Genomic DNA, 70660 nt, shown 5'->3' with positions numbered 1-70660 from the left:
AGGCTTTGTGCCGGCCCTGTTCAGAGGGGATCTTCAGCACAGCAGTGAAGATCTGCACATAGGACAGCACAATGAAGATGAAACACCCAAAGATAAACAGACACTAACCACAAGAAGCCCAACTTCCCTGAGGTAGGAGTCTGAGCAGGAGAGCTTGAGGATCTGTGGGATTTCACAGAAGAATTGGTCCACGACATTGCCTTGGCAGAGTGGTATTGAAAATGTGTTCCCAGTGTGCAGCACAGAATAGAGAAAATCACTGGCCCAGGCAGCTACTGCCATTTTGACACAAGCTCTGTTGCCCATGAGGGTTTCGTAGTGCAGGGGTTTGCAAATGGCAATGTAGCGGTCATAGGCCATGATAGTGAGGAGATAATACTCTGCTTAAATGAAGAAAAAGAAGAAAAATATCTGGGCAGCACATCCCAAGTAGGATATGGCTCTGGTGTCCCACAGGGAATTGGCCATGGATTTGGGGACAGTGGTGGAGATTAAGCTGAGGTCGAGGATGGAGAGGTTGAGGAGGAAGAAGTACATGGGGGTGTGGAGGCGGTGGTCGCAGGCTACGGCTGTGATGATGAGGCCGTTGCCCAGGAGGGCAGCCAGGTAGATGCCCAGGAAGAGCGAGAAGTGCAAGATCTGCAGCTCCCGTGTGTCCGCGAATGCCAGGAGGAGGAACTCATTGAGGGAGCTACCGTTGGACATTTCACTCCCTCTGGGCTTTGGGGACTGTCCAAGGAAGAAAAGATAGAGACAAATGAGGACAGACTTCTCTGAGGAAAACTTTCTCATAAAACCCTCCGAACACACACATCCCCATCTGGGCAGAACAGTCATTGAGCTCCGTGGCTTGAGCTCTGGTATGTTCTGGCTGAGTTTCCCATGAGGAGCAGGAGCTTCTGTCCCTGGGCTCTAGATGAGTCAGTCCTGACCCACAGGTCTGTGGACATGGAAACAGCAGTGACTGAACTGTTATATTCCCAGTTCCAGTTAGATTTCATGCACTCATAATGTTGAAGACATTTTCAGCATCTTCACTCCCAGTTCCACATAATGTGGATTCATGAATAGTTTTAAGGCTTTCTTGATTTTCTTTAGCTGACCCTGTCACACCGGAGGAGGATTCCTGGAGGTAGAAACCCTCAGCATTGCTGCTGCACTCAGAGTGAGCTCCTGTGATTCTGGAGAGGCAAAAGGATTCACTCTGGCTTGAGTGCAGAGGGAGCAGAGCTGGCCTGTCCATCTGCCTTGAGCTCGCACCTTGGAGGTGGAGGACAGTTGCACTCGTGTTACCCAAAAAAGAAACGACACCGCGGCGAGCAGAGGAATGCACTTGCAAAGTGGCCATCAGCACTCTTTCTGAGGGGATATGAGGCAGGTCTCAGCTGTCTCCTTCTAGCCAGCAACAAATCAGGCTCCTTCCAGCTGCCCACATCCACCCTCCCAGCACATGTCCGTGTGCTGCCTGGAGCCGTCCCTGTAGGGATCTGTTTCTCTGTCCCCACATCTCTCCCCTCTCAGTGCTCACAGACCCCCATCCCACCCGCTGGGAGCTCAGCTCTGCCCTCCAGAAACCTCCTGGGGGCAGGACACTGCCCAGGGCACCTCCATGTTTGCAGGTGCTATGGAGCAGGAGAGAGAAACCTTGCTGAGGCTGGAAAGGTGATGCTGGCTCTGTCCTTAGGCTGAGGGGTGGATAAAGTCATTTGCTGAGTCCCTCCCAGAACTGATCCTCTCTCAGTGTCACTTTTTAGGAACCTCCGTCCCCTGTCTAAACCTGACAGATCCAATCCCATTTCACCCCAGCCAAACAGAAAAGAACTGAAAGCACAGACTCATGACAGCTCCTTCCCTTTCATGTATCCCATGCCTTAACCTTCCTTTTGGAAAGTCTCCTCCAGAAATGTCCTGGGAGTGAGCTGGAGCTGTTGGCAATCATGACCCAGGCAGCACCCTCTCAGCAGGAGAGAATGAACCTGCCCTGATGAGGGTCTCTCCTCCCACCCAGAGCTTCTCCCCATAGCACCATGGGGAATTCCCCGGGCAGGCTGAGTGCTGACCCTCGCAGGCAGTAAGATCACTGCCGCAGGCACACAGTGCCCTGGGGTACAGGGACACTGATGTGATTTACAGCCCTGTGCAGACCTGTGTGCACACCCAGGCTTCACACCCCTGAAGCTGTCCCCAAGAAAAAGGAGCAGGATGCCCTGTCCCTGTGACAGTGTGGAGGCAAATGCCTGTTCTGAAGCATTTCCCCCTCCTCTGCAAAGAAAAATCTGGGAGAGACATCCTTAAAAAACAGAGGTGGGTTGGGATGGCTTGGGTTTAGAAGACACCTCCAGGAACCTCAGTAACATTGCCCTGCAGACAGAGACTTACCGTGTCAAGGGCTGTGAAGATTTCTCCCACAATGAACTGTCAGCCATCCTCCCACTCCACACTGCTTTTCACTTCTCTCTGTCATGTCTCATCTCATGTCAACAGCAGCAGGCAGAGCCTGGAGCCCTTCTGCTGTTTGCAGAGGAGCTGTTCCTGCACACAGCTGTCTCTGGGCAGTGCTGCCAGGTTGCCATGATTTCCCTCTGTCCCAGGAGCCTGGCCCCATTCAGCAACAGTGTGGCTCAGCTGAAGTCCTGAATTTCTCTGTCCCTTGTGCTGCCTTCTCCTGGGAAATATTCACTGAGCTAAACCAAAATAATCACCTTTGCTCCCTCTCTAAATAATGCAGAGAGACCAGTTACAGCATTGTCCCTGTTTCATCAGAGGATGGTTATCTACAAGAGGTGGAAATGTCCCACTTTGGAAATTCATATTCTCATCTCTTAACTAGACAGGACACCTAGAAAGGGCCAGGAAGAAAGTTCATTTTCCCATGGTTCGGGTGTTGATTCAGATGAGTCAATCTGGGCATCTCAAGAATAAAGAAGAAAATGTGGGCTCACTGCTGAATGGGGCAGCGATTCTAGCAAAAGTGGATGTAGATAGGTCTGGGGAAGTCAAGTCCTTCCTGGCTTCAGTCTTCACCCACAAGGTCTCCTGACCTGTTGTGCCTATCATCAGGACTGCTGAGGAGAAAACCAGCCTGCAGTGCCCAAGCCTCTAGAACTCAACACATACAAGTTTATGGGATTGAATGGCTGGCATCCATGGATGTGGAAAGAACTGGCTGCTGTAACAGCAGGGCTGCTCTCTTTCATCTTTGAAAGGTTGAGGAGTTCAGGGGAGGTCCCAATGAGCCCATTTTCAAAAAAGGCCACAAGGACAACCCGGGGAGCTGCAGTCCATTCAGCCTCATGTTGATGAGGAATGTGTCATGGAGCCAGTCCTCTCAGATCACCTTTCTGGGCACATGAAGAAGGTGCCTGGGAACAGTCAGCATGGATTTATTGAAGGTAAATCATTCCTGACCCACCTGATTGCCTTCTGTGACCAGTCCTTGTGGAGGAGAGGAGAGTAGTGGATGTCCAGCAGACATCCAGATGGGCAAAAAGCTGATTGGATGACGGAGCTCAGAGGGGTTTCATGAATGAGTCATGCTTGACCAGAAAGCCAGGTAAAGGTGGGGTATGCAGGGGTCTACCCCACATCCTGTCCTCTTTGAAAGGCTCATCAGCAGGGCAGAACAACACGTTCATCAGGACAGGCAGAGGCCTGACCGGCAGAGGAGTGACCCCAAGGAGAAGGCCCTGGACATTACAAGGGGTCCCATATGATCCAGTGGTGCATGCTCACCACAAATGAGGCCAGCTGCATACAGGGCTGTGTTAGGAAGAGCATGGCCACCCAGGCAAGGGCAGTTCTTATCCCCCTCCACTCAGCACTGCTGTGGCCACGTCTGCAACAGTGTGTCCCAGTGTGGGCTGCCCAGTGCTGGAGGAATGGGGAGAAACTGGAGAGGGTCCAGAGGAGGTCTTCCAAGCAGTCATTGGGGGCCTGAAGCATATGGTCTGTATGCAGTTTCTGAGGGACCTTGGGCTTCTTTAGCCTGCTGAAGTGGAGGCTAAGGCCAATACAGTAGTCACCTGTGACTGCCTGTGACAGGGTGGGTTCAAAGGTGATGGAGCTTTTCTCGGTAGTGGGAAGCAGCATGAGAAGGGGAAACAACCACAAAGTGCATCTTGAGAGGTTCAGACTGCACTTCAGGTAACAAGAATGTCATTCATAGGGTAGTGCTGTGGTGCAACTGGACACCTAGAGGGAGTCCATGATCACTTCTGGCTTTGTGTTTCAAGAAGCAGCCAGTAAGAACAGAGGAACGTTAGTAAAGGTGGGGAGATCCTTCAGTGAGAGCAAGGTGGGGAAGCAGGTTGGGGGTCTACAGGCTGCAGGGAAAGAGGTACAGGGTTGGGACAGCTTAGGACAGCCAGTGGTGAAGATGACCGAGGGCAATGCCAAGGCCGAAAGCCTCCAAAAAGAACTGAGGTCTTTGTCCCATTTGCTATGACTAGTGCTGATGCCACCGAGGTCTAAAGGGAAGCTGACGTTTCGTTACAGCACTGTGGCCTTCCGGCCTCCTCGCCTCCAGGGAGCCCAGGAGGTGCCATATTGTTGTCCTGCACCAGGCATTGCGCAGCCCCCCCATCTGACACTGCCCCCAGGAAGAGCCCTGAGCAACACGTGACGGAAAGGATCACCCTACCCAGGGGCTGGCTGTGGGTCTTGGCCATTCTGCTTGATAACACACAGCAAGGCTGTCTTGGCATCACAGCCACCCTCACATTGCCTTTGCCTACCTGCAATCAAGGCCTCCAACTTTCTGCTCTAATCAGCCACCAGGGCGCTCTTGCAGATAATGACCCTCAGTGGGACCCATTAATGCTCCAAGAAACTTGGGCATTTGCTTCTGACGTAAACTTCTTGAGAGGTTGCTTCAGTCTCTTCTCAGCATCCGAGGTTCATGGGCTTAGCACCAAATACAGCCAAGGGGTCGTTAAGATGCAAAAACCCCTAAGGAGCCATGCCTCTCCCCATAATTTTCTTCAGCTCTTCAATTCTTGTGCTGTGGCTAATTGGAGAGGTTTCAGGGCTGTATTTACAAGAGGAAGATTTCAGTGAGCACCTGAAAAAAAAAAAAAAAGAAAAGGATTTCTGCTTTTAAAGGTTTCCTTATCTTTCAGCTTACAACCTAGAGTCATATCCACCTTCTCCAACTGATATTGATCCACAGTGTCTCCTAATGAAGTCGGGACATGTAGGAAAAGCACCATCCTGGAGGTCAGACATCCATGGAAATTATTCCTCCCCACCTCTCCAGTCCTGACAGTTCTCTCATCAGCCACTGGGGACTTAGATCACTCTTGTTAAAACCAAACTTTTTCCACTCAAGGCTGTAGCCAAATGTTACAGTTCATGTGCAACAATTCCCACCCGCTTTCTGTAGAGGACTAGCTGCAAGCAGACACAGAAGGATTTGTCTTAATTGTAAACAATCAAATATAAACATCATTCAGTGTCAGAAGAAATATAATACACTCCTCAACTGCGTGTCACATCCAAGTTGCCTCCAGTGAGTTGCACAGTCTGCAAGGAATAACCTTCCTTGAAATGTTCTTCACAAATAGATAGGAAAGGCTGGATGGACACACAGTGAAAGAGTTGATTGAAGAGACAATTAGACTGCTGAAAGACGAGAAAAGCTTCAGACTCCCTGAAGCTCAGAGCAGCAACTAGAGACCTGAGAGGTACCTGAACGGAAAAAGAGCAATGGGAGGAGGAAAACAAGGGGAACAGGGGAAAGTGCATATGCCCAGATACTCTGGTGCAAAGATGACTTTAGAAATGATCAGTTTAATCTGGACATATGGAAATATGTGAAAAGTTACTAAGATTAAATGTAAAGCATAAGAGACAGAGCAGTGACAATGCAAGTGAATCGGCAGGTCAACATTTCTTCTCATGAGTTTCATACCCTGCCTCGTAATTTCCAGTATGCCATCAAGGGAAAACACTGACATTTTATTAAAATTATTCAGTGATTTCAGCTGATGAAAATGTGCTCATATGTTTTCTTAATGCTCAAAAACATTTCTTCACCTTTCCAGGCAGAGCTCAACTGTCCAACCACAAGCACCCAGGGGCACTTGGAGAGGCCCCAGCGTCTCTGAGGCACCTGCCTGGGCCTGGCAGCTTTCATAGGGGGCCTGCAGGAGACCGGAGCCCCTCGGAGCTGCAGAGGGAGGCTGGGCAGAGGGGACCAGGGCACCTGCAATGGCACCAGCCACCCATGACCCTGTGACTGCATTGCACACCAATTCTAAAAATCAATTTTCAGACAAAAAGATAAAGCACAATCTCCCCAGAATACTAGCATACTAAAACAGAACAAATCCAGAAAGACAAGAACACAAAAAAAGTAAAAGCTGAAAATTATGACAAAACATTTCTTTGCTTTAAAGTCTTAATTTCTTTCTTGCTTCACTTTTAATGTCATTTTCTAAACATTTCTGTTCTAATCAGGCCTGCACCATTAAACAAGATATTTTTGTGTTTTACACAGAGCCCAGTGCTCAGAAATCCACCCCCTGCCCATGGCTGTCCATGCCACCCCTCACTCTTTGCGCAGAGCACGTCGCACTCTGAGGTGTCAAGCTCTCTCAACTGATGAGGAAAGCAGGGTGATCAGCTTCAAAGAAATGCTCTGCTTCTGGATGGGTAAATTTGCACAAATCTTAACATACCTGTTTTACCGTGATGTTTTAGAAGAGTCCCTAAAACATCTCGCCACACTCCCTTTTCATTCCCTGCATGGTGAACGAAGTGTGACTTCATTTTCAGGGACAAGGAGGAGGCTGATCTCACTCCATGCCAGACACTGTCAGTGCAGATGTCTCTGTCAAATCCAGGTCTCTGGACTTCCCTTTCTAGTCTATGGAGGGAAATAAGTTGTCTCAACTGAGTTGTTTTGAGATACATTTCCTAATGACAAGCTAAGGTCCTGTAGGAGCCATCCCCAAAATTGCTAGCACCACATGGGAACACAGCTACCCCAGGGCATCTCAGGCAACAACAGCCTCTCTATATGGTCAAATGGATCAAGCCCCAAAAGCAGATCCTAGTCATAAGCTGAAATCTTCTCAAAAAATTCAATGCAATAATTGACCAAAAAAATCCTCTTTTCGAAGAGTTCACACAGTTTTTACCATTGACAAATATTTTTTCTTTCTTATGCATTGGCAGCACCATGTTCACGCACTACAGTAATTGGTTTGTCTATGTGAGTGTACAAACATATATATACATTATTCATCAAAATACATAGATTATATATCAAAATACTGACACACTGCATAGAAAAACCTTTGTTCTGAGGAACTACTTTACTTAAATGGACATGTTTCAGATCTCTTCTTCTGCTTCTCTGTCCTTTCTTCTTCCTCTGCCTCTTCTCTCTTTACAGAGCTCTCCAGGGAACGGTGCACTGAATCACAGCACTTAGGGTGGAGGAGACCTCTGGATGTCATCTAGTGCCAACCCCCCTGGTCAATGCAGAGGGAACTAGTTGAGGTTGCCCAGGGGCTCCCCACAGTCATGCATTGTCCACAAGGGTGCTGAGAGTGCGCTCCATCCACTGTGCAGGCCATTCATCAAGATGTTAAACAGTCCTGCCCCACATGTTGATCACTGAGGGATGCCGCTAGTAACCAGCTGCCACTTGGAACTTGTACCACTGATCACAGGGTTTCAGCCTGATGCTCCAGCCAATCTTCCGCCTTCCCTATGGTCCATTGATCCAGGGCAGGTCTCCACAATTTGGCTATACGGAGACTATGGGGGACTGTGGCAAAGGCCATGCTAAAGGGAAGGTTCAGAATCCCCTGCTTTCCCCTTGTGCACAAAGCCATTCATCTGAGGGTAGAAGGAAATCAGGTTGGTCAGGCATGGTTTCCGTTTCCCCTTGGTCAACGCATGCTGCCTCCTCCAGGCCTTGTCCTTCATATGCTTGGAGATGGTTACCAGGAGGATTTGCTGCATCACCTTCCCAGGGCCTGAGATGAAGAGGACCAACCTGTCATTGCCCAGATCCTCCCTCTTGCCCTTCTGGAAAATGGGTGCGATGTCTGCCTTTTCCCAGTCATCAGGAACCTCCCTGATTACCCTGACATTTCATAGACAATCGGGAGCAGCATTCCAGTGACTGTGGCCAGCTCTCCCTGGGGTGCTTCCTGTCTGATCCCATGGACTTGTGTGTGCCCAATGGGCAAAAGTCCTCCCCAGCCGCATCCTCCTCTGCCATGGGTGAAGCTTTGCTAAAACAGATGCTGCCAAAGGACTGAGGGGCCAGGGAGGCCTGGAAGTAGACAAGACCAGTAAAAGACAAGGTAAAAGAGGCAGTGAGCTCCTCAGCCTTTCCCCTGTCTTTCTCACTCTGTCCCCTGCCCCACTGTGCAGGGAGACCACCCTTTCCTTGGCTGCCTGCCTTGTGCTGCCCATATACTTACAGAAGCCCTTCTGGTTGCACTTCCCATCCCTTCCTAGTTTCAGCTCCAGCTCCAGCTCAGCTTTGGCTTTGTCCCTTCCTCCACAGGCAATGGCTGTGTCTTCTTCCTGGGTAGCCCATTCCCCTTCCAACCCTCTGTGCACTTCATTCTGCCTTTTCAAGTCTTAAATCACAAAGTCCCTGCTCATCTGTGCCAGCCTCAGGCCAGGCCCTGATGGACTTTCCTGCAGACTGGAATGTTCCTGTGCTTCAAGGACGTTGTTTCTGAAGATCCAGGAGGGCTGCGAGGCTCCTCTGCCCTCCAGGGCAGTCACCTGTGGGATCCTGACAAGCACATCCTGAACAAGATGAAATCCTCTCTGCTGCAACCCAGGGCGGTGATTCTGTCATTCCTCCTACCTCTCCACCGTCTCAGGGTCACTGCAGTGACAGACAACCTCCACATTCACATTCCCATCCAGGCTGAGCTTCAGGCAAGAAAGAAAGGGCAGGATGGCACCATCTACCAAGAGGTGCAACTACAGAGGTAGAGAACTCACCCTGCAGAAAAGCCTGCATTTCTCCCCTCACCACTGAGAGGATCCAGGCAATGGACTTCTATGTGGTTAAAGGTGGATGCAAAGAACTTCAGGGGTAATGTAGCTATGCCTGAGGCAGTGCCTCCCAGGCTGCCCTTACAGTCAACAAGGAAGAAGGAGGAGGTGTTCACCCGCCTTCTTTTAGATGGTCACATAAAGCCCAAGTGACTCCTTTCCCAGAAACAATTGCTCTGTCTGTGAAATGGGGCCTGAGGTCATAGACTTTTAGGATAATTCGGTCGAAGGGACCACAGGAGGCCTGTAGCCCAACCTGCTGCTCAAATCAGGGTCAGAAACCAAAAAATGTCCCTGCCAAAGAATTTCTGGGGTGATAGAGCAGGAGAAGGCAGTAGAGGGTTGACAGGGTGGTATAAGTCCCATGGACAAAAGGCTTTCTTTTTTCCTTTCTCCAGAGAATTAAATCCTCAGCTCCCCAGAGAGAACAATCTGGGACACTAACTTTGCCACTAACAGGGAGGCGGAGAAGCTCCTGAGTCCCTTACAGACAGAGGCTGGTCCAAAGGACACCACCCCAATGGCACCAGATCCCCAGGCATCCCTGCCTTCTTGCTGGGCACCCTCCAGCCCCACGCAGGAGGTCTGTGGGGAACAGAGTGGGGTCTGCGGCCTGCAGCCCTGGCCACGCAGCAGCTGTGGTGGGACCCTGCTCCTCTAGATGAGACTGGGCTCTCCTGCATTTCCCCAGTGGGAAGTCTGTGTCCCCTCTGCCTGGGAATACATCCCGGCAGGGAGGGCCAACGTGGGAAACAGGATCCCTGTTTTGGGGTGTGAAGAGAGAGGGGAGGGCAGAGGGGGATCTGCTCATGCCCCGGGCACTGATTCCCTCCCTGCAGCCAGTACAGCCCTGCTGATGCCCTGTAACCCATGAGCCCAGGAGGTGGGACTCCAACCTCCTCTGGCTCCAAAGATTTCTCAGCCCTTCAGACCCAGGATGCAAAGCACCATTCTGGGGACACCTCAGCAGTCGAAGGTGCTGAATGCCTGGCATGTTCCTGAGAACTTTTCTGCAGTCTCCCTGCACTGCTTTGACTCCTGTTGCCCATGGAGCAGAGACTCCTTTGGAGGATGAACTTGCCCACTGTGTAACTCTGAGGACAGGCTTGACCAGGCAGTACAGATGCCAGCAAGGCCTCAACCCCACAACAGTGTCCCCTGCCCAGGACTCCACTTTCCAGCCCCTTCCTCCTAGAGGATTTGGGTTGGGAGGGACCACTGGAGATCTGCAGGACCATGATTTGCTCTGATCTGGGCTAACTTTACAGTTAGATCAAGTCGGTAATCTGCCTTCTGCAGGAGAGTTTTTAAAGATCTCCTGTCCCCTGCCCCACTGCTGCTAAACTCTCATGGTTACTATTTTTTTTTTTTAACTCATTTGAAATTTCCTTTGCTGTATCTTCTGCTTGTTGTCTCCTGTCTTCTCCTCCCCTTGGCCTCTGGCCAGACCATCCCATCTATGCTGACCAAGGACAATCACAGCCTCACCTCCAAGCACAGCCTTGGTGCCCTGGCCCCCATAGCCCCCCCCTGCCCAGCAGCATCCCACCCGTCCCCAGCTCCTGTCCTCATGGGGTTAGAAGAACACCATGTGCTGGGGTCTGGGCCCACAGAGAGCCCAGGCAGGACTGGACATTCCCCCCCACACACACCAAGGAAGTGCTGAGCCCAGCAGGCAGACGGAGCTGGTCACATTCCAAGATCACCCCTCACCAGCACCATGGGGAATGGCCAGCGCTGGAAATGGCTGGTATGAGGGGCTGGGTCTGGGAGGAGTTTACTGGGCCAATTTCTCCTCTCTGTTCATGCAACAACAAGCTGGGCTGCATCTTCGCCCTGAGGAACTCTGCTTGAGGGTTCCCATGGGAGGAGGATGGTCTACAAGCCCAGGAGACGTCCCCAGGACCTCCTCTGCACGCTCCCTGCCAGCCCTGCAGAGGACCCAGCAGAGGGCTTGTCCTCCCAGGGCTCACAGCTGGATGCCCAGTCCTTCAGCTGGACATGGAGCCCTGTCTAGGGGTTTCTTTTGAGGTAAGGACCAGCATGCAGGGTGGAGGAGATTGTCTCAAGGACATGTGCTGGGGACAGGGCATGAGGGACAGCAGCTTTGGAGGAGGAGCCCAGCCTTCAGGCACTGCACCTGGAAGAACCTGCTTTATTACAGAGATGCTGTGATGGATTCAGCTCTGACCCACTGTTAGACACAACATTATATGGGCACCAGGTGAGACAGAGCAGCCTCAGTAAAAGTGGAATGAATCCAAGCATTTGTGCAGCAACATGATAACAAATACTACTACTAATAGTAATAATAGTCATAATAAAAATAAAGTGAACGAAGCTCAGTCCTGGTATAGGACACAGGGGGAGTCATTTGTGGAGAGCAAAGGCAATGTTACCACTGCTGAGAAATGTCCATGAAATCACTTTCCTCAGGGCATCTTTGAGCTCCTTGTTCCTCATGCTGTAGATGAGGGGGTTCACTGCTGGAGGCACCACCGAGTACAGAACAGCCACCACCAGATCCAGAGCTGGGGAGGAGAGGGAAGGGGGCTTCAGGTAGGCAAACATGCCAGTGCTGACAAACAGGGAGACCACGGCCAGGTGAGGGAGGCACATGGAAAAAGCTTTGTGCCGGCCCTGCTCAGAGGGGATCCTCAGCACAGCAGTGAAGATCTGCACATAGGACAGCACAATGAAGATGAAACACCCAAAGATTAAACAGGAACTAACCACAAGAACCCCAACTTCCCTGAGGTAGGAGTCTGAGCAGGAGAGCTTGAGGATCCGGGGAACTTCACAGAAGAACTGGTCCACGATATTGCCTTGGCAGAGTGGTATTGAAAATGTGTTAGCAGTGTGAAGGAGACCATTGAGTAAACCACTGCCCCAGGCAGCTGCTGCCATTTTGACACAAGCTCTGGTGCCCCTGATGGTCCCATAGTGCAGGGGTTTGCAAATGGCAATGTAGCGGTCATAGGCCATGACTGTGAGAAGAGAATGCTCTCCTCCAAACAAGAAGGCAACCAGGAAGACCTGTGCAGCACATCCTGAGTAGGAATTGGCCCTGGTGTTGCTCAGGGAATTGGACATGGATTTGGGGACAGTGGTGGAGATGGAGCCAAGGTCGAGGAGGGAGAGGTTGAGGAGGAAGAAATACATGGGGGTGTGGAGGCGGTGGTCACAGGCTACGGCTGTGATGATGAGGCCGTTGCCCAGGAGGGCAGCCAGGTAGATGCCCAGGAAGAGCGAGAAGTTCAAGATCTGCAGCTCCCGTGTGTCTGCAAATGCCAGGAGGAGGAACTCATTGAGGGAGCTGCTGTTGGACATTTTGCTCCTTCCAGGTACCTGGGACTGTTAAAGGAGAAAAAGATAGTGACAAGTCAGCAGAGACTTCTCTGTTCAAACCTCTTTCCCTTTCTCACAGACACCCCCAACACACGCACACCCACATACACACAAACGTTGCTTTTCTCCTCAGCAGGACCTTCATTCAGGAACCTGTCTGGAGCTACAGTTTGTGCTGGCTGCGTGTGCCATGAGGAGCATGGACCTCTGCCCACAGGCTCCAGAGCAGTCACTCCTGCTATAATGTAGAAAGTCTGCTTAACATCTACACATATAATTCTGAGGCATTTTGACCATGAAAGCAACAGCTTCACTTTTGGGGGGCTTGTTTATTTGTTTGTCTGCTCTGCAGGGTAGGAATATGCCACCTTTCCACTGCTCTCCGTGTGAAGACTAGTGAGTCCCAAGAGGCAAAAGCCCTCCCTGTGCCCTACGACAGAGCCAGCACACTGGTCTCCACATCAGTCCCATTCCCAGCTGCCTTGGGCATGCACCTCTCTCCGTTAGAGGATATTCTCAACTGCAAGTTACCCTTAAAGGAAACTGGCCTGTGCTGACTGTGGTGGCCACTTGCAAAGCGCAGATCTCCAAACTCACCTCTCTCTCTCAGTTCAGATGTCCCAAGAGTGATGGAGAGGGTGGCACATAGCGCATGGCTCCGATGATCAGAATAAGGATTCCGATGTGGCTCTGACACTGAGGCAGCTCTCAACACTCATTTTGTAGCAAAAACACACAGTGCTTATTTCAGCTGCCCACATACAGCCACCTGCAGCAGCATTTTCATTTCCTTAGCACCTCTGTGGCTTCTGCATGGCACATTCAGCTATCACACATATCCTACAGAAGAGCTGTGCCCTTCTGGAGGGCAGTGCACAGCCTGGCAGCACACCCCATGGAACGTCAAGTGTCTTAAAGGTGGGGTCTCCTGAAGGACAGTCAGCTCATTCCCCATGCCTCTGCTGAGTGACAGAGGAAGGATGACAGGGGCTTGCTCAGGGGAAAGCATCTGCACTGCAGAAGCTGGCAGAGAACTGCCTGCACCTCGACCTCACATGAGGTGTCTGGTAACAGTTTCCTCTCACTCTCTGACCATCTCTCTGCTGCTTGGAGATGTCCTTGCTGGGAGCTCTTCCTTTGTCCCCACACAGGTCCCATCCCACCCACTGTGATCTCAGCTCTGCCCTACAGAAACCTCCAAGCAGCAGGAAACTGCCCAGCGGCATCTCTCTGTTTGCAGGTGTTAAAGAGCAGACCAGAAAATCTCCAGTGAGACTGGCAAGGTGATGTTGGTGCTGTCTGTAGGCTGAGGAGTGGTGAAGGCACTTGCAAACCTATTCATCCTTCAGTGTGATGGTTAAGATCTTAGACCCTTGTTTAAACCTGACTGCTGCATTTCCATTCCCACCAGGCAGAGACAAGTCCTCTTGAGAACTCCACTCTCAAAATGTCCTGGTGAGCTGGAGCTGTGAGCAGCCCTGACCCACGCAGCACCCGCTCTACGGGAGAATGAACCTGTCCTGCCGGGGGTCGCCCCTCTCACCCAGAGCTTCTCCCCGCAGCGCTATGGGGAGCTCCTCAGGCAGGCTGAGTGCTGACCCTCCAGGCACACAGCACCATGGGGTGCAGGGAGACTGATCTTAATCGTAGCCATGGGCATACCTGGGTGCACTCCCTGGCTTCACAACCCCAGAAGCCATCCCCACGATAAGGTAGCAGGATGCCCTGTCCCTGTGATGGCGCAGCAGGGAATCCCTGCTCTGAAGCATCTCCTCCTCCTCCACACTGGAGAAGGCAGCAGAATGATCCTTTAAAACCCTATCAGTCACGGGATAGCTGGATTCAGAAGACCTTTCAAGGAAGCTCAGTAGTCTTGCTCTACAGCCAGAGACTTACTGTGTCCAGGGCTGTGAAGAGTCCTCCCACAGTGAGCTCTCCTCTGGCCTCCCACTCCACACTGCCTTTCACTTCTTGCTGTCTTCTCTCATCTCATGGCAGCAGCAGCAGCCAGTGCCCAGAGTCCTGCTGCTCTTGGCAGAGAAGCTGCTCCTGCACACAGCTGTCTCTGGGCAGTGCTGCCAGGTTGCCATCAGCTCCCTCTGTCCCTGAAGCCCGGCCCAGCTCAGGAGCAGGGGCCCAGCTGAAGGCATGAATTTCTCTGTCCCTTGTGCTCCCTCCTCCTGGGAAATGTTCCCTGAAGTACAGTAAAATAATGAACTATTTTTCTTTTCTAAAGAGTGCAGAGAGACTGATTCCAACATTACAGTTTATTTCATCAGAGCATTCCTATCTACGATAGGTGGAAATGTCCCACTCTGGAAGCCCCGATTCCCCTCTCTTGACTAGGCAGGACACCTTAGCAGGGACAAGAAGGAAGCTCATTGACACATGGTTCAGGTGTTGATTCAGAGGAGTCAATTTGGGCATCTCATGCCCGTTATAGAAGGCCCTGGGATGCAGAGCGATGCAGAACCCTCCTGTGACCTCCACAAACTCACAGGAGGTGGAATTCTCCTTCCCAAATCTGAAGTGAGCACAACATAGAGGTCTGCATGGGAGCTCCTTGTCTAAGCTGCCATTGTAATCACTGGAGATGGAGGGTCGGGAGTCAACTGCTCACACACAAACACCCGGTGACAGTTGAAGAGACAGAGCTGGTCATCTCAAAGGACACTAGATGCCTACTACAACTATAGCTCCACTCACTATGAAGCTCAGACGGGTGAAGATCCCACTGTTAAAAACAGCTGTAGTAATTCAGTGCAGGCACTTGATTCAGTGACATAGAAATAGGCCTGCAGGGCCATTTCAGATGCCTGGGGTTTCCAGCACAACCACATGTCTCTAGCAGATACAATATGGGACCTACAGGAAAACCATGTCCCTTTAGAGTGCTTGCTGGGCAAGTGCCCCCGGGCATCTCGGGGTTCCTACCTGTGCCCAAACAAATTAAACCAACACTTCCTTTAGGGAAAGTCCATCCCATCTACATCCATGTGTGCTGCATGAATGGGAGGCACATCACACCAAGGTCTCCACTCTAGTCTCAGTATTCTCAAAACCTTCTAGCTCTCCTCCTCCTGAACCTCTTCTCACCCCGCCAGATGGTATGAACAGGGACTGGGCTAATGATGACCTCAGGGTGGCTGGATCACAGGCTGCCCAGGCCCAGGGACTTCTTCACTGCCACCTTGTCCTTCCTGGAGATTGGTTCAAGAAGTCTGTCACAGGTCCCAAGGTGCTGCCAAGTTCACTCAGGCAGCCAACCCCTCTCCTGCCATTCCTGCTCAGCCCTGCTCTGTTTCTCCTTGGCCTTGGGCACTGCAGACTTTCCTCTCTTAGTGGGAACCTCCCTTCACCATTACATGGCCATCTGCTATCCATGCCAGCATGTCACCACTTGCAATCAAAGCCTTTGCATATGTTGGGTCCTTGGTGACATGTTTTCCTGTGACAAATCTTCGGTTGGCACCACAGCTGAGGTGCTGTTATCAAAATGTATGCAAATATATGCAGCCTGGGGTGCAGGCAGGAGCAAATGGAGATGCACAAGCTGTCACAGGAGTGCCACATGACTGGAATAACTGAGGTGTGGTGGGATCACTTGCATGCCTGGGGTCCTTCAATGGCAGGGTGCAAGTTCTTCAGGAGAGACCACCAGGCAAGATGAGGAGGGGCATGCCCTATGTGTGAAGGGGTAGCTTGCATGTATGGAGCTCTTCCATGGCATGGACCAAGGGAGGCAGCTCTGAAGGGCAGGGGAGCTCAGGAAACCCCACAGGCCTTTAAGGACAGCACCCATCAAGCACAAGAATGCTCCATAACAAACAGTTTGTAAAATCAGTAGACATCTCTGGACACCAGCTTGGCTAAACAGGGAACTCCCATGTGAGCTCCAGGGCAATCATGCAGCATACAGAAAGAGGAAGAAGGGTGAGGCTGCAAAGGAGGAATTTAGAAATATTGTCCAGCAAAGTCAGGATGGTGTTAAGGAAGCCAAAGCTGCCCTGGGACAGAGACACTTGAAGGGAATGTGAAGGACAGGAAGAAGAGCTGCTACTGCTTCAGTGACAGTAAAAGAATAAACAAGGAAATGTGGGCTCACTGCTGAATGGGGCAGGGATTCTAGCAAAAGTGGATGTAGCTAGGTCTGGGGAAGTCAAGTCCTTCCTGGCTTCCGTCTTCACCCACAAGGTCTCCTGAGCTGTTGTGCCTACAGTCAGACTCCCGAAGAGAAAGACAGCCCGCAGTGCCCAAGTCTCTAGAACTCAACCCATAGAAGTCCATGGGATTGGACTGCTGCCATCAGAGCTGGCTGCTCTGACAGCAAGGCTGCTGTTTGTCACCTTTGAAAGGTTGTGGAGATTAGGGGAGGTCCCAAAGAACAGAAGAAGGAATATGTTGTGCCCATCTTCAAAAAAGGCCACAAGGACAACCCAGGGAGCTGCAGGCCATTCAGCCTCACGTTGGTGAGAAGAGTATCATGAAGCCAGTCCGCTCAGACCACCTTTCTGGGCACATGAAGAAGGTGCCTGGGAACAGTCAGCATGGATTTAGTGAAGGTAAATCATTCCCGATCCACCTGATTGCCTTCTGTGATAAAAGACAAGTACTTGTGGAGGAGAGGAGAGTAGTGGATGTCCAGTAGACATCCAGATGGGCAAAAAGAGGGCTGGATGATGAAGCTCAGAGGGGTTTCATGAATGGGTCATGCTTTACCGAGAAGCCAGGTAAAGGTGGGGTATGCAGGTGTCTACCCCACATCCTGTCCTCTTTGAAAGGCTCTTCAGCAGGGCAGAACAACACGTGCATCAGGACAGGCAGAGACCTCACTGGCAGAGGCGTGACCCCAAGGAGAAGGCCCTTCCACTCAGCGCTGCTGTGGCCACATGTCTGGAACAGTGTGTTCCAGTGTGGGCTGTCCAGTGCTGGAGGAATGGGGAGCAACTGGAGAGGGTCCAGAGGAGGTCTGCCAAGATGGCTTTCGGGGCCTGAAGCACATGGCCTGTACGGAGAGCCTGAGGGACCTGGGGCTTCTTTAGCCTGCTGAAGTGGAGGCTAAGGCCAATACAGTAGTCACCTGTGACTGCCTGTGACAGGGTGGTTTCAGAGATAATGGAGGTTTTCTTGGTAGTAGAAAGCAGCATGAGAAGGGGAAAGAGCATGTTGAGAGGTTCAGACTGCACTTCACATAACAAGAATGTCACTCAAGGGTAGTGCTGTGGTGCAATAGGTCACCCAGAGGGACTCCATGCTCAGCCCCAGGCTTTGTGTTTCAAGGAACAGCCAGCTAGGACAGAGGGATGTCAGTAAAGGTGGGGAGATCCTGCAGTGAGAGCAAGGTGGCGAAGCAGGTTGGGTGTCTACAGGCTGCAGGGAAACAGGTGCAGGTTTGGGACAGCATAGGACAGCCTGTGGTGGAGATGACAGAGGGCAATGCCAAGGCTGAAAGCCTACAACAGAACTGAGGTCTTTGTCCCCTTTGCTATGGCTAGTGTTTGCCATGGAGGCCTACGAGAAGATGATGTTTCCTTATAGCACTGGGGCCTTGCTGCCTCCTCACCTCCATGGAGACCAGGAGGTGATATATTGTTGTCCTGCATTAGGCATTGTGCTCCCCCCCACCCTGTTACTGCCCCCAGGAAGATACCTGAGTAAAGTGTGAGGAGAGGATCTCCCTACCCAGAGGCTGGCTGTAGGGCTTCACCGTTCTGCTTGATAACACACAGCAAGGTTGACTTGGCATTAGAGCCACCCTCACATTGCCTTTGCCTACCTGCAATCAGCGCCTCCAACTTTCTGCTCTAATCAGCCACCAGGGAGCTTTTGTTGATAATGGCCCTCAGTGGGACCCATTAATTCTCCAAGAAACTTGGGGATTTCCTTCTGATGTAAACTTCTTGAGAGGTTGCTTCAGTCTCCTCTCAGAAACTGAGTTTCATGGACTCAGCACCAAATACACCCAAGGGGTCATTAAAATGCAAAAACCCCTAAGGAGCCATGCCTGTTTCCATAATTTTCTTCAGCTCTTCAATTCTTGTGCTGTGGCTAACTGGAGAGGTTTCAGCAGTGTATTTACAAGAGGAAGATTTCAATAAGCATCACAAAAAAAAAAAAAAGATTTCTGCTTTTAAAGGTTTCTTTATTTTTCAGCTTACAACCTAGAGTCATATCCACCTTCTCCAATTGATACTGATCCAGAGTGTCTCCTAAGGAAGTCTGGACATGTAGGAAAAGCACCATCCTGGAGGTCAGACATCCATGGAAAATATTCCTCCCCACCTCCCCAGCCCTGCCACTTCTCCCATCAGCCACTGGGGACTTCGATCACTCTTGTTCAAATCGAACCTTTTGCCACTCAAGGCTGTAGCTGAATGTTACAGATCATGGGCACCAATTCCCACCTGCTTTCCTTAGACAACTAGCTGCAAACAGGCACAGAAGGATTTGTCTTAATCGCGATCAAACACAAATAAACTTGATCCAGTGTCATAAGAAGTAAAATACACTCCTCAACTGTATGTCAAGTCCAAGTTGCCTCCAGTGTGATCCACGGTCTACAAGGAATAGCCTTCCTTGAACTGTTCTTCACAAATAGATAGGAAAGGCTGGAGGGACATGCAGTGCAGGAGTTGATTGAAGAGACAATTAGACTGCTGAAAGACAAGGCAAGCTTCAGGCTCTCTGAAGCTTAAAGCAGCAACTGGAGAGTTGAGAAATATCTGACTGATAAAGAGTAAGGGGAGGAGGAAAACTGGAAAACTATGGAAAGTGCATATGCCCAGATAGTCTGACAAACAGTTGACTTTAGAAATGATCAGTTTAATCAGGGATGTGGAAATATGTGAGAGATCACTGATACTAAATCCACAGCATAACAGACAGAGCAGCGGTAACAGAAGTTAAAGGGCAGATCAACAGTTCTTCTCCTGAGATTCATGCCCTTCCTCAAAATTTCCATTATGTCATCATGAGAAAACACTGACTTTTTAAAAAAATTATTCAGTCATTTCAGCTGATGAAAATGTTCTCATTTATTTATTTTTTAATGTTGGGAACAGCTCTTCAGCTTTCCAGGCAGAGCTCAGGTGTCCAACCACAAGCACCCAGTGGCACTTGGAGAGGCCCAGGTATCTCTGAGGTACCTGTCTGGGCCTGGCAGCTCTCACAGAAGACCTGCGGGAGACCGGAGCCCCTTGGAGCTGCAGATGGAGGTTGGACAGAGGGGACCAGGGCATCTGCAATGGCACTAGCCACCCATGACCCTGTGACTGCATCCCACCCAAGTTCTGAAAATCTCTTTCCTTTTCAGACAGAAAGATAATGTGTAATTGCTCTGGAAGCCTAGTATACTGAAACAGAACAAATCACGAAAGACACTAAGAACACAAAATAAGAGCTGGAAAGTATAAGAAAACATTTCTTTGCTTTAAATCTTTTTTCTTAATTCCCTTCTAGTTTCAGTCTTAAAGTCACTTCTAAATATTTCTGTTATAATCAGGCCTGCACCGTTAAAAAAGATATTTTTGTGTCTCACACAGAGCCCAGTGCTCAGAAAACCACCCCCTGCCCACGGCTGTCCATGCCACTCTTTACTCTTTGCACAGAGCATGTCACACTCTGAGGTGTTGGGCTCTCTCGACTGGTGAGGAAAGCAAGGTGACCAGCTTCATCTATCTTTGGATGGCCAAATCTGCACAAATCTCAACACACCTATGTTACCATGACGTTTTAAAGGAGTCCCTAAAACACGTAGCTACACTCCCTTTTCATTCCCTCCACAGTCAATGAAGTGCCACTGCATTTTTGGGGACAACAGGGAGGAGGCTGATCTCACCCCAGGCCAGACCCCATCAGTGCAGATGTCTCTGTCTAACCCAGCTGTCTGGGCTTCCCTTTCTAGTCAATGCAGGGAAATAAGTTGTCTCAACTGAGTTGTTTTCAGATACATTTCCTAATGACAAGCTAAAGTCCCATAAGAGCCACCTCCAAAATTTCCAGCACCACATGGGAACAAAGCTATCTCAGGGCATCTCAGGCAGCAATAGCCTCTCTATGTGGTCAAATGAATCAAGCCCCAAAAGGAGATTCTAGTCATAAGTCGAAATCTTCTCAAAAAATAACTCAATGCAATAATTGACAAAAATCCTCCTTTCCAAAACTTCACACAGTTTTTACCTTTGCCAAGTACGTTTTCATTCTTAATAATTGGCAGCACCATGTTCATGCACTACAGTAACCATGGCTATGAAGCATAGCAGGGACCAGGGTCCCAGGTAAAGCTCTCCAGATGATGTGTGTTAAGGGAACCTTTGCTCTTTTCTGACATATCATCTCTATCTTAAGCACCACAGACCGAGAAACCTTGCTGAGGACTTCTAACAACAAAGAGCCTGCTTTGGTGCCTCAAGGAGGAAGGCTGCATCCTGTCCCAGATTGTCCTACATCCCGCTTCTACAAAAAGAGCGACCCACAGGAGAAATCAGTTTGGAGGCTCACCAAAGGATCTCAGCTTGTGGCCACACTTTGTGCTGTTTCATCCCACATGACTTTGATCCTGTCTTTAAAAAATGCCAAATCCCAAACCAATCCGAAAGGCCTAGATTCCCACACAGGTCTGCCCAGTGCAGAGACCTGACAGTGCAGGGACACAGAAGTGACCATTCCAGGGTCCCCTTTTAGATATTTCACAGCCTGTGATCCATCTGGAGATGTTCCTGAAGGATTTGTCAGCAAGTTTTGGAAAATAACTGGGGTGAGGGGAGGTGACTGCTTTCCAGAACATGAGGGGAAATCTCTCAGCTCTCTCCCTAGCTGCTCCATCTCCATGGCAGTGACCTACTGGGCCCTCAGATGACACCAGCTGAGGTCACAGTGGGATGTGCCACATCACAGGGAGGTCTCCCCAGTGCTGCGGCGGTGCCCTCACTTCCCTGCGAGTTACAGGAGCTGCTGAGCACTGTTCACGAGCTCCCCACTGCTGCTCTTCAGAGCCACTCCATGGCAAGGATGGGGGACAGGAGGCAGCAGGGCTCTGATGGGGCCCCTCACTGATAGGCAAAGGAGAAGGGACACGCTGGAGAGGAGTTTTGGGTGACGAGATGGGAAGACCATCCCTCCTTCTCAGCTGGAGAGGCAATCCGAGGGCAAAGGGGCACGTGAGACGGAGACTTGCTGGACCAAGACCATCAGCCTGCACCACAGTTCCTTGTTCCCAACACTCCTGCAGCTCTGCACCAAGGGTAAAGGCTTTAGGAGCTCCTTGTCGAGGTGTTGCGCAGAGACCATTAACTGCAAAAACTACTGTGGATCCCAGCTGTGGGGTGGCTGGACAGTGCTGGGGGCTGCCACTAGAGCCCTGCCTCAGGGTCCCATCTGGCTCAGGGGACAAGGTGACAGCCAGGACTCCTGGGTCTTCGGGCTGGCGCTGCCCTGAGCCCCAACGATCCTGTGGGGACGGCTCCATTCCTTTGTGGGGAGTGGGGTGCAATCCATGGCCAGGCTTCCCTGAGAGTGGGTCCCCCTTTGGCATCTGGCTCTGGCACGAAAGTGGTCCTGCATCCTGCAGCTCAGGTGTCCTGCAGCTCCCATGGGGCTCTCAAGAGCCTGCTGGAAATGCCCATATGGGAAATGAAACCTTCACCTTGTAATAACCCCAAGGTGTCTGCTTCTTTGGGAGAACCTCTGTGCCTTCTCCCTGGATCCTTTTATGCTTCCAACTTGGCACAGCATGTTTTGGGCTCAGAGATCTTGTCCTCAGATGGCCACAGACCCTGTCCTCCTGCAAATGGGGGTCAAATCTCTGCACCCAAAAGACAGCCTGTTGGGGACAGCAGCTTGGGAACAGGTGGGGGTGCCATGGCCACCCCACAAGTCCCTGCTGACCCCAAGCATTTTTCTCTGAGCCGTGGGGGGCGGTGCTGGGGGGAGTCCAGCAGGGCCATCTCCCACAGCCCCCTCCTGGCCCCACACCTCTGCAGCCCAGCATTGGCAGGCCCAGACCTGCCCAGACCGCACTGCCCGGACACAACATGGCGCCCAACCAAGGGGGGAGGGGGAGGGGCCGGGATGGCCGCCAGGGCAGGAGGCCACAACGTTTCCAGGACAACACCCCAGTGCTGCCTTCCTATTGGCTGGGAAGAGGAGAGCAGGGATGTGTTTGAATGACAGCTCTATCAGCCAATCGGAGTATACCGTAGGGGGGGAAAGAAGAGGAAAGTGGAGCAGGAGCAAAGCTGGCACGAGGGAGTAGGCGAGAGAGGGCGTGAGCGGGGTTGGCAGGGCTGGCGGGGCTGCGGGCGCCTTCAGCTGCGGGCGGGTGCCCTCCCGGGGGGGGGGGCAGCAGTGCAGGCCTCGGGGCTGCTTTCCTGCAGGAGCTGCAGCAGGGGCTGGTGGGGCCGTGAGCACGGCACAAAGCGACTGGGGACAGAGCGGGCAGCTGCCCTGCAGCCAGACGTGCCGGCCTGCCGCGAGCAGCTGCGCCGGGGCAGCTGCTGGGTTTGGGGGGCAGGAAGCTTTGCCCTTGCCAGGGGTCGGAGAGCCATGTTAAAGCATTTCCCTGAGCTGCTGCTGCCACCGCAGCCCCCAGGTGCTGCTGCGAGCTGCGTTTGGGAACTGCTGGGCAAAGTGTGAGCAGGCTGCTGGTGTCCTCGCGAGGTGCCCTTCCCAATGGTCTCTTTTGTTGTGAAAATGGCATTTCTGAGTGGCTCTGAGAGAGGCTGTCCCTGCATGTCACGCCGTGCCTTAGCCGTTGTTTGTGCTCCAGGCCTCTTGCTTTGCCCCGAGACCTGTGACCCTGGCAGCAGCCTGGGAGGTGTTTCCAGAGCAGCTCTGTAAGTGTGAGCTGTTTTGCTTGTGAAGGGCCTTGAAAGTGGCTGAACGGCCAGTGCTCCCACTTGCCGTTGTTCTTTCCATGCTCCTAGGTCAGGGTGCAGAGTTGCTGAATTGTGGCTGTGCTGGTTTCACCAGCTGAGATGCCCTGGCCCGAGTCCTTCCGCGTGTCTCCAATTGTCAGGGCATAAAACAGGAGAATGCTGGTTGTCCTGGATTTGTTGGGTTTGTTCAGCATTGGGGAAGGAACCCGACTTGTGAGTTACGGGAAGGCTTCTCCCTCTGCCTGGGACATGAGGCCCTGCTGTCTTCAGGTTCATAATTGCTCATCCCATGAAATCATCTTTTTCAAAACTGTTGCCAATAGTTAGTTGCAGGCCTTCTTCCAATTCCTAATATCTATGGTCTACATGTAGAGACTACCTAGGCAAAAACTAATCTCAGTTTGGGGTAGTAACTGGTCTGCAGTGGGTGTTTTGCTGAGCTATGAGCATTGGGAAGCCATGTAGTGAATCAGGGAGGCCGTTCAGGAGCTGACTGAGCCTTGGGGGAGGCAGGGGGAGCTGCAGGCATCAACAGCCCCATGGTCAGGGTGTGGGTAGTGAGGTCACTAGTGACTAAGAGAGCTGTGCCAGAAAATCACCACTGTCAAAGCAATTCTTTGTCAGTAGCTGACAGGCCAGCAGGAGGCACATGGCTCGGTTATTGATTCTGAGGTCACTTCTGCCTGAGTACCTGATCGGCCAGCTGGAGGAAGAAGGCTTGGTAAAGCTTTGTAACACCTTAGACGTCTCTGATTTTCTGTCCATGTATGCAGTCATTGGGGAATGGGTGCAAAGGCTGTTGGAGGAGACAGAAGGAATGTCACCCCCCCAAAAAGGTATGGGCCTCATTGTAAAAGAGATTTTTTGTTCAGAGAAGTTGAGGTACAAGAGAGAGGCAGGAGCTGGCCTGACCAGCCCCTGTGGAAGCACTTGCTCTCTGCGTCCTGGAGGTGGAAAGTGAGCAGGCCCCGGGCTGTGAGTGGCTGTTCAGAGGCAGTGCCTGTTGCAAGGCCTTGGAGGTCTAGAAGGGAATGGAAGATCTGGAGAGTTGGGCTTTGTGTGTTGTGGGGCGCTTGGGGGTGCCCTGTGTGCTGCCATGTGTGGTGCTGTGGCCTGTGTGTCGCTGATGCAGAGGCGCGTGTTGGCTGCCAACCCTCTGTGAGGTGCGAGGGTAGCAGCGTGTCACAGTGTGGGGTGCCCGGGTGGTGGCCCCAGTGTTTTGCTGCTCAGCATGGGAGGAGGTGGCTGGAGAGAGCAGTGCTCTGCTCCCAGAGCCCAGCCTGCCATCACGGTGTCCTTCTGGGAGAGCTGGGTGAGGACTGTTGGTGACCATGTTGCCTCCTTGGAGCATCGTGGTGGGAGCCAGGGCTGCTCGCAGTTTGGTGGTTTCTGTCAGCTGAGGTTCAGGCTTGCAGTTCCTGAAGGTCTTGGTGCTTCTGTGAGTCTTTGGGATTTTCCTGACTCCCCTGGAGGAAGTCCTCTTCTCCCTCCTTAAAGGCTTTCTGTTACATCTGGACCCTCATTGCATCTTCCAATCTCAGACCCTAATCCATTCCGATCCCTCAGAGAGATGGGTAGTTAATGAAAGCAGTCAGAGCCATTTCTCCACTTTGTGCCTACGCAGACCCTTGCAGGCAGGGGAGATGCCACCTCAGAAGAAGTCCGGCCTCTGAGGGTGATAGGTGGCTCTGAGACATCTGTCCTTGGTGAGCAGTGGAAGCAGCATCTCCAAAGCCTCTGGTGCCTTTGGCAAGAATCACAGAATAGCAGCTTCATTGAGGCTGCAGTGGTGGAGACATGTGGAGGTAGGGATGCAACGCCCTGCTCAAGGCAGGTCGCAGTAGAGGAGGCATCTTGGGGCCTTTTTTCACCAGTACAGCTCAGCACAGAGGGCAGACATTTGCCCCTGCCTGTTGAGACTCTGTAAGGCCAGCAGAACTGACAGTAACACTCCGCTTCTTTCTTTCTAGGTTGCTCCACTCCTGGAGGTTCCCAGTGCAGTCCTGGAGCCCCTGAGGGTGGAGGCAGGATGCCAGGGTGTGTCCCTGTGCCTGTCAACATCTTTGCCAACATTGTGAGCCTCTGTGAAAGCAGCTGCAAGTGACAGAGAAGAGGCTACGTATAGATGTGAAGGCTTCCATAAATGCGCCTGGCTTCTGTGGGTGACTTGGGGTTGGGTTCACCTCCTGGTACATCTGCTGTGCTGCCAATTCCGCCTCCCACAACTGCTGTTACTGCCAGCCCGCTCAGCAAATGCTATTGTGTCCCCTCTTTTTCCTAGAAGGTTGTGGTGCCATATAGGACAAGTCCAAGACCCTTATAATAAATGCCAGTGTCTCCTGGGTGCCTTTGTGTGAGTGCCCCAAAGCCTCCGTAGCTTGACCTGAGGAAGTCTCAGAGTTCTTGGGCTTCTGGCTCTGTGAGGGGTGAAGATGTGCCCAGGGCCAGGTTGCCCGTGGCACCCAGCCCTCAGTGCTCTGTGAACACAGCTGTGGAGCCCGGACTGCTGCTGCAAAGCCTGCACAGCCAGGACAGCTGGCATTTCAGCAGACGTCCAGGCTGGGGCTGTCTCCTTGCTTGGGCCTCATGTCAAAGCCTCTGCACCCTTTTTCCCTTCCCTGGGGCTCCTTGTCCAAGTAACTAAAAGGAACTGAGGTCACTTTGGGCTCAGGAGGCCTTCAAGACTCTCAACTGTTTCTCCATTGTGTCTGTAACCTTTGTTTTACTAAACAAAATCCCCATCCCCCCCATCCCTAGCTGGAGGTTCCTGAGGGGATGGAGGTGGAAAGCAGCAGCCTGCTGTGCCCAAAGCAAGCAGCATCCTTCCCTCTGAAAAGAGCAGCATCTCCCAAGGAGGCAGCTCTGTGCCTGATCTTGTGCTGCTCATTTGCACAGGCCTTGTGAGCCTAGAGTGCCTTGGCCACCTTGTGGTGTCACGGCAAGAGCTTCGCTGTGTGTCTGGGTTGAGGAGCCAAGGGAAGGCAGCGAGCAGAGCAGTGGCTGGGGAGTGTGCAAGTGGCGAGTGTCCTGCATCCATGTCTTCTTGGTGGCACCTGGTTGTATCGAGCAGAAGAGGCAGCTGTGTGGGGCAGAGACAGTGTGTTTGCAGACTAGGTGGCAGAGCAGAGGTCTGGCGTCAGGCTGATGGCTGGTGCAGTGCTGAGTTGATGTGACAGTGTGGGAAACCCTTTGCAGTGTAGCTGCTCCCTCAGCTGGTCTCTGTCCCTAGAAATGCACCAGAAATGGAAGTGGCGTCCTGCTGTCATTGTGTAGGTGCTGCAGTGCAAAGGCTTCCAGCTCGGACTGGACGGTACTAAAGGAAAAGCAAGACCAGTCGTTCCCTTTTGTGATTTGTGCGCAGGGTGACAGAGTGGAGCTTTCGCATGACCTGGAGAGAGTCTTGCCAGGAGATGAAAGGTGTTTGCAGAAGACTGTTCTGTATGGAGTGCTAACAGCGTAATCAAGGGACATGCAAGTGGCCCAGGTGAACTTCTCCTCTCCTCTCACTTCAGCCTCAGCACCTGACAGACCAGCTCGATGCATATTGCTGATGTTTGTGTTTGTGAAGTCATTCGGGCTCAGTATCTGCTAGGCCACGAGCAGACACATTGCTTCTTTTTGTACAGGTGCAGGAGCACTTGGTAGAGCAGCAGTATGGAGATTAGTGCTGTTTGTGCTTCTGGGGATGGTGTGCCTCAGTCTGTGCTAGGTGAGGAGCAGGAACGTGGCTTCAATGCAGACTGTGAGGTCACTTTTGTTTCAGTATTGAGAGGCCAGTGGTGGGCACATGGCTGCTGTTTTCGCTTGTGAGGTCATTCTTGCCTTCCTATATACTAGGCTAGCAGATGGCACATGGCTTTGATGAAACGTGTGAAGTCACTACTTCCTTGGAATGGGATAGGCAAGCAGCAAGCAACTTCCTTTGGTACACACTGTTAGGCCAGTTCTGCATCTACAAATGACAGGCAACAAGGAAACACGATATCACTGTTTGCGATTCTGAGGTCACTTGTGGCTCAGTGCCTGATAGGCCAGTGCTAGGTGCCTGGCTGCTGTTTGTGGTTGTGTGGTCAGTTGTGGCTCAGTGCCTGCTAGGCCAGTGCTAGGCCCATGGCTGCTGTTTGTGGTTGTGAGGTCACTTGTGGCTCAGTGCCTGATAGGCCAGTGCTAGGCCCATGGCTGCTGTTTGTGGTTGTGAGGTCAGTGGTGGCTCAGTGCCTGATAGGCCAGTGCTAGGTGCCTAGGTGCTGTTTGTGGTTGTGAGGTCAGTGGTGGCTCAGTGCCTGCTAGGCCAGTGCTAGGTGCCTGGGTGCTGTTTGTGGTTGTGAGGTCAGTTGTGGCTCAGTGACTGATAGACCAGTGCTAGGTGCCTGGGTTCTGTTTGTGGTTGTGATGTCAGTGGTGGCTCAGTGCCTGATAGGCCAGTGCTAGGCGCATGTCTGCTCTTTGTGGTTGTGAGGTCACTTGTGTCTCAGTGCGTGATAGGCCAGTGCTAGGCCCATGGGTGCTGTTTGTGGTTGTGAGGTCCCTTGTGGCTCAGTGCCTGATAAGCCGGTGCTAGGGCCATGGCTGCTGTTGGTGGTTGTCAGGTCACATGTTGCTCAGTGCCTGATAGTCCAGTGCTAGGTGCCTGGGTGCTGTTTGTGGTTGTGAGGTCCCTTGTGGCTCAGTGCCTGCTAGGCCAGTGCTAGGCCCATGGCTGCTGTTTGTGGTTGTGATGTCACTCGTGGCTCAGTGCCTGATAGGCCAGTGCTAGGTGCCTGGGTTCTGTTTGTGGTTCTGAGGTCAGTGGTGGCTCAGTGCCTGATAGGCCAGTGCTAGGTTCGTGGCTGCTGTTTGTGGTTGTGAGGTCACTTGTGGCTCAGTGCCTGATAGGCCAGTGCTAGGCCCATTGCTGCTGTTTGTGGTTGTGAGGTCACTTGTGGCTCAGTGCCTGCTAGGCCAGTGCTAGGTGCCTGGGTGCTGTTTGTGGTTGTGAGGTCACTTGTGGCTCAGTGCCTGATAGGCCAGTTCTAGGCCCACGGCTGCTCTTTGTGGTTGTTAGGTCACTTGGGTCTCAGTGCCTGATAGGCCAGTGCTAGGTGCCTGCGTGCTGTTTGTGGTTGTGATGTCACTTGTGGCTCAGTGCCTGCTAGGCCAGTGCTAGGCCCATGGCTGCTGTTTGTGGTTGTGAGGTCACTTGTGGCTCAGTGCCTGATAGGCCAGTGCTAGGTGCCTAGGTGCTGTTTGTGGTTGTGAGGTCACTTGTGGCTCAGTGCCTGCTAGGCCAGTGCTAGGTGCCTGGCTGCTGTTTGTGGTTGTGAGGTCAGTGGTGGCTCAGTGCCTGATAGGCCAGTGCTAGGCCCATGGCTGCTTTTTTCAACTGTTAGGTCACTTGTGGCTCAGTGCCTGATAGGCCAGTGCTAGGTGCCTGGGTGCTGTTTGTGGTTGTGAGGTCAGTTGTGGCTCAGTGACTGATAGGCCAGTGCTAGGTGCCTGGGTTCTGTTTGTGGTTGTGATGTCAGTGGTGGCTCAGTGCCTGATAGGCCAGTGCTAGGCGCATGTCTGCTCTTTGTGGTTGTGAGGTCAGTTGTTCCTCAGTGCCTGATAGGCCAGTGCTTGGTGCCTGGGTGCTGTTTGTGGTTGTGAGGTCACTTGTGGCTCAGTGCCTGATAGGCCAGTGCTGATCATGTGGCTGCTGTTTGTGGTTGTGAGGTCAGTTGTGGCTCAGTGCCTGATAGGCCAGTGCTAGGCCCATGGCTGCTGTTTGTGGTTGTGATGTCACTCGTGGCTCAGTGCCTGCTAGGCCAGTGCTAGGTGCCTGGGTGCTGTTTGTGGTTGTGAGGTCAGTTGTGGCTCAGTGCCTGATAGGCCAGTGCTGATCATGTGGCTGCTGTTTGTGGTTGTGAGGTCAGTTGTGGCTCAGTGCCTGCTAGGCCAGTGCTAGGCCCATGGCTGCTGTTTGTGGTTGTGATGTCACTCGTGGCTCAGTGCCTGCTAGGCCAGTGCTAGGTGCCTGGGTGCTGTTTGTGGTTGTGAGGTCAGTTGTGGCTCAGTGCCTGATAGGCCAGTGCTAGGCCCATGGCTGCTGTTTGTGGTTGTGAGGTCAGTGGTGGCTCAGTGCCTGATAGGCCAGTGCTAGGCCCATGGCTGCTGTTTGTGGTTGTGAGGTCAGTGGTGGCTCAGTGTCTGCTAGGCCAGTGCTAGGCCCATGGCTGCTGTTTGTGGCTGTGAGGTCACTTGTGGCTCAGTGCCTGATAGGCCAGTGCTAGGCCCACGGATGCTGTTTGTGGTTGTGAGGTCACTTGTGGCTCAGTGCCTGATAGGCCAGTGCTAGGTGTCTGGCTTCTGTTTGTGGATGTGAGGTCACTTGTGGCTCAGTGCCTGATAGGCCAGTGCTAGGTGCCTGGGTTCTGTTTGTGGTTGTGAGGTCGCGTGTGGCTCAGTGCCTGCTAGGCCAGTTCTAGGCCCATGGCTGCTGTTTGTGGTTCTGAGGTCACTTGTGGCTCAGTGCCTGACAGGCCAGTGCTAGGCCCATGGCTGCTGTTTGTGGTTGTGAGGTCAGTTGTGGCTCAGTGCCTGACAGGCCAGTGCTAGGTGCCTAGGTGCTGTTTGTGGTTGTGAGGTCAGTGGTGGCTCAGTGCCTGCTAGGCCAGTGCTAGGTGCCTGGGTGCTGTTTGTGGTTGTGAGGTCACTTGTGGCTCAGTGCCTGATAGGCCAGTGCTAGGTGCCTGGGTGCTGTTTGTGGTTGTGATGTCAGTGGTGGCTCAGTGCCTGATAGGCCAGTGCTAGGCGCATGTCTGCTCTTTGTGGTTGTGAGGTCACTTGTGTCTCAGTGCGTGATAGGCCAGTGCTAGGCCCATGGCTGCTGTTTGTGGTTGTGAGGTCAGTTGTGGCTCAGTGCCTGATAGGCCAGTGCTAGGTGCCTGGGTGCTGTTTGTGGTTGTGAGGTCACTTGTGGCTCAATGCCTGATAAGCCGGTGCTAGGGCCATGGGTGCTGTTTGTGGCTGTGAGGTCAGTGGTGGCTCAGTGCCTGCTAGGCCAGTGCTAGGCCCATGGCTGCTGTTTGTGGTTGTGAGGTCACTTGTGGCTCAGTGTCTGAAAGGCCAGTGCTAGGTGCCTAGGTGCTGTTTGTGGTTGTGAGGTCAGTGGTGGCTCAGTGCCTGCTAGGCCAGTGCTAGGTGCCTGGGTGCTGTTTGTGGTTGTGAGGTCACTTGTGGCTCAGTGCCTGATAGGCCAGTGCTAGGTGCCTGGGTGCTGTTTGTGGTTGTGATGTCAGTGGTGGCTCAGTGCCTGATAGGCCAGTGCTAGGCGCATGTCTGCTCTTTGTGGTTGTGAGGTCACTTGTGTCTCAGTGCGTGATAGGCCAGTGCTAGGCCCATGGCTGCTGTTTGTGGTTGTGAGGTCACTTGTGGCTCAGTGCCTGATAAGCCGGTGCTAGGGCCATGGCTGCTGTTGGTGGTTGTCAGGTCACATGTTGCTCAGTGCCTGATAGGCCAGTGAGAGGTGCCTGGGTGCTGTTTGTGGTTGTGAGGTCCCTTGTGGCTCAGTGCCTGATAGGCCAGTGCTAGGCCCATGGCTGCTGTTTGTGGTTGTGAGGTCAGTGGTGGCTCAGTGCCTGATAGGCCAGTGCTAGGTTCGTGGCTGCTGTTTGTGGTTGTGAGGTCACTTGTGGCTCAGTGTCTGCTAGGCCAGTGCTAGGCCCATGGCTGCTGTTTGTGGCTGTGAGGTCACTTGTGGCTCAGTGCCTGATAGGCCAGTGCTAGGCCCATGGGTGCTGTTTGTGGTTGTGAGGTTACTTGTGGCTCAGTGCCTGATAGGCCAGTGCTAGGCCCATGGCTGCTGTTTGTGGTTGTGAGGTCACTTGTGGCTCAGTGCCTGATAGGCCAGTGCTAGGCCCATGGCTGCTGTTGGTGGTTGTGAGGTCACTTGTGGCTCAGTGCCTGCTAGGCCAGTGCTAGGTGCGTGGCTGCTGTTTGTGATTGTGAGGTCCCTTTTGGCTCAGTGCCTGATAGGGCAGTGCTAGGCCCATGGCTGCTGTTTGTGGTTGTGAGGTCAGTTGTGGCTCAGTGACTGATAGACCAGTGCTAGGTGCCTAGGTGCTGTTTGTGGTTGTGAGGTCAGTTGTGTGTCAGTGCCTGCTAGGCCAGTGCTAGGTGCCTGGGTGCTGTTTGTGGTTGTGAGGTCCCTTGTGGCTCAGTGCCTGATAAGCCGGTGCTAGGTGCCTGGCTGCTGTTGGTGGTTGTCAGGTCACATGTTGCTCAGTGCCTGATAGTCCAGTGCTAGGTGCCTGGGTGCTGTTTGTGGTTGTGAGGTCCCTTGTGGCTCAGTGCCTGATAGGCCAGTGCTAGGCCCATGGCTGCTGTTTGTGGTTGTGATGTCACTCGTGGCTCAGTGCCTGATAGGCCAGTGCTAGGTGCCTAGGTGCTGTTTGTGGTTCTGAGGTCAGTTGTGGCTCAGTGCCTGATAGGCCAGTGCTAGGCCCATGGGTGCTGTTTGTGGTTGTGAGGTCAGTTGTGGCTCAGTGCCTGACAGGCCAGTGCTAGGCCCATGGCTGCTGTTTGTGGTTGTGAGGTCGGTGGTGGCTCAGTGCCTGCTAGGCCAGTGCTAGGTGCCTGGGTTCTGTTTGTGGTTCTGAGGTCAGTGGTGGCTCAGTGCCTGATAGGCCAGTGCTAGGCCCATGGCTGCTGTTTGTGGTTGTGATGTCACTCGTGGCTCAGTGCCTGATAGGCCAGTGCTAGGTGCCTAGGTGCTGTTTGTGGTTCTGAGGTCAGTTGTGGCTCAGTGCCTGCTAGGCCAGTGCTAGGCCCATGGCTGCTGTTTGTGGTTGTGAGGTCACTTGTGGCTCAGTGCCTGAAAGGCCAGTGCTAGGCCCATGGCTGCTGTTTGTGGTTGTGAGGTCACTCGTGGCTCAGTGCCTGATAAGCCGGTGCTAGGCCCATGGCTGCTGTTTGTGGTTGTGATGTCACTCGTGGCTCAGTGCCTGATAGGCCAGTGCTAGGTGCCTAGGTGCTGTTTGTGGTTCTGAGGTCAGTGGTGGCTCAGTGCCTGATAGGCCAGTGCTAGGCCCATGGCTGCTGTTTGTGGTTGTGAGGTCACTTGTGGCTCAGTGCCTGATAGGCCAGTGCTAGGTGCCTAGGTGCTGTTTGTGGTTGTGAGGTCACTTGTGTCTCAGTGCCTGCTAGGCCAGTGCTAGGTGCGTGGCTGCTGTTTGTGGTTGTGAGGTCAGTGGTGGCTCAGTGCCTGATAGGCCAGTGCTAGGCCCATGGCTGCTTTTTTCAACTGTTAGGTCACTTGTGGCTCAGTGCCTGATAGGCCAGTGCTAGGTGCCTTTGTGCTGTTTGTGGTTGTGATGTCACTTGTGGCTCAGTGCCTGATAGGCCACTGCTTGGTGCCTGGGTGCTGTTTGTGGTTGTGAGGTCACTCGTGGCTCAGTGCCTGCTAGGCCAGTGCTAGGTGCCTGGGTGCTGTTTGTGGTTGTGAGGTCAGTTGTGGCTCAGTGCCTGATAGGCCAGTGCTAGGCCCATGGCTGCTGTTTGTGGTTGTGAGGTCGGTGGTGGCTCGGTGCCTGCTAGGCCAGTGCTAGGTGCCTGGGTTCTGTTTGTGGTTGTGAGGTCGCGTGTGGCTCAGTGCCTGCTAGGCCAGTTCTAGGCCCATGGCTGCTCTTTGTGGTTGTGAGGTCACTTGTGGCTCAGTGCCTGATAGGCCAGTGCTAGGCCCATGGGTGCTGTTTGTGGTTGTGAGGTCACTTGTGGCTCAGTGCCTGATAGGCCAGTGCTAGGCCCATGGCTGCTGTTTGTGGTTGTGATGTCACTCGTGGCTCAGTGCCTGCTAGGCCAGTGCTAGGTGCCTGGGTGCTGTTTGTGGTTGTGAGGTCAGTTGTGGCTCAGTGCCTGATAGGCCAGTGCTAGGCCCATGGCTGCTGTTTGTGGTTGTGAGGTCAGTGGTGGCTCAGTGCCTGATAGGCCAGTGCTAGGCCCATGGCTGCTGTTTGTGGTTGTGAGGTCACTTGTGGCTCAGTGCCTGACAGGCCAGTGCTAGGCCCATGGCTGCTGTTTGTGGTTGTTAGGTCACTTGTTTCTCAGTGCTTGATAGGCCAGTGCTAGGTGCCTGGGTTCTGTTTGTGGTTGTGAGGTTGCTTGTGTCTCAGTGCCTGCTAGGCCAGTGCTAGGTGCCTGGGTGCTGTTTGTGGTTGTGAGGTAAGTTGTGGCTCAGTGCCTGATAGGCCAGTGCTAGGCCCCTGGCTGCTGTTTGTGGTTGTGAGGTCACTTGTGGCTCAGTGCATGATAGGCCAGTGCTAGGTGCCTGGGTGCTGTTTGTGGTTGTGAGGTCACTTGTGGCTCAGTGCCTGATAGTCCAGTGCTAGGTGCGTGGGTGCTGTTTGTGGTTGTGAGGTCACTTGTGTCTCAGTGCCTGATAGGACAGTGCTAGGCCCATGGCTGCTGTTTGTGGTTGTGAGGTCACTTCTGTCTCAGGGTCTGCTAGGCCAGTGCTAGGCCCATGGCTGCTGTTTGTGGTTGTGAGGTCAGTGGTGGCTCAGTGCCTGATAGGCCAGTTGAAGGCCCATGGCTTCTGTTTGTTATTCTGAGGTCACTTGTGGCTCAGTGCCTGATAGGCCAGTGCTAGTGTTATGGAAAATCAGGCCCGCCAGCCTCCATAACAGGGTCTGACCCTTGGTTCCTGCTGAGCAGAAGTTCGAAGTCAGATTGAAGAAAAATAATATTTAATGATACACGTGCGGTAATTACAGCTCGAGCTGGCTGCCTCCGAAAAGGGACCCCAAACAAAGAAATCCCTGGGCAATTATACCCTTACAATCTAAATTCCCCACCCCTTAAGCGATAGTTTGCTCCAATAGTAATAGTTAGGTCTGGGTTCTTGCCCTTCTTCACTGGGCCCCTTCATTGTGTCTAGGCAGGCTGCTTCTTATCTTCAAGGTTGGCTACTCCTGCTGTCCATGTAACTTCTTTATCCCTCCAGCTTGAACCGGCTCTGGGGCCCCCTTTTACTTATCTAAGTAAAAGTTCACAGCCTGAGGCCTAAGGCTTCAGCAAATTTAGCTACTAATGCTAAGCAAGTTATGCTAAGTGATTAATTCTAGACAGCTTCAGTTCAATATTCTCTAACAGTCCTCCCTTTGTTTTTATTAAGCATCCCTGCTAATATGTTAAGCAGAGTTCTCAAAGCCTTTCAAGCTGTACTATCACTCTCCATAATCTTCTATACAATATGGTTGTAAGCAATAGGCATAACATGGTCAAACTTAACACAACTACTACTGGGTGCAACATGTGATTATAGATCCCTGTTGCGGTTGGTGACCATCCCAGAAGAGTCTCCCACCAGTGATATTCTCCATTCTTCTTCACTCTTTCCAAGATGTGGTGTATCTCTTCTGTATCATGATGAACGGTGATTAGAGTTTTTTGTCCATTATTTCAGATGCCTTTTAACACCTGACACAGGTCATCATGTTGTAGTAGTTTCTGTACCAATGTAAGGTTCATTCCGATGGGGGTAGGCAATAAATCTTGACTTAAGGTATAATTAAATTGTATTAATTGATGAGACACAACAGGAGCTGGATAATTAAAGTCACAGCCCATAACTTTAGAAAAATTACAAACACAAATATTTGAATAATTACTTGTGTCTACAGTAATATTATCTATGAATATAAGATTACAGAGAGTTCTCATACAGACACACCCTTTTCCAATATATAGAAGTACAGTTTCAGGGGTTTCATCAGGGTGTATTTCGAAATGACAGACATTTTGTTCAGTATCAAGACAAATGTCTTGAGCTTTGATGGTATTACTCTCGCAAATAAATCCTTGTTGTTCCCGTACAACACATGCGTTAACATCAACAGTTTGCCATTTGTTTCTGTTTCGTTGGGCCCATACTCTATGTTCTGTCGGATAGAGTATAGTTCCATTGCGGCTTAATCCCAGCGCAATGATCGGGTATATGGTGTATACCGAAGCATTGCGTATTGTTAAGACAAAAGCTGTGGCCTTATTGTCGATGGGGTTATAAGTAAAATTGACTAAGTACCACCAGGACTGGAATTCTTTTTCAAATTTAGTTGCATTATCCCAAATTACCTTTCGAATTTCAGTGGGTAAGGTGCCCTCTTCGCCTTCTCTTATGATTGCTGCTACCATAGATTGCATCCACAGTTTGCTTGGATACAACTGAGAGCTAGAGAAACATTAATTTGGACTGCACCAAGTATATCCACAATCAATTGGTGGTCCCTTTTGTTAATTCCTTCCCACTGAGGCAATACATCAGACAACAGCCATTGGTTAGTTCCCAGTGCTAATAGGGAGGACCGTAATGGGTGTTCTAATTTGTTTAAGTCACTTGTTGTTGTGCTCAATTTATTTACGAGTACCTCGGCATCTATACTATTTAAGACTCCCAATCCTGTTCCTATGATACCGGTTACATCTCTCCCTGTTTGTCTTGGAGAGGCGAGGGTTCGTCCACGTAGCCATGCTAACCATCCTGTATAGGACGTACTTAGGAATGGTGAACAGGCCGGTTTGATTGTAGAGATATTAATTTGCATCAACAGTTCTATTCGTTTAAGAGACCATGATGGATTAAATAACACTCATTGTTGGCCTGTATTTTTAACTACATATGGTCCTGCCTTTACTATTATGGGAGACACTTTACTCGAGGGAGTCATTCTGGATTGATCTGAGGGAGTCAATTTTGATTGATCTGAGCTAACACAGGAGACCCAGGCTTCTATTCCTCCTTTGGCAGGTACTGATATACAACACTTTTGGTCAGTTTTACACTGTTTTTTTTACAGCATTTGCTTTTAGTTTCTGTCAATAGTGTTTCATGTAAGTTTGCTGACATACAACAAAAAGTTAAATTGAATTCATTCATTCCTATCCCTGAATAATTAAACCAAATCTGGTTTCCTTTGGTATTGTTTTCAGTATAACTTTGTATATCATAATTATCTCGTCTTATTAATTGTATACTTATCCATCCGGAACTTGTGTATAGAAACAATATTAGGCACATCCACGGAGCGTGCGTGGTTGTCTTCGTTGCTCTGTAGTGACACCTGCTGTACTCACTTCTTGGTCTGCCATTCGTTTCACGCGTGAGTGGTAAAATCCAATTCTCTTTCCCTAGGATTTTAACAGCATAATAAGAACTTAACAATACAGTGTGGGGTCCTTCCCATTTTGGTTCCAATTTACTTTTTCGTGAGAATACTTTTACTAATACTTTATCTCCAGGTTGTATATCTTGCACTTGTATTTCGGGTGGTGTAGATTGATACCATTGAGCATATTTTTTAAGATTTTCAAACCTTTTTTGCATACCTAGAACATACTGGGTTAGCCATTCATCTCGTCCAACAGGCTGGTCTTAGCCGGGATATAAGTTCCTGGTATAGCCAATTGATGCCCAAATAAGACTTCTGCTGGGGATAACCCTACCGGTTGTCTAGGGGTTGTTCTAATTTCCCACAGCACTAAGTTTAAGGCATTAGGCCATTTGAGTCTTGCCTGTGTACATACCCGTGCTAACTTGCTTTTAATAGTTCTGTTCTTTCTCTCAATTTGTCCTCAAGACTAGGGATGATAAGGTGTGTACAATTCTCTATGAATTCCTAGCATTTGATATAATTTCCCTAAAACTCCAGCTGAAAAGTGAGAACCCCTATCTGAATCTATAGTTTCTGGGACTCCAGACCTAGGGACAATTTCTTTTAACAAGGCTTTAATCACTGCAGTCGTATCTGCTTTGCAGGTAGGAAAGGCTTCCACCCAGCCGCTTAGTTGATCAATTATCACAAGGAGATGTTTAAATCCTTCTGCTGCTGGCATGTCAGCATAGTCAATTTGTAGATGCTGGAATGGAAAATAAGCCCTTGGGTGGCCTCCTCTGTTAATCTTTGGATAAGTATCGTTAAATTTTTGGCAAGTTGGGCAGGTTGTTGTTATGCATTTCGCAACCACATGCACTCAGGAGCTGCCCAGGTTTGTAGAATACATGAGGCGACAGTTGATGCTCCTCCATGTCCACGATCATGATATCACCTATCCGTAGAAAGTAAATACCTTAAGGAAAGGATGGGCTTACCCCTGATAGTCCAAATTCCTTTTTCATCTTGAACTGCTTCCCACTTTTTCCAATTCTCTTTCTTCTTCTGTGCCATATACACAGTCATTGGGTGACCCAAAACTACAGGTCGTGTTTTTCTAATAAGGGCTGCTGTAGCTGCTATCGCTCTGATGCATCCTGGAGTGCCTTTGATTACCGCATCTAGTTGGGTGAAGTAAGAGGCCACTGGCCTACGGTGAGGACCTAGTTTTTGACTGAATACTCCACTTGCTACTCTGTTGTTCATGAACAAATAATTCAAATGGCTTACTATAATCTGGTAGTCCTAGAGCCGGGGGCTGAGACCAACACCCTTTTTACAGATGTAAAAGCTTTCTCTTTTTCTGGAGTCCAGGTCAAAGGCTCTGTCTCCTCCGTTTTTGTTGCCTGGACCAATGGTTTGGTAAGCTCTCCCAGCCCAGGAATCCATGGCTGACAAAATCCTACAGCTCCTAAAAATCCCCTAAATTGCTTTTTTGTTATAGGATGGGATATATTGAGAATTGCCTTTACCCGTTCTGGATCAATTAATCTGTGTCTTTCCTTCAAGATAAGCCCCAAATATTTTACCTCTTGTTGACACAGCTGGAGTTTGGACGGAGATGCTCGATGCCCTTTCTCAGCAAGAGCGTTACATAGAGAAATAGTGTCTTTCAAACATGTCTCGTAATCTTTACTTGCTAATAACAAATCATCCACATATTGTATTAACACTGAATGTCCTGGAAGTTCAATATCTGCAAGATCATTTTTAAGTATGTGTGAAAAAAAGAAAAAAAAAATAGTCGGAGACCCAGTAAATCCCTGTAGTAGCCTAGTCCAAGTCAATTGTTGTCCCTTCCAAGTGAAGGCAAAAAGATCTTGGCTGTCCTCAGCTACTGGTATACTAAAAAAGGCTGCCGTTAAATCAATCACGGTAAAATAAGTTGCCCAGTGGGGCATCTGTGGTAATATAGTTGATGGGTCAGGAACTACTGGATGCGGAGCGATTACATTTTGGTTTACAACTCTTAGGTCTTGTACAAACCGATACTCTGGATTGCCATTTAGAATCCTGCCTATTCTTTTTAACTGGCAGAATCGGGGTGTTGTATGGGGATTCACAAACTCTAAGGATACCCAATTTTAGATAGTGATCATTTTGTTTTTGGATACTCTTCTCTGCTTCCTTTGGGATAGGGTATTGTTTAACCGCGGGAGGTAATCCTCCCCTTGTTTTGATTGAGACTGGACTAGCTGATTTCAATAGTCCAACATCAATTCCTGAACAGCTCCATAACTTTCCAGGAACTGAATCTAAACCTGTCGGAATTTGCAGATTAGTTAACTCTGATTCTGATGTCTCAGCCACAACACCCCCCTTTCCTGCCCAAGGATTGTTTACATCCAGAATTGAGTGTTTTTCATCTGGAGTGAACAAGGCTTCAAGGAGCATTTGCACCCCCCCCCCCCCAGGCAGGATCATACGCCCACAGTATTCCTCTTACAATTTGTAACACTTTCTCTGGATCTTCCCTAAGCCTGGGAGTTTGTTGACTCCATGCAATCAAATCTTGGGGCCCACAGGGTCGGTAAATTCGCATTGTAGCTACCTGAGGTGCCCCGTCCGGACCTGGCGGGGGCACTCCTGGCACAGGAACGATGTGCAAAGGGGCTTGAAAGGCAGAGGGGGAAGGCAAGGGGGGTATAGAGAAGTTGAAACAGAGGATAGCGCATAGGGTGGAGCAGTTTCCACAAGCGTTTTAGCAGCTGCACTACTTTCAATACTCTGAGAAAATTTTTCTTTGCCCAACTGTCCCATACGTACCAATAATCCATTTGTCCAGGGAAACCTATCCTGCAAATGGTGACGCAGGAAAGTTAACTCCTGATGATCAAAGGTTCCCTGTGGCGGCCATCATTCTGCTGGGTTACCATCCTTTGTCAGGAACAGCCAATCCTCCTGACATAGTTGGATCAATCCCCCCCCCCTTTTTTTTTTTCCTCTTAGGTTCTCGGTACCATCAAACTTACTCTAGTTTTGCAGAATTTCAGCTAAGGGCATCCCCTTTTCTATGCCGAACTTATTTCCCACATTGAGTTCCTGAAAAGTGCATCTTATGCTGATCAGGCAGCACACTTCCTTATAATATACCTTTTTTTTTTTTTTTTTTTTTCTCAGCAACACCAGAATTTAAATTTTCATTACCCCCTGCAGCCGGCATGATTACACTCTTTCTCTCTGTCACTCTCTCTGGGAACCGCACTCACACCACCCGAGTCTTTAACTGCTAGGACTGCCGTCCCTTCGCAGTGGGCGGCTCTGTCAGCCGACGGGTGCCCCTTTCGGTTCCCAGGTCATACGCACTCACACCAGTCACAGTACCGGTATCCACACTCACACTAGTCACAGTAACTCTAAGTTAGTCTTGCGGTGCGCCTTACGCTGATCAGGCTGCGCACTCCCCTCTTCCAGCCAGAGTGAGACGGGACTCGAACCCTCTCAAATCCTGGGGGTGGGACTCGAACCCACCCCAAAACCTGGGAGTGGGACTCGAACCCACCCCAAAACCTGGGAGTGGGACTCAAACCCATCCCAAACCTGGGAGTGGGACTCAAACCCACCCCAAAACCCGGGAGTGGGACTCGAACCCACCCCAAACCTGGTACGCCTTACGGTGATCAGCCTGCGTACCCCTTACAGTGCACTTTGTTACCAAACCAGAATTTAGAATTTAGGCAGGAATTTAAGATTCACCCTCTCGGTGCCTCCCGTTGCCAAAGATCCCAGGTGAACTCACCCGATGGACCCAGATGATCGTTTGGAGACGAGAGGCCCCGACGGTGGTCACCTAGGGTCCCATCTGGGGTGCCAAACTGTTATGGAAAATCAGGCTCGCTGGCCTCTATAACAGGGTCCGACCCTAGGTTCCTGCTGAGGCAGAAGTTCGAAGTCAGACTGAAGAAAAATAAAATTTAATGATACACGTGCGGAAATTACAGCTCGAGCTGGGTGCCTCCGAAGAGGGACCCCGAACAAAGAAATCCCTAGGCAATTATAACCGTACAATCTAAATTCCCCACCCCTTAAGCGATAGTTTGGACCAATAGTAATAGTTAGGTCTGGGTTCTTCCCCTTCTTCCTTGGGCCCCTCCATTGTCTCTAGGCAGGCTGCTGCTTATCTTCAAGGTTGGCTACTCCTGCTGTCAGTGTAACTTCTTTATTCCTCCAGCTTGAACCTGTTCTGGGGCCCCCCTTTTACTTATCGAAGTAAAAGTTCACAGCAAGTTCACAACCTGAGCCCTAAGGCTTCAGCAAATTTAGCTACTAATGCTAAGCAAGTTATGCTAAGCGATTAATTCTAGACAGCTTCAGTTCAATATTCTCTAACACTCACAACCACAAACAGCAGCCATGGGCCTAGCACTGGCCTAGGAGGCACCGAGCCACCACCGACCTCACAACCACAAACAGCAGCCATGGGCCTAGCACTGGCCTAGCAGGCACTGAGCCACAAGGGACCTCACAACCACAAACAGCACCCATGGGCCTAGCACTGGCCTAGCAGGCACTGAGCCACCACTGACCTCACAACCACAAACAGCAGCCACGCACCTAGCACTGGCCTATCAGGCACTGAGCCTCAAGTGACCTCACAACCACAAACAGCAGCCATGGGCCTAGCACTGGCCTATCAGGCACTGAGCCACAAGTGACCTCACAACCACAAACAGCAGCCATGGGCCTAGCACTGGCCTAGCAGGCACTGAGACACAACTGACCTCACAACCACAAACAGCAACCACGGGCCTAGCACTGGCCTATCAGGCACTGAGCCACCATTGACCTCACAAGCACAAACAGCAGCCATGGGCCTAGCACTGGCCTTTCAGGCACTGAGCCACACGCGACCTCACAACCACAAACAGCAGCCGTGGGCACCTAGCACTGGCCTAGCAGGCACTGAGACACAAGTGACTTCACAACCACAAACAGCAGCCATGGGCCTACCACTGGACAATCAGACACTGAGCCACCATTGACCTCACAACCACAAACAGCAGCCAGGGGCCTAGCACTGGCCTATCAGGCACTGAGCCAGACGTGACCTCACAACCACAAACAGCAGCCATGGGCCTAGCACTGGCCTATCAGGCACTGAGACACAAGTGACCTCACAACCACAAACAGCACCCAGGCACCTAGCACTGGCCTATCAGGCACTGAGCCACAAGTGACCTCACAACCACAAACACCAGCCATGGGCCTAGCACTGGCCTATCAGGCACTGAGCCACAACTGACCTCACAACCACAAACAGCACCCATGGGCCTAGCAGTGGCCTATCAGGCACTGAGCCACAAGTGACCTCACAACCACAAACAACAGCCATGGGCCTAGCACTGGGCTATCAGGCACTGAGCCACACGCGACCTCACAACCACAAACAGCAGCCACGCTCCTAGCACTGGCCTAGCAGGCACTGAGCCACCACCGACCTCACAACCACAAACAGCAGCCATGGTTCTAGCACTGGCCTATCAGGCACTGAGCCAGAAGTGACCTCACAATCAGAAACATAAACCAGGCACCTAGCACTGGCCTAGCAGGCACTGAGCCACAAGTGACCTCACAACCACAAACAGCAACCACGCACCTAGCACTGGCCTATCAGGCACTGAGCCACCACCGACCTCACAACCACAAACAGCACCCAGGCACCTAGCACTGGCCTATCAGGCACTGAGCCACAAGTGACCTCACAACCACAAACAGCACCTAGGCACCTAGCACTGGCCTATCAGGCACTGAGCCACGAGTGACATCACAACCACAAACAGCAGCCATGGGCCTACCACTGGCCTATCAGGCACTGAGCCAGACGTGACCTCACAACCACAAACAGCAGACATGGGCCTAGCACTGGCCTATCAGGCACTGAGCCACAAGTGTGGAGGAAAAAGGATGAGCAGGGAGGCACTGCGGGGCGGAACATGGGAAGGTCGTAACGGGCGGAGCACTGCTGCCGGAGAAGAAGGCGGGGCTTTACAGCATTATAAAAGAGCAGGACACGCTTCATTAAACGCCATTTTGCCACTCCTCATATTGGTGTCTGTGTGGTGATGGTCCGGGGCCTGGGGAGAAGGCCCCGTGCCTCCTCGGTAAGAACGAGAACGGTAACAAGTGGCGACCCCGACGTGATTCCGAGGAGGTGGCTCGGCCGGCGTAGGCACCGGGAGCGTGAGGAAGGGATCCGGATCCGGAACTATGGAGGCCATATGTAAGGTAGTAATGGCCTGCGCCAAGGAATGGCGGGCGCCGCTGAAGGCGAGCGCGATACGAGCGTGTGTAGAGAGGATCGTGAAGGAGGGAGTGATTACTTCTCCTATGGAGATTCTGCGGGAGGAACTGTGGCTGCAATGCACAGCAGCGCTGGCGGAGTTCCCGATGAACGGGGGATCCGCGAGGGAGTTAAAGGTGTGGGGGCTGATAAGAATGCTCCTGCGGAGAGCGAGGGAGGAACGGGAGACGTGGAAGGCGGCTAGAGAGGCACTTAGAGGGAGTGGGATACGCGTGGGGTCGACGGAGATAGAGGGAGCGGCGGAGGAGACGGCGCCAGAGGGGGGAGAGGAGCGGGTCGAAGAGCAAGGGGAGGAACAACGGGACGGAGGTCTGGTGATGCCAGCCGGGCTGGGAGAAGAGGCTTCGCGTGCCCCTCCACCACACTACCCCTGGGACAAGTTGCGACAGGCAGACAGAGCAGGACAACCTTGCCCTGTCGCGCCCAGTGAGCCCGAGGGGGAAGGAGAAAGGGGGGAGAATGAGCGAGAGAATGAGCGAGAGAATGAGCGAGAGAATGAGCGAGAGAATGAGCGAGGGAGAATACGAACACTGAATGAGTGGCTCCCCGGGGCACTCATGGTACCTGATAAGAGCTGGAATCAGGGCGAGTCAGCGGCCAAAGATGGCGCCGGGGACAGAGAAAGAGGGCGGAGGAGAGTCACCTTCGATAGTACGAGACGAGCCAGTGGGAGGGAACGGGTGAGCGAGGATGAGATGGACAGCCTTACAAGGCGGTTTCAAGAAGTCTATCGGGGGGGGGAGCGCGAGGGAGGCGTGAGAGCGGAGGAGGTGGAGGAGGATGTGGAGATAGGACTAGAGCAGGCGCTGCGGCTCCTGCGGAGGCTGGAGAGAGAAGTACAAAAACAACAGCGGATGCTGCAGCGACTGGCCGACACACGATCCCAGGACGGTTCCAGTGGCGAAAAGCCCCGAGCCGAGTTATACCTGCCAGATTGGCAACTATCAGCGGGGGCGGTGACATTACGGGGTCTTAAACTCACGGCACCCCCTGAAACGCCGTCGGCGCTGCCGGTACGCCTGGCGCCCGGAGGGCTCATAGAATGGACGCCCATCGACCCAAAGGCCGTGTATGAAGAACTCGGGAAGCTAGTAAAGGTAGAGCCACCCTGGACAAAGATAAAACAGACACACGCAGAGAGCTTCACTGAATTCTGTGACAGGCTCCAGCGGGCCATTGCAGAGTCAGACTTGCCCCCTGAGGCCCAGGGTCCGGTCATGATGGAGTGCCTCTGGCAGCAGAGTGACGCCATGACGCAGGACATCCTGAAAACGATCCCTAAAGGAACACCACTTTCGGTTGTCATCTGCACGGTACTGCAAAAACAGAATCAGGGAACAGCAGCAGCGCAGGCTCTTGTCACGGCGGTGGACCAGATGAGAAAGGGACCACAGCGTTGCTTCTCTTGTGGATATCACAGGGAAGAGGGTATGCTGCGGTAAAACGGGAGGAGCAGATAAGATGGGTTCCAATGAAATGCATAAAACCTGACCTAAATGCACGTATGGGAGGGTCTGGGGTGTAACTAATCATTCTTGGTGAGATTCCATCCTGAACAGGGCGACGCCAGATGGGATGCTGCTGCATGGCTGCATTGATGTTTATCGCCGGCTTCATGATTCCGGGGACCGCAGAGTCATACTGGAGGAGATGAGCACAGGCGCACAGAGCAGCTCACTACTGCATCCCGTTCAACCCCGAGGCGGGGCCGACAGAGACTTTCCTGACGGGGAACAAGTCAACACAGGGGCGTGGATCTTGTCATGGTTTGATTAGAAATGGCTTATAACACTAGGCTTGATAGCACTCACAGTAGTAATAGCGATATGCTGCGGCTTGCTAATTCTGAATTATTGCTTACGGCATGTACGGCTTAACTGCTTGATAGACATGAGCATAGAGTATATCAATTAATAGTACAGGAAAAAGAGGTTCTAGAAAGGGGGGGAGATGTGGTGGATCTTGGGAAACTGCATAGACAAGATATTTGCATGAGAAGCGGTAGACTAGGCGTAGCGGAAGATCACGCGGTGTGACGCGCAGCCTAGGGGTGGAAACGAAGTGCACCTGTATGTAAGCTTGCACGCAGCCCACAATAAACGCCATTAGACGAATGGCTAACTAACCTGTTTGGCAATCTACCACAGTGGCTAATAGGACTGCTCGCTGAAGGCTTGCGCATTGTGCTAGTAATGCAAGTAACCACCCAACGGCAGTCCCGTCGCGGCACACCGCACATACAGTAACCTTGAGCAGTAGCAGCAGTGCTACCAACGCAAGCTTCCGCCCAGCGGCCTGCTGTAGGTCTGCCATGCGATCAATGACGTCCGCCGTTGCTGTCGTCCAGCTGCTGGAATAAGATGGGCTCACTTTCGCTTGTTTTGTTGCGTCCCGCTCGATATAACGAAACAACGTTGATGGGAGAGGGGGAGATGTGGAGGAAAAAGGATGAGCAGGGAGGCACTGCGGGGCGGAACATGGGAAGGTCGTAACGGGCGGAGCACTGCTGCCGGAGAAGAAGGCGGGGCTTTACAGCATTATAAAAGAGCAGGACAGGCTTCATTAAACGCCATTTTGCCACTCCTCATATTGGTGTCTGTGTGGTGATGGTCCGGGGCCTGGGGAGAAGGCCCCGTGCCTCCTCGGTAAGAACGAGAACGGTAACACACAAGTGACCTCACAACCACAAACAGCACCCATGGGCCTAGCACTGGCCTAGCAGGCACTGAGCCACAAGTGACCTCACAACCACAAACAGCACCCAGGCACCTAGCACTGGCCTTTCAGGCACTGAGACACAAGGGACCTCACAACCACAAACAGCAGCCATGGGCCTAGCACTGGCCTATCAGGCACTGAGCCAGACGTGACATCACAACCACCAACAGCAGCCATGGGCCTAGCACTGGCCTAGCAGGCACTGAGCCACAAGTGACCTCACAACCACAAACAGCAGCCATGGGCCTAGCACTGGCCTATCAGGCACTGAGCCACACGCGACCTCACAACCACAAACAGCAGCCACGCACCTAGCACTGGCCTATCAGGCACTGAGCCACACGCGACCTCACAACCACAAACAGCAGCCATGGTTCTAGCACTGGCCTAGCAGGCACTGAGCCACACGCGACCTCACAACCACAAACAGCAGCCATGGTTCTAGCACTGGCCTAGCAGGCACTGAGCCACACGCGACCTCACAACCACAAACAGCAGCCATGGTTCTAGCACTGGCCTATCAGGCACTGAGCCAGAAGTGACCTCACAATCAGAAACATAAACCAGGCACCTAGCACTGGCCTAGCAGGCACTGAGCCACAAGTGACCTCACAACCACAAACAGCAACCACGCACCTAGCACTGGCCTATCAGGCACTGAGCCACCACCGACCTCACAACCACAAACAGCAGCCATGGGCCTAGCACTGGCCTATCAGGCACTGAGACACAAGTGACCTCACAACCACAAAGAGCAGCCATGGGCCTAGCACTGGCCTAGCAGGCACTGAGCCACCACTGACCTCACAACCACAAACAGCACCCATGGGCCTAGCACTGGCCTAGCAGGCACTGAGCCACAAGTGACCTCAAAATCACAAACAGCAGCCATGGGCCTAGCACTGGCCTAGCAGGCACTGAGACACAAGTGACCTCACAACCACAAACAGCAGCCATGGCCCTAGCACTGGCCTAGCAGGCACTGAGCCACCACTGACCTCACAACCACAAACAGCAGCCACGCACCTAGCACTGGCCTAGCAGACACTGAGCCACCATTGACCTCACAACCACAAACAGCAGCCAGGGGCCTAGCACTGGCCTATCAGGCACTGAGCCACCACTGACCTCAAAATCACAAAAAGCACCCATGCGCCTAGCACTGTCCTATCAGGTACTGAGCCACAAGTGACCTCACAACCACAAACAGCAGCCATGGGCCTAGCACTGGCCTATCAGGCACTGAGCCACAACTGACCTCACAATCACAAACTGCAGCCATGCAGCTAGCACTGGCCTATCAGGCATTGAGCCACAAATGACCTCACAATCACAAACTGCAGCCATGCAGCTAGCACTGGCCTGTCAGGCACTGAGGCACCACTGACCTCACAACCACAAACAGCAGCCATGGGCCTAGCACTGCCCTATCAGGCACTGAGCCAAAAGGGACCTCACAATCACAAACAGCAGCCACGCACCTAGCACTGGCCTAGCAGGCACTGAGCCACAACTGACCTCACAACCACAAACAGCAGCCATGGGCCTAGCACTGGCCTATCAGGCACTGAGCCACACGCGACCTCACAACCACAAACAGCAGCCACGCACCTAGCACTGGCCTAGCAGGCACTGAGCCACAAGTAACCTCACAACCACAAACAGCAGCCATGGGCCTAGCACTGGCCTTTCAGGCACTGAGCCACATGCGACCTCACAACCACAAACAGCAGCCATGGTTCTAGCACTGGCCTATCAGGCACTGAGCCAGAAGTGACCTCACAATCAGAAACATAAACCAGGCACCTAGCACTGGCCTATCAGGCACTGACACACAACTGACCTCACAACCACAAACAGCACCCAGGCACCTAGCACTGGACTATCAGGCACTGAGACACAAGGGACCTCACAACCACAAACAGCAGCCATGCGCCTAGCACTGTCCTATCAGGTACTGAGCCACAACTCACCTCACAAACACAAAAAACAGCCATGGGCCTAGCACTGGCCTAGCAGGCACTGAGCCACAACTGACCTCACAACCACAAACAGCAGCCACGAACCTAGCACTGGCCTATCAGGCACTGAGCAATTTGTGACCTCACAACCACAAACAGCAGCCATGGGCCTAGCACTGGCCTATCAGGCACTGAGCCACAAGGGACCTCACAACCACAAACAGTAGCCATGGTTCTAGCACTGGCCTATCAGGCACTGAGCCACCACCGACCTCACAACCACAAACAGCACCCATGGGCCTAGCACTGGCCTTTCAGGCACTGAGCCACACGCGACCTCACAACCACAAACAGCACCCATGAGCCTAGCACTGGCCTATCAGGCACTGAGCCACAAGTGACCTCACAACCACAAAGAGCAGCCATGGGTCTAGCATTGGCCTAGCAGGCACTGAGCCACAACTCACCTCACAACCACAAACAACAGCCACGCACCTAGCACTGGCCTAGCAGGCACTGAGCCAGACGTGACCTCACAACCACAAACAGCACCCACGCACCTAGCACTGGCCTAGCAGGCACTGAGCCACAAGTGACCTCACAACCACAAACAGCACTCAGGCACCTAGCACTGTCCTATCAGGTACTGAGCCACAACTCACCTCAAAACCACAAACAGCAGCCATGGGCCTAGCACTGGCCTAGCAGGCACTGAGCCACAAGTGACCTTACAACCACAAACAGAACCCAGGCACCTAGCACTGGCCTATCAGGCACTGAGACACAAGTGACCTCACAACCACAAACAGCACCAATGCGCCTAGCACTGGCCTATCAGGCACTGAGCCACCACCGACCTCACAACCACAAACAGCAGCCATGGGCCTAGCACTGGCCTAGCAGGCACTGAGCCACAAGTGACCTCAGAATCGCAAACAGTGATATCGTGTTTCCTTGTTGCCTGTCATTTATAGATGCAGAACTGGCCTAACAGTGTGTACCAAAGGAAGTTGCTTGCTGCTTGCCTATCCCATTCCAAGGAAGTAGTGACTTCACACGTTTCATCAAAGCCATGTGCCATCTGCTAGCCTAGTATATAGGAAGGCAAGAATGACCTCACAAGCGAAAACAGCAGCCATGTGCCCACCACTGGCCTCTCAATACTGAAACAAAAGTGACCTCACAGTCTGCATTGAAGCCACGTTCCTGCTCCTCACCTAGCACAGACTGAGGCACACCATCCCCAGAAGCACAAACAGCACTAATCTCCATACTGCTGCTCTACCAAGTGCTCCTGCACCTGTACAAAAAGAAGCAATGTGTCTGCTCGTGGCCTAGCAGATACTGAGCCCGAATGACTTCACAAACACAAACATCAGCAATATGCATCGAGCTGGTCTGTCAGGTGCTGAGGCTGAAGTGAGAGGAAAGGAGAAGTTCACCTGGGCAACTCGCATGTCCCTTGATTACGCTGTTAGCACTCCGTACAGAACAGTCTTCTGCAAACGGCTTTCATCTCCTGGCAAGACTCTCTCCAGCTCATGCCACAGCTCCACTCTGTCACCCTGCACACAAATCACAAAGGGAACAACTGGTCTTGCTTTTCCTTTAGTACCGTCAAGTCCCAGCTGGGAGCCTTTGCACTGCAGCACCTACACAATGACAGCAGGACGCCACTTCCATTTCTAGTGCATTTCTAGGGACAGAGACCAGCTGAGGGAGCAGCTGCACTGCAAAGGGTTGCTGACACTGTCACATCAACTCAGCACTGCACCAGGCATCAACCTGACGCCACACCTCTGCTCTGCCACCTACTCTACAAACACACTGTCTCTGCCCCACACAGCTGCCTCTTCTGCTCGATACAACCAGGTGCCACCAAGAAGACATGGATGCAGGACACTCGCCACTTGCACTCTCCCCAGCCACTGCTCTGCTCGCTGCCTTCCCTTGGCTCCTCAGCCTAGACACACAGCGAAACTCTTGTGGTGACACCACAAGGTGGCCAAGGCACTCTAGGCTCACAAGGCCTGTGCAAATGATCAACACAAGATCAGGCAGGGACAGAGGGAAGGATCCTGCTTTCTTTGGGCACAGCAGGCTGCTGCTTCCCACCTCCATCCCCTCAGGAACCTCCAGCTTGGGATGGGGGGATGGGGATTTTGTTTAGTAAAACAAAGGTTACAGATACAATGCAGAAACACTTGAGAGTCCAGAAGGCCTCCTGAGCCCAAAGGAACCTTGATTCCTTTCGTTACTTAGACAAGGAGCCCTGGGGAAGCGCAAAAGGGTGCAGAGGCTTTGACATGAGATGCAAATAATGAGACCTGAGGGCTGGGTGCCATGGGCAACCTGGCCCTGGGCACCTTGTCACCCCTCACAGAGCCAGAAGCCCAAGAGCTGTCAGACTTCCTCAGGTCAAGCTATGGAGGCTTTGGGGCACTCACACAAAGGCACTCAAGACATGCAGCTATTTATTATAAGGGTCTTGGACTCAACCTATATGGCACCACAACCTTCTAGGAAAAGGAGGGGACACAACAGCATTTGCTGAGCGGGCTGGCAGTAACAGCAGTTGTGGGAGGAGGAATTTGCAGCACAGCAGAGGTACCAGGAGGTGAACCCACACCCCAAGTCACCCAGGGAAGCCAGGTGCATTTATGGAAGCCTTCGCATCCATACGTAGCCTCTTCTCAGTCACTTGCAGCTGCTTTCACAGAGGGCTCATGATGTTGGCAAAGATGTTGGCAGGCACAGGGACACACCCTGGCATCCTGCCTCCATCCTCAGGGGCTCTAGGACTGCTCTGGGAACCTCCATGAGTGGAGCAACCAAGAAAGAAAGAAAGAAAGAAAGAAAGAAAGAAAGAAAGAAAGAAAGAAAGGAAGGAAGGAAGGAAGGAAGGAAGGAAGGAAGGAAGGAAGGAAGAAAGAAAGGAAGGAAGGAAGAAAGAAAGAAAGGAAGGAAGGAAGGAAGGAAGGAAGAAAGAAAGAAAGAAAGAAAGGAAGGAAGGAAGGAAGGAAGGAAGGAAGGAAGAAAGAAAGGAAGAAAGGAAGAAAGGAAGAAAGGAAGAAAGGAAGAAAGGAAGAAAGGAAGAAAGGAAGAAAGGAAGAAAGGAAGAAAGGAAGAAAGGAAGAAAGGAAGAAAGGAAGAAAGGAAGGAAGGAAGAACGGAAGGAAGGAAGGAAGAAAGAAAGAAAGGAAGAAAGAAAGAAAGAAAGGAAGGAAGGAAGGAAGAAAGGAAGGAAGGAAGGAAGGAAGGAAGGAAGAAAGAAAGAAAGAAAGAAAGAAAGGAAGAAAGGAAGAAAGGAAGAAAGGAAGAAAGGAAGAAAGGAAGAAAGGAAGAAAGGAAGAAAGGAAGAAAGGAAGAAAGAAAGAAAGAAAGAAAGAAAGAATCGGGGTGTTACTGTCAGTTCTGCTGGCCTTACACAGTCTCAGCAGGCAGGGGCAAATGTCTCCCCTCCATGCTGAGCTGTATTGGTGAGAGCCTGATCAAAACTTCACTGGAAAAGGCCCCAATATACCTCCTCTACTGGGACCTGCCTTGAGCAGGGCATTGCATCCCTACCTCCACATGTCTCCCCCATTGCAGCCTCAAGGAATCTGCTAGACTGAGACTCTTCCCAAAGGCACCAGTGGCTTTGGAGATGCCGCCTCCACCGCTCAACAAGGACAGGTGTCTCAGAGCCACCCATCACCCTCACAGGCCTGACTTTTTGTGAGGTGGCATCTCCCCTCTCTGCAAGGGTCTGCATAGGCACAAAGTGGAGAAATGGCTCTGACTGCTTTCATTAACTACCCATCTCTCTGAGGGACCAGAATGGATTAGGGTCTGGGATGGGAAGATGCAATGAGGGTCCAGATGCAACAGAAAGCCTTTAAGGAGGAAGAAGAGAACTTCCTCGGAGTCAGTAAAATCCCAAAGACTCACGGAAGCATCAAGACCTTCCGAAACTGCAAGCCTGAACCTCAGCTGACAGAAACCACCAAACTGCGAGCAGCCCTGCCCCACACCAGGATGCTCCAAGGAGGCAACACGCTCACCAGCAGTCCTCACCCAGGTCTCCCAGAAGGACACCGTGATGGCAGGCTGGGCTCTGGGGGCAGAGCACTGCTCTCTCCAGACACCTCCTCCCACGCTGAGCAGCAAACACTGGCGCCACCACCCGATTCCAGCACAGGGCACCCCACACTGTGAACCGTCGTTACCCCTGCACCTCACAGAGGGTTGGCAGCCAACACGTGCCTCTGCATCAGTAACAGACAGGCCACAGCACCACACATGGCAGCACACAGGGCACCCACAAGGGCCCCACAACACACAAAGCCCAACTCTCCTGCCCTTCCATTTCCTTTTAGGCCTCCAAGGCCTTGCAACAGGCACTGTCTCTGAATATCTGCTCACACCCCAAGCCTGCTCACTTCCCACCTCCAGGATGCAGAGAGCAAGTGCTTTCACAGGGGCTGGTCAGGCCAGCTCTTGCCTCTCACTTGTGCCTCAACTTCTCTGAATAAGAAATCTCTTGGAAAATGTGGCCCATACCTTTCTGGGGGGTGACATTCCTTCTGTCTCCTCCAACAGCCTTTGCATCCACTCCCCAAGGACTGCATATGTGGACAGAAAATCAGAGACCTCTAACGTGTTACAGCTCCAAAAGTGTCAGAAAAGCAGGTGGACACCTGGAAGACAGAGACAGCATTCAGACCTGGCAGGAAAATCTCACAAGCTCCCTGCTCTTTTGACAGGGGCAATTTCTAAAGCACACACACCCTGGCAAGAAGACATTACTAACACCACTGCTCATACCAGCACTAGATTCATTTAGCAGCCTCAAAAGTCTAGCTGGACTCCCTAGCTGACCGGCAGGAGGCTGCAAGCTTCTACTTAGCAACAACTGGAAAGGCAAACTCCATGTCCATGTTCACCACAAAACATCATCCGCATTTTAAATGTAGCAGTAGTAACTCATGATGACGGAGGGGAATAAAATGTGTGTCAGATGATGGGGAACATCTACTTCTGCTTGATTAATGAGTTGCATTTCTGTACTGCTGTGGAGCTCTGCAGGGGTCAGTCCCTCCTCTCAGTACACACAACATACCCAGAAGTGACCTCACCACCAGCATCCAAGCCAGGGGTCTTCTCCGGACCTGTCAGCTGCTCACACAGAGCTGACCTCACAAGTGCATACCCCCACCACATGCCTGCTGATGGCCTATGGGCTTCAGAGACAGAACTTTCCTCCAAAGAACTTCCCCAGCCACAAACTACTGCTGGCCTATCAGGGACTCTGACAAAAGAGACCTCACAAGCAACGTCCACGCCTAGCTGCCTGCTGCTGGCCTATCAGGGACTCAGAAAGACAGGACCTCACAGTCACCTTCACAGCCATGTCTCTGACACTGCCCTATAAACCTCTCACACAGAAGTTATCTCACTACAACTTCCCCTGCCATGCGCCAAATGCTGACCTATCAGCTGCTCAGACAGAAGTGATCACAAAAGCTCATATCCCAACCACGTACCTGCTACTGCCCTACCAACTGCTCAGGTAGAAATGACCTCACAAGCACCTTTCCAGCCACATCTCTGCTGCTATCCAATCAGTTCATCACCCAGAAGTGTCCTCACAATCAACAGCCAAGCCTTCTTCCTCCACCTGGCCTATCAGGTGCTCAGGCAGAAGTGACCTCAGAATCAATACCCGAGCCATGTGCCTCCTGATGGCCTATCAGCTACTGACAAAGAATTGCTTTGACATTGGTGATTTTCTGGCACAGATCTCTTAGTCACTAGTGACCTCACTACCCACACCCTGACCATGGGGATGTGGCCACCTGCAGCTCCCCCTGCCTCCCCCAAGGCTCAGCCAGCTCCTGAACAGCCTCCCTGATTCACCTCGTGGCTTCACAATGCTCAGAGTGCAGCAAAACAGCCATTAAGGACCAGTTACTGCCCTAAAAGAAGATTAGTTTTTGCCCAGGTAGTCTCTACATGTAGCAAGACAGCTGGGCCTCACGTCCCAGGCAGAGGGAGAAGCCTTCCTGCAACTCACAAGTCTGGTTCCTTCCCCAATGCTGAACAAACCCAGCAAATCCTCTACACATCCAGGACAACCAGCATTCTCCTGTTTTATGCCCTGACAATTGGAGACACGCGGAAGGACTCAGGCCAGGGCATCTCAGCTGGTGAAACCAGCACAGCCACAAGTCAGCAACTCTTCCCCCTGACCTAGGAGCATGGAAAGAACAACGGCAAGTGGGAGCACTGGCCATTCAGCCACTTTCAAGGCCCTTGACAAGCAAAACAGCTCACACAAAGCTGCTCTGGAAACACCCTTCAGGCTGCTGCCAGGCTCACAGGTCTTGGGGCAAAGCAAAAGGCCTGGAGCAAAAACAACAGCTAAGGCATGGCATGACATGCGGGGACAGCCTCGCTCAGAGACACTCGGAAATGCAGTTTTCAGAACAAAAGACACCATTGGGAAGGGCCCCTCACGAGGACACCAGCAGCCTGCTCTCACTTTGCCCAGCAGCTCCCAAACGCAGCTCGGAGCAGCACCTGGGGCTGCGGTGGCAGCAGCAGCTCAGGGAAATGCTTTAACATGGGTCTCTGACCCCTGGCAGGGGCAAAGTTTCCTGCCCCCCAACCCCAGCAGCCACCCCAGCCCAGCTGCTCGGGGCAGGCCGCCACATCTGGCTGCAGGGCAGCTGCCCGCTCTGTCCCCACTTGCTCTGTGCCGTGCTCACGGCCCCACCAGCACCTGCTGCAGCTCTTGCAGGAAAGCAGCCCCAGGGCCAGCACTGCTGCCCCTGCTCTGGCGGGAGAGCACCCGCCGGCAGCTGAAGGCACCCACAGCCCTGCCAGCCCCGCTCACACCTGCTCTCGCCCACTCCCTCACTTCAGCTTTGCTCCAGCTCCCCCTTCCACCTCTTTTTGTTCCCATGCTGGACTCCGATTGGCTGAGAGAGCCGTCATTCAAATCCACCCATGTTTCTCTTGCTGGCCAATAGGAGTGCAGCACTGTGGGTGTTGCCATGGAAACGTTGCAGCCTCCTGCCCTAGCGCCCAGCTCTGCTCCCTGCCCCTGCGGTCGGTCGCCATCTTGTGGGTGGCATTGCAGGACATTGTGAGGCGTCGTGGGGCCTGGGGACAGTGTGGCCCCGTGTGTCTGGGCACTGCGGGATCCCGGGGCACGGCTGCTCCCCTGCCGGGGTTGGGCTCTGCTGCAGGGGTCCTGCGGGGCTCCTGGCTGCCCTGTGCCCATGGGCCGTGGGGGGGCACGAGGGAGCAGCCCTGGGGCCTGTGCTGGTGCCGGCCCTGGTGCCGGCGCGGGGGCCCTGGGCATGGCCATGGGCGCTGGAGCACGTGGGCAGCGTCCTGCTGCCCCCAGGGCAGGGCAGGGCCCGGCCCTGTTTCCCCTGGGACCCCGGCCCCCTGCCCGCGGCTGCCCCAGGGCTCGGCAGTCCTTGCGCTGCACCTGGCAGGGCTGGGCCGCGGCCAGGCAGGGGCTGGTCTCTGCAGGGCCGGGCTGGGCCCCGGTGTGTCACTCCGGAGGGCTGAGGAGCCCCAGGGGCACGGGGCAGCCAGGGGCAGAGCAGCTCTGGGCCTGCCGGTGCTGGGCAGTGGAGGTGTGTGGCCAGGAGGAGGCTGGGGGAGATGGCCCTGCTGGACTGCCCCCAGCACTGCCCCCCACGGCTCAGAGAAAAATGCTTGGGGTCAGCAGGGACTTGTGGGGTGGCCATGGCACCCCCACCTGTTCCCAAGCTGCTCTCCCAAACAGGCTGTCTTTTGGATGCAGAGGTTTGACCCCCATTTGCAGGAGGACAGGGGCTGTGGCCATCTGAGGACAAGATCTCTGAGCCCAAACCATGTTCTGCCAAGTTAGAAGCATAAAAGGATCCAGGGTGAAGGAGCAGAGGTTCTCCCAAATATGTAGACACCTTGGGGTTTTTACAAGGGGAAGGATCCATTTCCCATATGGGCATTTCCAGCACGCTCTTGAGAGCCCCAAGGGAGCTGCAGGACACCCCAGCTGCAGGATGCAGGACCCCTTTCGTGCCAGAGCCAGATGCCAACGGGGGACCCACTCCCAGGGAAGCGTGGCTATGGATTGCCCCCCACTCTCCACAATGGGATGGAGCCAGCCCCACAGGAGCCTTGGTGCTCAGGGCAGCCCCATCGCCAGGAGCCAGGAGTCCTGGCTGCCACACTGTCCCCTGAGCCAGACGGGACCCTGAGGCAGGGCTCTTGTGGCAGCCCCCAGCCCTTTCCAGCCACCTTCACAGCTCAGGATCCACAGTCATTTTTGCGCTCAACAGTCACTGTGCAACACCTCAGCAAGGAGCTCCTAAAGCCCTTACCTCAGGAGAGAGCTGCAGGAGCGCTGGGAACAAGGAACCACAGTCTGGACTGATGGTCTTGGTCCGGCAGTTCTTGCTTGCCCCTTTGGTATCGGATTCTATCTCCATCAGGGGAGGAGGGACGCTCTTCCCGTCTTTTCACCCAAAACTCTCTCCAGCCTGCCCCTTCTCCACTGCCTGTCGGTGAGGGGCCCCAACATGGCCCTCTGCCTCCTGTCCCCCATCCTTGCCATGGAGCGGCTCTGAAGAGCAGCAGTGGGGAGCAGGTGAGCAGTGCTCAGCAGCTCCTGGGCCTCGCAGGGAAGTGAGGGTACCGCCACGGCCCTGGGGAGACCTGCCTATGATGCGGCACATCCCACTGTGACCTCAGCTCGTGTCATGTGGGGGCTCAGTAGGTCACCACCATGGAGATGGCACAGCCAGGGAGAGAGCTGAGAGATTTCCCCTCATGTTCTGGAAAGCAGACACCTCCCCTCACCCCAGTTATTTTCCAAAACTTGCTGACAAATCCTTCAGGAACATCTCCAGATGGTGCCAAAGGCTGTGAAATATCTCAAAGCGGGCACTGGAGAGGACATAGCTGTGCCCCTGCACTGTGAGGTCTCTGCACTGGGAAAACCTGTGTGGGAATCTAGGACTTCCAGATTGGTTTGGGATTTGGCATTTTTTAAAGACAGGATCAAAGTCATGTGGCATGAAACAGCACAAAGTGTGGCCACAAGCTGAGATGCTTTGGTGAGCCTCCAAACTGATTTCTCCTGTGGGTCGCTCTTTTTGTAGAAGGAGGATGTAGGACAATCCGGGACAGGATGCAGCCTCCCTCCTTGAGGCACCAAAGCAGGCTCTTTGTTGTTAGAAGTCCTCAGCAAGGTTTCTTGGTCTGTGGTACTTGAGATGATAGGCCGGAAAAGAGCCAATGTGCCCTTAACACACATCATCTGGAGGGCTTTATCTGGGACCCTGCTCCCTGCCATGCTTCATAGCCATGTTACTGTAGTGCACAAATATGGTGCTGCCAATTATTAAGAATGAAAACATATTTGGCAAAGGTAAAAAATGTGTGAAGTTTTGGAAAGGAGGATTTTTGTCAATTATTGCATTGAGTTATTTTTTGAGAAGATTTCAGCTTAGGACTAGAATCCACCTTTGGAGTTTGATTCATTTGACCACACAGAGAGGCTATTGCTGCCTGAGATGTCCTGGGGTAGCTGTGTTCCCATGCGGTGCTGGAAATTTTTGATCTGTCTCCTGCAGGACCTTAGCTTGTCATTAGGAAATGTATCTCGAAACAACTCAGTTGAGGGAACCTATTTCCCTCCATTGACTAGAAAGGGAAGTCCAGACAAGTGGGTCTGGCATGGGGTGAGATCAACCTCCTCCCTGTTGTCCCCAAAAATGAAGTTGCACTTCATTGACTGTGGAGGGAATGAAAAGGGAGTGTGACTACGTGTTTTAGGGACTCCGTTAAAACGTCATGGTAACACAGATATGTTGAGATTTGTTCAAATATGGGCACCCAAAAATAGATGAAGCTGGTCCCCCTGCTTTCCTTATCAGTCGAGAGAGCCTGACACCTCAGAGTGCGACACGCTCTGTGCAAAGAGTGAGGAGTGTCACAGACAGCAAGGGCAGGGGGTGGTTTTCTGAGCACTGGGCTCTGTGCGAGACACAAAAATATCTTGCTTAATGGTGCAGGTGTGATTATAACAGAAAAGTTTAGAAAATGAGATTAAAACTGAAACAAGAAAGAAATTAAGAAAAAAAAGATTGAAAGCAAATAATTGTTTTATTATACTTTCCAGCTATTAATTTTTTTATGTTCTTATTGTCTTTCTTGATTTGTTCTGTTTTAGTATACTGGTCTTCTGGGGTGATTCCGCATTATTTTTTTGTCTGAAATTGAAAGTGATTTTCAGAACTGGGATGGGATGCAGTCACAGGGTCATGGAGGGCTGGTGCCATTGCAGGTGCCCTGGTCCCCTCTGCCCAGCCTCCCTCTGCAGCTCCGAGGGGCTCTGGTCTCCCGCAGGTCCCCTGTGAGAGCTGCCAGGCCCAGGCAGGTGCCTCAGAGACACCAGGGCCTCTCCAAGTGCCCCTGGGTGCTTGTGGTTGGACACGTGAGCTCTGCCTGGAAAGGTGAAGAACTGTTTTCAACATTAAAAAAAAAGAAATATATGAGCCCACTTTCATCAGCTGAAATGACTGAATAATGTTAATAAAATGTCAGTGTTTTTGCATGATGACGTAATGGTAATTTTGAGGAAGGGCATGAATCTCAGGAGAAGAAATGTTGATCTGCCCATTAACTTGTGTTACCACTGCTCTGTCTGTTATGCTGTGGTTTTAACCTCATTAATCTTTCATATATTTCCACATGCCCTGATTAAATTGATCATTTCTAAAGTCATCTTTGCGTCAGATTATCGGGGCATATGCACTTTCCATAGTTTTCCAGTCTTCCTCCTCCCCTTGCTCTTTATCATTTAGATACTTCTCAACTTTATTTCCTGCTTTCAGCTTCAGGGAGTCTAAACCTTCCCCTGTCTTTCAGCAGCCTAATTGTCTCTTCACCCAGCTTCTTCACTGTGTGTTTATCCAGACTTTCCTATCTATTTGTGAAGAACATTTCAAGGAAGGTTATTCCTTGTAGACTGTGCACCTCACTGGAGGCAACTTGGTCTTGACATACCGCTGAGGAATCCATTTTACTTCTTATAACACTGGATCATGTTTATTTTCATTTGATCGCAATTAAGACAAATCCTTCTGTGCCTGTTTGCAGCTAGTTGTCTAAGGAAAGCAGGTGGGAATTGGTGCCCATGATCTGTAACATTCAGCTACAGCCTTGAGTGGCAAAAGGTTCGATTTGAACAAGAGTGATCGAAGTCCCCAGTGGCTGATGAGAGAAGTGGCAGGGCTGGGGAGGTGGGGAGCAATATTTTGCATGGATGTCTGACCTCCAGGATGGTGCTTTTCCTACCTGTCCAGACCTCATTAGGAGACACTGTGGATCAATATCAGTTGGAGAAGGTGGATATCACTCTAGGTTGTAAGAGGAAAATAAGGAAAACTTTAAAAGCAGAAATCCTTTTTTTTTTTCATGCTCATTGAAATCTTCCTCTTGTAAATACACTCCTGAAACCTCTCCAATTAGCCACAGCACAAGAATTGAAGAGCTGAAGAAAATTATGGGGAGAGGCATGGCTCCTTAGGGGTTTTTGCATTTTAATGACCCCTTGAGTGTCTTTGGTGCTGAGCCCATGAACCTCTGATGCTGAGAGGAGACTGAAGCAACCTCTCAAGAAGTTTACGTCAGAAGCAAATCCCCAAGTTTCTTGGAGCGTTAATGGGTCCCACTGAGGGCCATTATCTAGAAAGCCTCCCCAGGGGCTGATTAGAGCCAAAAGTTGGAGGCCCTGATTGCAGGTAGGCAAAGGCAACGTGCAGGTGGCTGTGATGCCAAGTTAACCTGGATGTGTGTTATCAAGCGGAGTGACCAGGCACTAACAGCCAACCCCTGGGTAGGGTGATCCTTTCCCTTACATGTTGCTCAGGTCTCTTCCTGGGGGCAGTGTCAGGGTGCGGGGCTGCGCAATGCCAAGTGCAGGACAGCAGTACAGCACCTCCTGGGCTCCGTGGAGGTGAGGAGGCAGCAAGGTCACAGTGCTGTAAGGAAACCTCATCTTCTCATACGCCTTAGTGGCAGAGACACCAGCCATAGCAAATGGAACAAAGACCTTAGTTCTGTTGGAGGCTTTCAGCCTTGGCATTGCCCTCAGTCATCTCCACCACAGGCTGTCCTATGCTGTCCCAAACCTGCACCTGTTTCCCTGCAGCCTGTAGACACCCAACCTGCTTCCCCACCTTGCTCTCACTGCAGCATCTCCCCACCTTTACTGACATCCTGCTGTCCTTGCTGGCTGCTTCTTGAAAGAAAAGCCAGGGGCTGATCATGGAGTCCCTCTGGGTGACCTGCTGCACCACAGCACTACCCTACAAGTGACATTCTTGTTACGTGAAGTGCAGTCTGAACCTCTCAAGATGCACTTTGTGGCTCTTTCCCCTTCTCATGCTGCTTCCCACTACCAAGAAAAGCTCCTTCATCTCTGAAACTGCCTTGTCACAGGCAGTCACAGGCATCTACTGTATTGGCTTTAGCCTCCACTTCAGCAGGCTGACGAAGCCCAGGCCCCTCAGTCTCTCTGTACAGGCCACGTGCTTCAGGCCCCCAATGCCATCTTGGCAGACCTCCTCTGGACCCTCTCCAGTTGCTCCCCATTCCTCCAGCATTGGGCAGCCCACACTGGGACACACTGTTCCAGACATGTGGCCACAGCAGTGCTGAGTGGAGGGGGATAAGAACTGCCCTTGCCTGGGTGGCCACGCTCTTCCTAATGCAGTCCTGCATGCAGCTGGCCTCATTTGTGGTGAGCATGCACCACTGGCTCATATGGCACCCCTCATAATGTCCAGGCCTTCTCCTCGGGATCACTCCTCTGTCGGTCACGTCTCTGCCTGTCCTGATACATGTGTCGTTCTGCCCTGCTGAAGAGCTTTTCAAAGAGGACAGGATGTGGGGTAGACCCCTGCATACCCCACCTTTACCTGGCTTCCCAGTAAAGCATGACCCATTCATGAAAACCCCTCTGAGCTCTATCATTCAACCATCTTTCTGCCCATCTGGATGTCTACTGGACATCCACTACTCTCTTCTCCTCCACAAGTGCAGGCCTCTCATCACAGAAGGCAATCAGGTGGGTCAGGAATGATTTACCTTGGGTAAATCCATGCTGACTGTTCCCAGGCACCTTCTTCATGTGCCCAGAAAGGTGATCGGAGAGGATTCACTCAATGACAGACTCCTCACTAAAGTGAAGATGAATGGCCTGCAGCTCCCTGGTTTGTCCTTGGGGTCTTTTCTAGAGTTAGGAACAGCATATTCCTTCTTCTGCTCATTGGGACCTCCGCTGATCTCCACAGCCTTTCAAGATGAAAGAGAGCAGCCTTGCTGTCACAGCAGCCAGCTCTCTGCATGTCCTTGGATGCCAGCCATCCAATCCCATAGACCTATATGAATTTCGTTCTAGAGACTCAAGGTACTGTGGATTGGTTTTCTCCTCAGGATTCCTGACTCTAGGCACAACAGCTGAGGAGACCTTGTGGGTGAAGACTGAAGCCAGGAAGGACTTGACTTCCCCAGACCAACCTACATCTACTTTTGCTAGAATCCCTGCCCCATTCAGCAGTGAGCCCACATTTCCTTGTTTATTCTTTTACTGTCACTGAAGCAGTAGCAGCTCTTCTTCCTGTCCTTCCCATCCCCTGCAAGTGTCTCTATGCCAGGGAGTTTTGGCTTCCTTAACACCATCCCGACTTTGCTGGACAATATTTCTAAATTCCTCCTTTGCAGCCTCTCCCTTCTTCCCCTTTCCGTGTGCTGTCTTACTGTCCTGGAGCTCACATGGGAGTTCCCTGTTTAGCCAAGCTGGGGTCCAGAGAGGTCTACTAAATTTACAAACTGTTTGTTATGGTGCATTCTTCTGCTTGATGGGTGTTGTCCTTAATGGCCTGTGGACTTTCCTGAGCTCCTCTGCCCTTCAGAGCTGCCTCCCTTGGTCCATGCCATGGAAGAGCTCCATACATGCAAGCTACCCCTTCACACATAGGGCATGCCCCTCCTCATCTTGCCTGGTGGTCTCTCCTGAAGAACTTGCACCCTGCCATTGGAGGACCCCAGCCACGCGAGTGATCCCAGCACATCTCAGTTATTCCAACCATGTGGCACTCCTGTGACAGGCAGCTTGTGCATCTCCATTTGCTCCTGTACCCCAGGCTGCATATATTTGCATACATTTTGATAACAGCACCTCAGCTGTGGCCTCAACTGAAGATTTGTCACAGGGAAACCTGTTACCAAGACCTTACCTATGCATAGTCTTTGTTAGCACATGGTGACAGTCTGTCATGGATAGCAGGTGGCAATGTAATGGTGAAAGGAGGTTCCCACTAAGAGAGCAAACCCTGCAGTGCCCAAGGCCAGGGAGAAACAGAGCTGGGACTTGCAGGAATGGCAGGAGAGGAGTTGGCTGCCCGAGCTGACTTTGCAGCACCGTTTCACCTGTGACAGACTTCTTGAACCAATCTCCAGGAAGGACAAGGCAACACAGAAAAAGTCTCTGGGCCTGGGCAGCCTGTGATCCAGCTACCCGGAGGATATCGTTAGCCTAGTCCCTGTTCATATCATATTGGGGGATGAGAAGAGGTTCAGGAGGGGGAGAGCTAGAAGGGTTTGAGTGTGCAGAGACTAGAGCAGAGACATTGCTGTGATGTGCCACCCATTTATGAAGCATGTTAGGATGCAGACAGTACAGACTTTCCCTAAAGGCAGTGGTGGGAATCATTTGTTTGGGCACAGGTAGGAAACCCAAGATGCCCTGGGGCACTTGCACAACAAATACTATGAAGGGGCTTGGTTTTCCTGCAGGTCCCATGCTGTATCTGCTAGAGACATGTGTTTGTGCTGGACACCCCAGGCACCTGAAATGGCCCTGCCAGCCTATTTCTATGTCATTAAATCAAGTGTCTGCACTGAATTACATTAGCTGTTTTTAACACAGGGATCTTCATATGTCTCAGATTCTTAGTGAGTGGAGCTCTAGTTGTAGTAGGAATCTAGTGTCATTTCAGATGGCCAAGGAAATTCCCCACCTGGCCCGCACCTCATGCTCCAGAAGGATGTGGGTCTCTCAGTCGCTCCATCAGAGCAAGCAGACACTGGCACATGCCTTGGACCACCTCTGTCTCTTCAACTGTCCTTAGGTGTTTGTGTGTGAGCAACTGACTCCCACCCTCCATCTCCAGTGATTGCAATGGGAGCTTAGACAGGGAGCTCCCATGCAGACCTCTGTGTTGTGCTCACTTCGGGTTGGGCAAGCAGAATTCCACCTCCTGTGTGTTTGTGGAGTCCATGGGATGGATCTGAAACCCACTCCAGCCCAGGGAGCTGGGCCAGCATGAGATACCCAGATTGACTCATCTGTATCAATACCTGAACTGTGGGTAAATGAGCTCCCTTCTTGTCCCCATCTGGGTGTCCTGCCTAGTTAAGAGATGGACATAGTGGCTTCCAGAGTGGGACATTTCCACCTTTCATAGATAGGCACCCTCTGATGAAATAAACTGCAATGTTGGAATCAGTCTCTCTGCACTCTTTAGAAAAGGACAGTAGGTGATTATTTCAGTCTACTTCAGGGAACATTTCCCAGGAGGAGGGAGCACAAGGGACAGAGAAATTCACGTCTTCAGTTCGGCCCTGCTCCTGAGCGGGACCAGGCTCCTGGGAGAGGCGGAGCTCATGGCAACCTGGCAGCACTGCTGAGAGACAGCTGTGTCCAGAGGCAGCTCCTCTGCAAAGAGCAGCAGGGCTCTGGGCTCTGCCTGCTGCTGCTGCCATGAGATGAGAGAAGATAGCAAGAAGTGCAAGGCAGTGTGGAGTGTGAGGCCAGAGGAGAGCTCATTGTGGGAGAAATCTTTACAGCCCTTTACACAGTAAGTCTTTGGCTGCAGGGCAATGCTACTGAGGTTCCTGGAGGGGTCTTCTAAACCCATCCCACCCTATGACTGATAAGTTTTTTAACGTTCGTTCTCCCGACTTCTCCAATGAGGAGCATGGGGAGACGCTTTAGAGCAGGGATTCCCTACCACACTGTCACAAGGAGAGTGCATCACGGCTACGTCCTTCCACGACTGGTGCAGGGGAGCGAAGCCATGGTGTGCACACATGCCTGCCCAGGGCTGTTGTTCAGAGCAGTTTCCCTGTGCCCTAGAGTGTTGTGTGCCTGGGGCAGTGACTCTGCCTCCTGCGAGGGTCAGCACTCAGCCTTCGCAGGGAACTCCCTACAGCACTGCAGGGAGAAGCTCTGGGTGGGGTGAGAGACCCCCAGCAGGACAGGTTCATTCTCCTGTTGAGAGGGTACTGCATGGGTCAGGGCTGCTCACAGCTCTAGCTCACGCTCAGAACATGTCTGGAGGGGTCTTTTCAAGACGACACTCACCGCAAGCTTACCTGAAAGGGAAGGCATTCTCCTGAGGCTCTGATTTTGTTTTCTTTGCCAAAGCACAAATCGAAAAGGATGTTTTAGGCTTAGACGACTGAAGGAGAGTTCTGCAGTGTTATTGGGAGGGATCAATAGGTCTGCAAGGATCCCAGAAAGTCCCCTCAACCATCTTTTTACCTACAGGCAGCACCAATAGCACCTTTGCAGCTCTCATCAGTCTCATCATGCTTAGTCTCACCTGCTCCTTAGGTCCTGCAAACACAGAGATGCCCCTGGGCAGTGCCCTTTGGCCACAAGGTTTCCGTAGGGCAGAGCCGAACACCCAGATGGTGGCACGGGGTCTGTGAGCAGTGACAGGGGAGAGACATGGGGACAAAGAACGAGCTCCCACTGGGGACAGCTCCAGGCAGCTGAGAGGTGCTCAGGGAGTGCTAGGAAAGTGCCCACAGAAACACTGTGGCAGGCTGGATTCAGGCAACTCTCTTGTGCTCCTTCCTTGGAGATGTCTTCCTCTGAGCAAGCCACCCTTTCTTTTCTCCTCTCCCACCCACCAGAGCCCTGCCTCTGCTCTGAAGGTGAAGGGCTCTAGGGCATCTTTCACCTCCTCTGCAGTCAGATTTCCAGAAAAGCACAGCTGCCTCTCTCCTGCCTCATGCCCATTTCCCCCTGCAAGGCAAAGAGGCTGAGAACGACTGCCCTGGGAGGACACGCTGTCTAGGAGGTGGAATCGGGGGAAGGTGCCCCTCTGCCTCTCCTTGGCAGCAGGGTCATAGCATTTCTCCTTGTTTCCCTGCCTCTCCTTTCAGCTCTTGTACTTGCGGTCAGCTGGGGGTTCAGCTACAAATTCAGACACCCACCCTGAGGTCCTGCCATGGAGGTGTCTGCATAGGGGCGAGGTGCCCAAGGCCTGTTCTCACCCCAGGGTGCTGAGCAATGCAGTCGGAGCGGCTGGCAAAGGAGTTGACTCTCCCTTTAGGAGACCTCATTTTTCAGGACACATGACTATCATCTCCTTCCGGTGTCCTGCTGGGTTTGCGAGCTGCCCTCCAGAAGGGCACAGCTGTCCCATTGGATCTGAGCAGCATTGGAGAGCCATTTCAAGAAGCTCAGGACATGCTAAGGCCACAAAATGCTCCGGAGTGGTTTTGTATGTGTGCAGCTGAAGTGAAACTGGTATTTCCTCAGCCAGAATGGGAGTGTTGAGAACTTCCTCAGCAATCAGCACTCACCTCACAGAGTCCTTGGTGTGATCATGAATGTCAGGAGGAAAGTCCTGTTCTCTCCATCACATCTCCACCCGGAGTTGAGAAAGAGAGCAGAGTTAGATCTGTGCTTTGAAACCAGCCTCTCGTGATCTCATCAGAGTCCAGTGTCTTTTTTAGAATAACTTGTGGGTGAAATCATCCTCTGGGCAACACAAGTGCAAGCGCAGGGCAGCTGGGAACAAGATGGATGGACCCAGCAGCACTCCTGATTCTACACCAAACCACTGAGAAGCCGTTGGCCTCTCTGGTCTTTATAAGGTTCGTTCTTGCAGCAATACACTCACCAGATGTGATGGCATATCTTAAAAATCTCAAAAAACCAAAACCCACAAATTGCTAAACCTCTCTGCTGGAGGCCACACTCTTTAGAATTATGTGTGCTTATATTAGCAGACCTTTTCTATTAAAGGTGGTTGTCCTCTGACATCAGAGATGTAGATGTAACAAACCAGTTCCCATGTACCCACTGGTGTAAAGCATGACAAGCCCCTTCTCCTCCCAACACACCTAGCTGGAGCTGAAGCTGAGGAGCTGAACAAAGGTCTTCCTGAGAAGGAGAAAGGAAATGCATTTGTATTTGGAGGGGATTAATTTGAAAAATGGGAAGCTTTTCTCAGAGAAGTCTGTCCTAACTTGCCCGTCTTTTCCTCCTTGAACAGTCCACCTGTGCCCAGAGGGAGCAAATGCCCAACAGCAGCTCCCTCAATGAGTTCCTCCTCCTGGCATTAGCGGACACGTGGGAGCTGCAGCTCTTGCACTTCTCACTCTTCCTGGGCATCTACCTGGCTGCCCTCCTAGGCAATGGCCTCATCGTCACAGCCGTAGCCTGTGACCACCACCTCCACACCCCCATGTACTTCTTTCTTCTCAACCTCTCCCTCCTCGACCTTGGCTCCATCTCCACCATTGTCCCCAAATCCATGTCCAATTCTCTGTGGGACACCAGGGCCATTTCTTATTCAGGATGTGCTGCCCAGGTCTTTTTCTATGTCTTTTTCCTTTTGGCTGAGTATTCTCTTCTGACAGTCATGTCCTATGACCGCTTTGTTGCCATCTGCAAACCCCTGCACTACGGGACCATTATGGGTGGCAGAGCTTGTATCAAAATGGTAGCGGCTGCCTGGGCCAGTGGTTTTCTCAATGCTCTCCTGCACACTGCTCACACATTTTCAATTCCATTCTGCAAAGGCAATGTGGTGTACCAGTTCTTCTGTGAAGTTCCCCAGATCCTCAAGCTCTCCTGCTCAAACTCCTTCCTCAGGGTGGTTTGGGCCCTTGTGATTAATGTTTGTTTAGGCTTGGGGTGTTTTGTTTTAATTGTGCTGTCCTACGTGCAGATCTTCAGTGCTGTGCTGAGGATCCCCTCTGAGCAGGGGCAGCACAAAGCCTTTTCCATGTGCCTGCCTCACCTGGCTGTGGTCTACCTGTTTATCAGCACTGTCATCTTTGCCTGCATGAAGCCCCCTTCCCTCTCCTCCCCAGCTCTGGATCTGGTAGTGGCTGTTCTGTACGCAGTGGTGCCTCCAGCAATGAACCCCCTCATCTACAGCATGAGGAACAAGGAGCTCAATGATGCACTGAAGAAACTGATTCAGCTGGTACTAGTTCAGCAGCAATGAGCTGCCCATCCCTCTTCACAAGGGATTTCTAATTTCTCTCAGACAGCTCTTGTGCTTTGGGCATTCTCCCTGTGATAATCATGTCAGTCCATAAAGGTCTGAATTCCTTCCACTTCTCTAGGAGCACAAACCCAGTCTCTCTGAACCAGAGGCCTTCTGGGAATTTGTCTATCACTGTGGCAGACGTAGTCTCTTTAATAAAAGAGGATTTCCTCAATTCCGTGCTTGAAGGTTGTGCTCTTCTTCCAAAGCTGGAGTCAAAAATGTGCTCAAGGACTTTCACCCTGAAAGGGCCTGTTGCTTTTCAGGGGGTCTCCTTGGGCTCAAGGCGATGAACTCAAGGGGTGATTTGTTAGGGAAGGAAGGCTGGATTCAGCTGTCACTTGTGGGTGCCCAGTGCTCCTGGAGGTGGTGAATGGTCAAGCGGTATCTCCCATATGACAGGGCTGGAGACTGATGCCCGTCCTTCTCAAAGGGAGTATGGAGCCCCCAGGAGAGCACAGGGCATCTCCAAGGGCACCATGTGCCTCGGGGTGGGCAGTGAATGGAGCTTCACAGAATGAAGTGGAGTCACCCAAAGGTAAAGGGCAAAACTATTGAATGTCCAGGCTAGTGAGAGCTCTGCAATCCCATGGGAGGCAGTGTGGACCCTGCAGACACAGGGAAGGGGACCCGGAGAGTTGTTCATGTCACCTTCAATGAAGAATCATGGGCTGGATCCAGGGACACATTTGAACACAGCCTGAGCCCTTTGAAATGCCCTGTGATTGCTCAGAGCATTGTCCATGGCCACAGACCCCTTGGTAGGGGGTTGTCAGGTGCAATGATGCCCATCCAGCTGGGTCTGCTTCCCACCCTGACCACAACAGCCAGCGTGGAGTCACCCCATGGCCCCATTGCCATGCAGCCACTCGCCCTGCAGAGCAGCACTGCCAGCTTGGGGCCCCACGGGGGTCACAGGGGAGGGTTCAGGAATGTCCGAGCAGGCCAGCACTGATGCACAGACACACTGACCTGTGGAAATGCACTCCGGAGAGCAGGGATATGGCAGAGGGCCCTCCTCGCATCTCCCTGTCCTGCTGAGAGGGTGGAAGGGACACCTGGAAATGGCGTGTTTCTGCCTTAGGTCAGTGCAGGATTTTGCATGTGAGATGAACATGAGAGCAACTGCGCTGCAGAAACACTGGCCACGACCCCTTGCTGCAGCCCCCACTGTCCTCTGCCCCTGCCCTGCTGACCTGCTGCCACCCCTGTGCTGCCCCATCTCCCGTCCCCTCTTCCCACACCACAGGGACCAGCGGTGCAGCAGGAGCTGACACAACCCCACAGCCACTGCCTGGGCCCTGGCCCTCCCCATCTTTCCCCCCCAACATGAGATCTATCTTCAAGAAGGACAAGAAAGAGGATCTGGGGAAGGACCTGGGGGTTGTGGTGGGCATCAAGTTGGCAAGAAAGCAGCAGGGTGCTGTTGTAGCAAAGATGGCCACCATTATTCTGGGTTGTATTAGCAAGAGTGCAGGCAGCAGGGTGTGTGCAGTGGGATGTAAAAAATATCCTGGCAGCCTCAGCAAAGAGAAGCAAAATGAAGAAAAGTCAGAACTGGCAGACTACCCCTGTTGGAGAGAGCAGTATGATTAACCCAGGTACTGCAGACATTTTAAAACACCCCCCCAAAAATGGCATTTCTGCCTTTGGCCAAGTGGCTGGAGCCAGATGTGCCCAGACTTGCTCACAGAGGAGAGCTCCAGGGGGACTTCTGATTTACTCTACCTCTAATAGCATGGCCAAGAATATGATTATGCAGGGGTAGAACATGTTTTTGCTAGTCTAACTTTTTAATTAAAGCATTAGGGATCATGCTCAAGCACACCAATGTGGGGGGCATTGGCTTTTCATTGGCTTCCGTGGCTGCAGGATGCAGCCTGAGTTTGGTCTGAAAGAGAAAAGATTAGAACTCAATGTCCTGAGAGTGGCTATAAACTGATGCTTTCCCTGCTCTTCAGTGATACTTCTTCTGGTCACACCTCAGTCTATCCTGAACTCTATTTTTCTCCTTGCATAATAGATCAGAACTGTGGAGATAGAGCTGAGTCCAGGGCAATGCCACGCTGATAATCTGGGCAGCCTGGAAAGCCCCCGAGAAAGGAAATGTGTGTGCACAGCAAAGGCCTGGAAATGCGAAATGTCAGTGACCCTCCCGAGGTGCCAAGGATCCCAAGCCCCGAGCCACGGGGCTGGATATGGCCTCCTCTGCCCATGCCATGGGTTCGTGACACACCTCACAGTCAGAAAGATGGAGGAAGAAAGTTGAAAGGAATCAAAAGAGGGAGAACTCAGGCCTGGAGTCCCACAAGGAAACGTCTCCAAAAACGGGTGGATTTACTCCCTCTCTGGCAAGGCTGTTTCTTCCATGACCAGCAGTACCTGGGGGAAGGAGGGTTTTTTTCCTGACATCCCTTCATGGTTTGGAGGCAGCAGGATTTGAGAGACCCCTTCCAGCCAAAGGGGAGTTTCTGGGCACTCAGGCAAAGATTTCAGCCTGGGACCTTCAAGTCCTGAGTGGCTGAAGACTGTGAGATGCCTCCAATGTGTGGCTCACAAAGGACCTGAGTCACATCATGGCCACCTCTGAAACGCCCCCAGAAGCAGATCCTATAACATCTGGCCTGAATGAGACCTGCAGTATTTCCCTACCTTCCTCTGGGCACCTAAAACTTCCTTTTTAGCTCCTCAGTACTGGGGAGCAGTCTTAGCTCCTGGAGTGATGGGGAAGGCACCAGTGACTGCCAGCCCTGCCACTACTCACAAATTTACATTGTATTGAACTAAACCAAGTCCCCAGGGTGCTCTCTGCAGCTGACTGGATGGGCACAGATGGGACCTGGACATTCCTGTTCCTCCAAAGCAAGTTGCTTGAGGAAGTGCTGGAAGAAGAGGCCTGGTGGGATCCTCCTGGCACTGCTCTGCCTGGGGCTGTGATAACGCCCTGCAGTTCCTAGGCCAGGCGCTTGTGGACAAGCAGGCAGCAGTGCTTATGGGAGTCCATCAGGAGCATGCCCTCCAGTTGGGCAGGGAGACCTCAGCTCCATAACTTTCCAGGAACTGATTATAAACCTGTTGGCATTCACAGATTAGTTGACTCTGGTTCTGGTGTCTCAGTCAGAACACATGAGCCCATTAGTATTAATTTCATCCCTTCTGGCTGTAAGCAGATCTGAGTATCCAAGGCTTGTAAGAGATCCCTCCCTAAAAGGCAAAAGGGTGAATCCATGGAAATTATGAAACATCCCCACACTCCTTTTCCTCCAATAGTGAGCAACAAGGGCTTAGTTAACGTTCGTTTGCCTTTTCCCATTACTCCCCGTATTGTTATTTTATCTGATGACTTACATCCTTTAGGCTCAAAATTCAGAAGAGAAAGGGTAGCTCCAGTATCCACTGAGAAGGGAATTTCTTGACCTGCTATATTTGCCATTACCTGACCCCTGAAATCCAAATCTATATCCCATAAATTTACCCCAATTCCCACGGTGTTTTCTGGGTCTCCCATCTCCTGTCATTGTGGACTGGCTGGGAATTGCCTGGTGTCATTCCCAGTACTCGGCTGTCTCATGCCATCCCTTCTATTCCTGGGCATGCGGGGTCTCACTGGGCATTCCTGCTGCCAGTGCCCTTGTTCACCACAATAATGGCAATAATCATTAACTCTTAAGTGTACAATACGTTCGCTTTGGTTCCGCCTGTCTCCTCTGACCCTTGCTCGTCCCCTTCCTCTAGTTTCTTTAAACTCGTCTCTTAACACAGCCGCTAACACACTCCCTTTCTTCTGTCGTCTCTTTTCTTTCACCTTCTCTTCATCTCGACTGTTATATACAAATGTAGCTAAACGTACTATTTCGTCCATAGACTTCCCTGGCCAGTCAGGAACATGTTTAGAAAAATACTTTTTAATGTCAGA

General features: G+C 52.0%; 1 protein-coding gene and 2 pseudogenes across 1 annotated transcript; 1 reads left to right on the top strand and 2 right to left on the bottom strand.

Moving 5' to 3' along the window:
- The window catches only part of LOC136995972 (olfactory receptor 14C36-like), a 935-nt pseudogene extending 230 nt beyond the window's left edge, over positions 1–705 (bottom strand).
- Positions 706–34421: 33716 nt separating this feature from the next.
- Positions 34422–40250, bottom strand: LOC136996122 (uncharacterized; annotated as a pseudogene).
- A 2473-nt stretch (positions 40251–42723) lies between these two features.
- LOC136996084 (uncharacterized) lies at positions 42724–44900 on the top strand. The gene is made up of 2 exons (XM_067317080.1): positions 42724–44147; positions 44279–44900. The coding sequence occupies exons 1-2, from the start codon at positions 42746–42748 to the stop codon at positions 44371–44373; spliced, it is 1497 nt and encodes a 498-aa protein (XP_067173181.1). The 5' UTR covers positions 42724–42745; the 3' UTR covers positions 44374–44900.
- Positions 44901–70660: the final 25760 nt, after the last annotated feature.

Source organism: Apteryx mantelli, unplaced genomic scaffold, assembly GCF_036417845.1.
Source record: "Apteryx mantelli isolate bAptMan1 unplaced genomic scaffold, bAptMan1.hap1 HAP1_SCAFFOLD_20, whole genome shotgun sequence".
In the NCBI taxonomy this organism is placed as follows: Eukaryota; Metazoa; Chordata; class Aves; order Apterygiformes; family Apterygidae; genus Apteryx; species Apteryx mantelli.
The sequence above is the reverse complement of the archived record's forward strand: the minus strand, read 5'-3'. Positions and strand labels throughout refer to the sequence as shown.

Bases quoted from the DNA above. Each gene is read 5' to 3' on its own strand.
- LOC136996084 (XM_067317080.1), top strand. From the start codon at position 42,746: ATGGAGATTCTGCGGGAGGAACTGTGGCTGCAATGCACAGCAGCGCTG. The intron at 44,148-44,278 runs GTATGCTGCGGT...CATCCTGAACAG, and splicing joins TGGATATCACAGGGAAGAGG to GGCGACGCCAGATGGGATGC.